Source organism: Prenolepis imparis, unplaced genomic scaffold (assembly GCF_030444845.1).
Source record: "Prenolepis imparis isolate NDT839.2.m4 unplaced genomic scaffold, iyPreImpa1.0 SCAF_13, whole genome shotgun sequence".
NCBI lineage: Eukaryota > Metazoa > Arthropoda > Insecta > Hymenoptera > Formicidae > Prenolepis > Prenolepis imparis.
Window position 1 is genome coordinate 96825 of NW_028141171.1, and position 72089 is coordinate 168913.

At 38.0% G+C, this 72089-nt stretch overlaps 1 protein-coding gene and 1 pseudogene across 1 annotated transcript; one reads left to right on the forward strand and one right to left on the reverse strand.

The window, feature by feature from the left end:
* Positions 1–3509: 3509 nt before the first annotated feature.
* LOC145944725 (uncharacterized) lies at positions 3510–20460 on the forward strand. Its single transcript, XM_083053281.1, has 4 exons — positions 3510–3690; positions 16550–17318; positions 17425–17791; positions 20182–20460. Exons 1-4 carry the CDS (start codon positions 3510–3512, stop codon positions 20458–20460), a joined length of 1596 nt encoding a protein of 531 aa, XP_082909407.1.
* Positions 20461–25123: 4663 nt separating this feature from the next.
* On the reverse strand, positions 25124–28316 carry LOC145944585 (uncharacterized; annotated as a pseudogene).
* Positions 28317–72089: the final 43773 nt, after the last annotated feature.

Below are 72089 nucleotides of genomic sequence, written 5' to 3' on the forward strand. Positions count from 1 at the left end.
TAGAGGGCAGTATATTAAATATCGTATAGCTATTCGTGATGAATTTAATGTTTTTTTATTAGGACGTCGCTTATTTCAACAATGGCTTGTAGATAATTATGTTAAAATTGAAAAAGATAGAATTGATTATTGTAAAAATCATCAAAAAGAATTACGTTCTGAAACATACCAAGGATTAAGAGATTATTTACAAACTACGGCGAATAACTTAAATGGACGTATTGGAAAAATGGTTATACTTCCTTCCACGTTTATTGGATCGCCGCGTAATATGTTACAACATTATCAAGATGCAATGGCAATTGTTAGTAAATTTGGTAAACCAGATCTTTTTATTACTATGACTTGCACTCCAAAATGGCGTGAAATCGAGGAAAATTTATTGCCTGGTCAACAAGCTTCTGATAGACCTGATATTTGTGCTCGTGTTTTTAATATTAAAAAAGATTATTTAATTGATTTAATTGTAAAGCAAAAATTGTTTGGTGAAGTAGCGTTTGTATACGTTATTGAATTTCAAAAACGCGGTTTGCCACATATTCATTTGTTGATTACTTTAAAATACAATTTTAAAATTACTACTCCACAGATTGTTGATAAATACATTTCTGCTGAAATTCCTGATCCTGATGAAAATCGTATTTTATATGATATAGTTATGAAACATATGATTCATGGACCTTGTGGCGATTGGTGCTTGGTAGATGGACGTTGTTCGAAACACTTTCCAAAACCATTTCTTGAAGAGACTAGAATGGATGAAAATGCTTATCCTTATTATCGTAGACAAGATAATGGTAGAAATTTTGAACGTCCTGGCGGATATATAGTTGATAATCGTTACGTTGTTCCATATTGTCCTATTTTATCGATTATATTTAATTGTCATATTAACGTAGAGATAGTTTCAAGTATTAAATCGGTTAAATATCTGTATAAATATATTTATAAAGGACATGATGTTGCTGCTATAACCATTGAACAGTAACAGAAAATGTAATTATTGATCATGATGAGATACATAATTATATCGAAGCTCGTTATGTTGGACCTGTAGAAGCCATTTGGCGTATTCTTGATAAGAAGTTACAAGATAAAAGTCATGCTATAATGCGTTTGCCAGTCCATCTTTCTAATGAGCAAAATATTATAATCGAAAATGGAAATATTGACGACGTCATGACATCTGCTTTAAATCAAGCTACTATGTTAAAAGATTATTTTTCATTGAACTTACGAGATGAAGAAACAAGACAATATTTATATACAGGGTGATTCAAAACAACCGTTTGTCCTTAAAATGTCGTATTCCTGACTGAATTCTAAGACGATTTTTCCTTTGCCAAAATTTGATCCGAAGCTTAGTTTTCAAATTATTAAAAGAAATATTAAGCGAATTACGGCACGAGTACGGGCGGTAGGCAGGAGCGGCGCAACTCATTATCCGACGCGGGCGACTGTGTGAGGCACTCGCTGCGATCAGCTGTTCGCTACACGTGATGTGTTAGTGTTTGTTTGTCTCTGTGTTTTGCGTGTGTGCGTACCTACACACACACTCTCTCTCTCTCTCTCTCTCTCTCTCTCTCCCTTCCTCTTTCTCTCTCTCGCACTTACTCACTTTTATTCTTACCTTGTAGAGGTGTTTGATGACTTTACTTCTGATGAATAATTGTTGCACGACTGTTAACAATGAGACGTTCCCATCTGACACACCGAATAATAAACAAATTTTTCTTCTTTCAGAAATTGTATCCACATTTAGAACGAATACACTCACGCACTTGATCGAAAATAAATAATATATTTATCGATTGTAACAGTTAATCACAATCTCGGTTACTACTGATTGATTATTAAAATCACTCACAAAAAACGCTTTAAATGCAAAGCGCACGTTACTCGATGCAAATGACAATAGTCTGCGACGATGACAACAGACTGCGGTGACGCGACGTGACGCGATGACGCGACGCGACGCGACGATAACAATGACGGCGTTGCCGAACGTCCAAAGAAATCTATTAAAACGCATGAGAGCTTGCGTTAGAATCGATGGTGGTCATTTTGAGCACTTATTATAAATTTTTTTGAAACTAAAAATCCGCTCTTTTCAGAGCGGCCAAAAAACAACTCGCTCTTTTCAGAGCAACCAACACATTCATACGTGGAACATTTTGTTCGCAAAAATCTAAAATTAATTTTTCTTATGTCTCGCTTGCGAAAAAAAGGCAAAACAGTAAATAGTGTTAAGTTATTAAAAAAAAAAAAAGAAAAGCATAACGTATTATAATACGTTATAATATGTTTTTTTTTAATAACTTAAAAATTATACATATTATTATCACATGTAATGTATGTACGCGTTCACGTTCGGCAACGCCGTGATTGTTATCGTCGCGTCGCGTCGCGTCACCGCAGTCTGTTGTCATCGTCGCAGACTATTGTCATCCGCATCGAGTAACGTGCGCTTTGCATTTAACGCGTTTTTTGTGAGTGATTTTAATAATCAATCAGTAGTAACCGAGATTGTGATTAACTGTTATAATCGATAAATATATTCTTTATTTTCGATCAAGTGCGTGAGTGTATTCGTTCTAAATGTGGATACAATTTCTGAAAGAAGAAAAATTCGTTTATTATTCGGTGTGTCAGATGGGAACGTCTCATTGTTAACAGTCGTGCAACAATTATTCATCAGAAGTAAAGTCATCAAACACCTCTACAAGGTAAGAATAAAAGTGAGTAAGTGCGAGAGAGAGAAAGAGGGAGAGAGAGAGAGAGAGAGAGAGAGAGAGAGAGAGAGAGAGAGTGTGTGTGTGTGTGTGTGTGTATGTACGCACACACGCAAAACACAGCCATAAACAAACACTAACACATCGCGTGTAGCGAACAGCTGATCGCAGCGAGTGCCTCACACAGTCGCCCGCGTCGGATAATGAGTTGCGCCGCTCCTGCCTACCGCCCGTACTCGTGCCGTAATTCGCTAAATATTTCTTTTAATAATTTGAAAACTAAGCTTCGGATCAAATTTTGGCAAAGGAAAAATTGTCTTAGAATTCAGTCAGGAATACGACATTTTAAGGACAAACGGTTGTTTTGAATCACCCTGTATAGAAATTCCACGCCATTATACATTTAAAAAAGAAAAAATTAATGGTAGAAATATATCGCGTTGGGTTAAACGCAAAAGTCATTTTAATTGTGTAGGACGAATATATTCCGTTAGTCCAGCACAAACAGAATTATATCATTTGCGATTATTATTAATTACAGTAAAGGGGGCTACAAGTTTTAATGATTTGAAAACTGTAAATGGAGAACTTTGTCCATCATTTTCAGCGGCATGTTTGGGTTTAGGTTTAATCGAAGATGATGATGAATGGAAACGAGCTATGAATGAAGCTGTTGCATGGATGATGCCTCGACAACTTCGTAGATTATTTGTACGTATATTATTACATTGTCAACCATTACATCCTGAAGAGTTGTGGGAAAATTTTAAAGAAGCAATGTCTGAGGATTATGTTCGACATTTTGGTATGTTACAAGGACAAAATAAAGCTTATATGCAAATTAATAGTATGCTTCGTGCTGAAGGTAAAAGTCTTGCTGATTTTCCACAAATGGAACAGTTAATAGAAAATAGTGGAGAGGAAGATTACATGACACTTGATGAAGCTATGGAAATAGGTACTAAACAATATAAACAATTAAATGAAAAGCAAAAAGAGATAGTCGATATTTTATTAGATAGATTAAACAATGATAACAATCATAATAATTGTTTTTATATTGATGGTCCGGGTGGATCAGGTAAAACATTTATATATACAACTATCTATCATTTAGCTAGAATTAGAAATAAACGCGTGTGTACAATGGCTTTTACGGGTATTGCAGCGACATTATTGCCTACTGGAAAAACAGTTCATATGACATTTGGATTACCGGTTCCATTATTTGCTGATTCATAATCTGCTATTAAAATACAATCTAAAGAAGCTCAATATTTGAAAGAAACTGATATTTATATTTGGGATGAAGCACCAATGGCACCACGATATGCTTTAGAGATTATGGATAGAACATTGCGTGATGTTATGAATAATGATTTTCCTTTTGGCGGAAAAATTGTTTTATTAGGTGATGATTTTAGACAACTTTTGCCTATAAAAGTACATGCTACTCGAAGTGAAATTGTTAATCTTTCTATTAAATTTAGTTCTATTTGGAAACATTTCGTAAAATTTTCTTTAACACAAAATATGCGAGTTCTCCCAGAAGAAATTGAATTTGCAAAGTTTTTATTAGATATGGGAGATGGCAAATTAAATGATTTAAATGATAATATAGAAATTCCTGAATGTTGTGTAGCGCCTATTAATGCTGATATTGTTGAATATATATATGGTGATTTAATACGAAAAAAGTAGTTTGTCAAAGTAGCTAAATATGCGATACTTTCTGCAAGAAATGTTGACGTAGATGAAATCAATAAAAAAGTTGTTGAATTATTAGATATAGCTAATGAACGAATTTATACAAGTGTAGACAGTGCTATAAATGGTGACAATGGTGACATTGGTGAAGCTTTGTTACCAGAATATTTAAATACTTTATCTCCATCATCTCTTCCTCCACATGAATTGCGTTTAAGACCAAATTGTATCATTATGTTGATTAGAAATCTTAGTATCAATGAAGGTCTTTGCAATGGAACACGATTAATGGTTATAGAACTTGGAGATCATTTATTAAAGTGTAAGATTTTAACAGATGATAAAGCAGAGATTGTGTTTTTGAATCGTATAACATTATATTGTGAAAATATATATCCTTTTACTTTTTCCAGAAGACAGTTTCCGATAAAATTAGCTTTTGCTATGACAATTAACAAATCGCAATGACAAACGTTTGATAAAATTGGTTTAGATCTTTGTAAAGATGTTTTTAATCACGGACAACTTTATGTTGCTTTTTCACGAGTTCGTTCTTGGCAATCATTAAGAGTTTACCTTGGTAATCAACGAAATAATAGATACGTAAAAACTTATGTATATAAGGAAATGTATATTTAATTTTTTTTGCATTTTAAATCTGATAAAAAATGATTTATATTAAAATAACAATAACAAAGTAAATAATTTAATTTAATTTAATTTAGAAAATAAAAATAAATATCTTATCAGTATATTAATACTTGTTATGTAATATTAACAATAATTACGGTTTATTATTGTTATTAATTAGTAGTAATACTATGAGAGTTCAAACACAGGTCCTCTGAGGGGGGTGCGGGGCGCGGGAGGTTCTCCGGGCGAGGGGTATGACGTCACGCGGGGTGGGGGTATCTCGATGGTGCGGGGGCTGACGTCACGCAGGTGGAGGGGATGTTTCGACAAAGGAGGGGGAGTTTTCTGAGTGCAATATTTGTAGATGGTATCTTTACGACTTTTTTATGAGGGTTCTTAGACATTTTCCCAAAAAGGTATAGAACAAGCGCCGATGATTGACAATTTTGTACCCTCGTTAGTATAATTTTATTACGGAAGCGCCGATGTCCGGCTGCTCGAACTTGTCAACGGAGCGTTCTAGAATCCATAAAACTATGTTTTTTTTCATTTTATGGACAAAATGTCCATTATTAAAATCATTAGGATATTATGGAAAGAAATGAAGATTTTAAGGCCGACGCTGCGACGAACATGTCAAACGTTATTTATAGGTGCAAATGTAAAAGCGTTGACGTTCGGCAGTTTTGTACCCTCGCAGAAAATCGGTCGTAAACGAGAGCGAAACATTTTTCTTAATATTTTTTAAGGAAGAATGCAACGTATCGGCGCCAACATTCGGCAGCTTGTGTCCTTACTCCTCTATCCATAAAACCGATATCTCGGGAAACTATCTTTCGAGATACGCCAAATGATAGAAAAGGAGATAGAATTAGGTGAAATATATATAAGGAGGATGAGAGCGCGTCAAACCATAGTACGATTTGAAAGCGCATAGATGCAGCGGTGAAAAAAGTTTAGTGGTTACTTTCTTGTATTAGAAGTGTTAGTGGTATAATAGTGAATAAAAGAAATAATGGAAAACATTGAGCAGAACGAACGCGACATGTTGGAGCGGTCCCATCAAGTCACCACCTTGGGCGAATATTTTGAATGGGCGCTGCGCTGCGAGGACTTTATCAAACTGCTCGAAGAACGCTGTCGTGTCAAGCGTCCGCGACTCTCGATTGGATATAGACAATCTTTGGTTGCTAGAATCGCGCGACTCGAGGGTGCAAAGACTCGATTGCAGAGACAGTTTATACCCAGTGGTGGTAATTACAGTGGTGGTAATTACAGTGGTGATAATAACACGGGATGACTCGTTTGGCGAGAGATCGATACCGCGTTCGAAAATCGGATACTGACAGGTGCGGTGATTAACGATCTATATCGAACCGCGACAATTTTTGGAAGACGCTAGTAGTGTAGTACTCGAGCAAGTGCAAGATGTTATAAAAATACACAACTGTGCAAAAGTGAACACCGTATTCAACGGTGAGTTTGTCACAGGTGATAAGCGCGCCAACAAAAGTATTAACACGCGAAATTATGAACTCTTTCGCACGTCCGATTTACGCGAGTGGTATGAGCGGCATGTCATCGAATCCACATTGGCGTCTCTCAATTCAGGAACGTGATAGCGGATAGGCATTGTCATGAATCCTTGATCTTACGGTCAACGTCAACAAGTGCAATCCTATGCGTGCTGGGTGTTATTTAAACTTGCCGCGAGAAATTGTGACGAAGAGAGCAGTGGTGAACGTGCAGTCTAAAGACAATGCATGTTTCGCGTGGTCAGTGGTGGCCGCTCTGTACCCCGCCGAAAGAAATGTGACACGGGAATCTTCATATCCTCATTACACGACAGTGCTAAATTTACAAAGCATTGAGTTTCCGATGACGCTGAACCAAATAAAAAAGTTTGAACTGGCAAATAACATCTCAATCAACGTCTACGGCATCGAGAGGAAGAAGGAATTATCTATTCTTCCGATACAACTCACTGATCGGAAGAGAGAAAAACATGTAAATATGCTGTATATGGAGGAGGACGACAACGTTGGGCATTTTGCGTATATCAAAAATCTGTCTCGCCTCGTAAGCTCGCAACTGAGCAAAAGCAATGGTCAAAAATATATCTGCGATCGGTACGTATATTTATTGCAAATTATATAACAATTGTAAATAAAATTGTAAATAAAATTGTAAATAAAATTGTAATTTTTTTTTTTTTCTTTCACAGATGCTTGCACTATTTCGGATCGGAGGACAAGTTGCAGTCACATACAGTAGACTGTCGAGAAATGAACGACTGCGCTATCCGATTACCAAGCGATAAAGACAAGTGGCTCGACTTCGACAACTACAATAGAAAGGAGCGACTTCCCTTCGTGGTGTACGCCGACTTGGAGTGTGTGCTGAAGAAGACGCCGGAACATGTGTCATACTCCCAACATCACGAGGTATTCAGCATCGCTTATTATATACAATATTCGTACGACAACTCGTTATCCGCGTATAATTCTCGCCGTAGTATCGATTGCGTTTCATGGTTCGCCGAAGAACTTAAAAATTTAGCGCATCGCGTAAAGGGTATTTTGTCTGATAATGTCCACATGACAAAATTAACGCAAGATGAACGGGAAAAATTTCATAGCGCCACGCAATGTCACATTTGCGAAAAACCGTTTGTACAAGACGATACACGCGTACGCGATCATTGTCATCTGACCGGGCGATACAGGGGTCCCGCGCACTCAAACTGTAATCTAAATTACAAAGACTCTTATGTCATTCCTGTAGTTTTCCATAATCTATCCGGCTATGACGCACATCTTATCATAAAAGAAATAGCTACCGCGTATGAAGGACGCGTAGATGTGCTTCCAATAACAAAAGAAAAATACATTTCATTTACGAAGACTGTCAATAGTACCGACGACGATAAGATCGGAAAGCTTGCGTGAAATTACGATTCATCGATTCATACAAATTTCTCAATGCTAGTCTTGATAAATTGGCATCTTTTTTGAATAAGGATAAGTTAAAAATTTTACGTTCCAATTTTTCTGCATTATCCGCTCACAATTTTGAATTATTAACGCGAAAATGTGTCTTTCCGTACGAGTACATTGACTGCGTGGACAGGCTGCAGGACACGCGTTTACCACCGCGAATCGTTTTACAGTTCTTTAACCGGTGACACTGTATCCGAGAGCGACTACGCACACGCCGTCAACGTGTGGCAGCAGTTCTCCATTCAAATCTTGGGTGAATACAGCGATCTTTACTTAAAAACTGATGTTTTGTTGTTGGCAGATATATTTGAAAACTTTCGCAACACTTGCATCGCGAGTTACGGACTCGACCCTGCGTATTATTATACTCTTCCCGGGTATACATGGGACGCCATGTTAAAACATACACGCGTAAATTTCGAACTGCTTACCGATATCGATATGGTCATGTTTATCGAACGGGGTATACGCGGTGGTCTAAGTCAATGTTCAGGAAGATATGCGCAGGCCAACAACAAGTACATGCAGTCATACGATCCATCGAAACCATCATATCTCATGTATTTTGATGTAAATAATTTATACGGATGGGCAATGTGCCAATCATTGCCATATGCCGATTTTCAATGGGTCGACGACGTATCTAACTTTGACATCTCGTCAATAGCGCTCGATTCGACTACAGGCTATATCCTCGAAGTAGATTTAAAGTATCCACAACATCTTCACGAGACGCACGCTGACCTACCGTTTTGCCCGACGCGCGACAAGCCGCCCGGCAAGCGGGAAGATAAGCTTCTCGCAACGCTATATGACAAGAAGCGTTACGTCATACATTATCGCAACCTGCAGCAGTGTACACGTCACGGCCTTCGCGTTACAAAAATACATCGCGTATTACAATTCACTCAATCTCCATGGCTCCGAAATTATATCGAACTTAATACAAAATTTCGAACACACGCGAAAAATGATTTTGAAAAAAATTTATACAAATTAATGAATAATGCAGTATTTGGCAAAACGATGGAAAATGTGCGTAATCATGTAGATGTAAAATTACTGACAAAGTGGGACGGACGATACGGAGCAGAGGCGATGATTGCTAAACCAAATTTTCACAGTAGAAGCATCTTTTCGGAAAATTTAATTGCCGTAGAATTACGTAAACTCGAAGTAAAATTTAACAAACCAATCTCTGTCGGTATGTGTATACTCGGCATATCGAAAGTGTGTCTGTACGAATTTCACTACGAGTACATGTCACCGCTCTATCGTGAAAGATGCCAGGTAATGTACACTGACACAGATAGTTTAATATACCATATTAAATGCGAAGATGTATATGAGAATATGAAGCGCGACGTGAGCAAATTTGATACGAGCGATTACGCTGTGGGCAATGCGTACGGTATACCGCTCGTGAATAAAAAGGTACCCGGTCTAATGAAAGATGAAAACAACGGCGCGATTATGCCTGAATTTGTAGGGCTTAGAGCAAAAATGTATGCCTTGCGAGTGGATGGCAAGAAAGATACCAAAAAAGTAAAAGGTGTCAAGAGTAACGTCGTCGCGAGAACGATAACATTTGACGATTATACGCGGTGTTTGAATGATGATATTGAAATGACACGTAGTCAGTCTTGCATAAGATCGAAATTGCACGAAGTATACACCATTCGCGAGACAAAAATTGCTCTAAGTCCGTACGACGACAAGCGGTATATCATACCTGAAACCACTGATACATTACCGTGGGGACATTACCAGATACCCTTATAAAATATAATGTATGTGCGATATAATTTTACGTAACATATGTGTATGTATTTCATATATTGGAACGGAAAGGATGTATTAATAAAGATTTTGGATTTCACATATTTCATGTATATTGTAATATTTCAAATACTTTTATATGTTGTACACATTATATATTTTTAAATTTTTGAGTAATTAATAAATACAGTTTGTATGAATTAAATCACATTGTCCTTATGTATCCAAGAGTTGTGCGAATAGTCAAATCCCAGCCATTATACGTAAACCTCGTCACCCCTCCTGCGCAGTACTTTCTCCACGAGATATACGTCCGGATAATTCGTGCTATGCAACTAGTGCTCGTAAAACGCTCCAGCGACAGATGTTTTGCGATAGTCCTCGAGTAGATAGGTTACGGGATTAGTACGCTGCACTTTAATAATTTTAAACACTTCGGTTGTCCAATTTGGTGTGTAACCCTTCTCAAAAAGTTTCTTGTACTTGCTAACGCGTACCGGGTCCTACTTTGAACTTTGCCGGAGCGGCAATCTTTATGTTACTATATACCGTTTTTAAAAGTTTATCAGCGATCGTGGGGGTGACGTCGACGGGTCGCATGCCGATCGTTCGATGCTTGCGCGCGTTGTAATCCGATACGAGTTCCGCCAACGCGTCGATCCACTTGTAAGTTCCGTTCAGCGTAAACATCTTCCACATGTCGTTCTTCAGCGTGCGATTGAATCGCTGACCGATGCCTTCAATACCGAATATGTAGAATAGTGATTGATGTTATGTTTCCGTATGAGCCGTTGCACGTCGGCGTTATAAAATTCTTTCCCCATATCGGTTTGCATGTTTCTCGGGCATCTCTTACTATCTCGAATTATCTCGGCGATAGCGTCAGCCGTCTCGCTTCCACCTTTACTCTTGAGTGGAATGGCTCACGCATGCTTGCTCAACACATCGATGAGGGTGAGTATGTAGTGGTAACCTCTGTTGAAACGAGAGTACGGACGCATCTCAACGATGTCAGCTTGCCACAGGTCATCGTATCCCCGCACTATGACGTGTCTTCGGGGAAAATTTTTCCTTGCCGGCGCGTGCTGTTCGTTCACCAACTGCCGTTTTTCCAAACTATGTTGTTTCATCGCTTCGTCGGTTTTTCTCGATCGCCGTTTGTCGCTCGTTTTATGATTCATTTTCGTCTGTCGTTCTTCAATAGCCGTTCTTGTGCCGTTCCTGACCCGTTCGTAGCCGTTCTTGACCGATTCCTGAGCCGTTCGTAGCCGTTCCTGAGCCGTTCGTAGCCGTTCCTGACCCGTTCGCAGCCGTTCCTGACCCGTTCTTGAGCCGTTCTTGAACCGTTCTTGAGCCGTTCGTAGTCGTTCTTGACCCGTTCTTGAGCCGTTCGTAGTCGTTCTTGAGCCGTTCTTGAGCCGTTCTTGCGTTGTTTACTTCCGTTCTTGACCGATTCGAAAATCGTTCTTGATTCGTTCGCTGCCTTGTTCACAGTCGTTTCTAACCCGTTCGTAGCCTTTCCTGACCCGTTCGCAGCCATTACTGACCCGTTCGCAGCCCTGCTTGAGTTGTTTGTAGCCTTGCATGTAACCGTTAATGACTTGTTCATAGCCTCGTTCGCAGCCCTGCTTGAGTTGTTGGTAGCCTCGTTCGCTGTTGCTAGGCCGTTCATAGCCTCGTTCACAGCCCTGCTTGAGTTGTTGGTAGCCTCGTTCGCAGCTGTTGCTAGGCCGTTCACTACCACTACCACTCATTGTAGTTAGATAGTAGTTCGATAATCCTTCGTAGCTGTTCGATAATTGTTCGTAGCCGTTCGATAACCCTTCGTAGATGTTCGACAACCGTTCGATAGCCGCTCCTAACCCGTTCACTGCTGCTCATTCAGGTTGATAGCCGTTTCTGAGTTAGCGTTAGCCGCGCGTTGAAGTTCGTTTATCACAATCTGTATTGTCCGCACATCCTTCTCGAACGAAGTCAGCTTCTCATCTGATTCTTTCTGTTGATTCATCAATCTTTTAACGCAGGATTCCACATACAGTTTGTTGACGGCATCGGTGTCAGCCTCAGGTTGCGCTACACGACGAATCTTCCGCGACCTTGCGTCATAGTTCGCAACGACGCGACACAGAGCGTTTTCGTGCACATAACTTTTCACTAATCTATCCCAAGAACCGCTTGTGCCGGTTGCATCATTTCTTGGTTCGAATAATCCAAATTTGTTGATAGGCATTTTTTTTCCCGATACGAGTGACACTGATCGACAGATTAGATTTGTCGAGACACCATTCAATTTATAATAATGCCTGCTTCGCGAAGTTCCTCGATGATCGACAGGATCTCATTGTCGTGAGCGTTGTGGCCAGCTCGGCGCAAAGCGTCCAGCAATCGTACCCGATCTACTAGCTCGTTGGGGTCATCCCAGTGTATGTAATCGATCTTACTGTCGGTTAGCGCCATCGCGTGAGGCATGAATACTCCCTTTCCAGATTTTTTCTTTTCAATCGATATCAATGGTGCGATTATATGTTTGTACTTGTATCCCCTGTTGCTTCGTAATTGGCCTTGTGTGTCATAATTGCGTTTATGCGCGTTCATCGCCAATAATATGCTCTTGTATTTATGCATATCATCCTCCGTGTAAATGTCATCATCGGGAATTCTCTTGAAGATCAACTCGTATAATCCTGGTGTACCAATGTACCTCACATTGTCTATAATTATAGTCATATTTGTCAATGTCGAATCGTTTGTTACCGAGACGCATTTCATCCTTGTCGAAATAGACACCGTACACGTGATCGATTTTCCTTTCTTTGTCGCCACCGAGGAGAGTGCTCATGTACTCTTGTCCCAGTGGTCCCAAGTGCTTTCGCAACATTTCTTGACCTTCCAGCGTTTGTAATGTGTTTCGAACAAACGATGTTTCGAGCGTGCTGCCAGAGGTTTCGAAAACATTTTCGTTTGCGAGTGTTTCGGGTATCATAGGTTGTACGATTCTCGTTGTCGCGAACGGTGTAGAGGTTATCATCCAGTAAAGCATCCGATGTACGCGGTGTCGATGAGCGATTCGGGTTTGACCGTTTCCTCTTTTTCGGTGTCGCATCATCCTTCTCCTCTTCCTCCTCCTCCTCCTCCTCCTCCTTGTACCGCTTGATGGGTAAGATTTTAATCTTTGCGGTACTTTCCGGCTCGTTTTTCATCGCGATCGAGTTGTCGACAATCTTTTGTAGCGGCTCAATAATAGGTCTAAAATGGGTCTTGACCGCGATATCGTCATCGATCTTACCGGTCTTCAAAGCGCGATGTTTCTTGCGGATTGATTCACTCGTTTTCGCAATCTCCTTCGCTATCTTTTCACGCTCGCGAATATTATCGCTCTCAGCCATGTTGACAGAGTGTCGAACGCTCATGTTTCACCTCTCTCGACAGAACATCGGCAACGACTAATTGTTTTGCGGTATCGCGAACACGTTAAATCTGTTTCTGAATCGGCCGTTCGTAAGCGAGCTATCCTTATCTATCACTAGAAATCCATACTTTTGCTGCCAACAAGTACGACATAATTCACTGAAATCCTCGTATGACATGTCGGTATTCACGTGATCGTTGTACATATGTTTCAAGTTGGTACCATCCTGTTTAAACAAGATTAGCAGGTTTGCGTTGTCGCGTATAAGATGTTTCGGTATTCTTGCGTATGTTTGACAGAGATAGAAGCAGTCGACGTTCGAGTGGCGTCCCATTGAAAAGTATTCTCTTATCGTATTTTGTTTGTCGCACGCCACGTCATCGAAAACGAAATTCGAGTTTGGACATGCTTCGCTCGGTGGAATGACGTCACTGTTATTGGAGAATGTAAAATAGCCGATTTCATCGATCGACGTCAACAAATTCTCCAGATACTGATATTTTGGCTGTTGCAGCGACTTTGAGTACACGTACACGTTTTCAAAGCGGACGCCGTGCGGGCTTTCTATCAAACTAATCAACACGTTAGTTTTACCGCAATTCGAGGGGCCGCAAACGATCGCGCGTATAGTAGTCGGCAGTATCGTACCGTATCTACGCATCTTCGCGTTGTCCCCCATCGATCGTAATCTGGCGTCGTAATTCGTCACGCGTATCGTGAAAGGTTGTCGCACGAAATTCATTTTCACACTCCTGACTGGATCGAATGTCTGCCTATTTATAGCTGCGCGGAACCGCGAATTGCTCAGTAACGAAAAAATGATTGTCTTGCTATCAAGTTCTTACGATATTTGTAATTTGAGCGCCGAACAGCTACAATTTGTGTCGAAAACAGTTTTATTGCGAATGTGCGGCAATTACGTCCACTGCGTGTGGGACAAGCTTCCGGAACATATAAAGGCGGATTTGGAGGTTCAAACCTATCGTCGCTGTTTCGAACATTACAATCGACCGTGGCAGCGAACGCACATTGACGGTCCAGCGCCGATGATAAAAGATTGCAGCGAATGTCAACGAAAATAGGTAGAGGCCTATTAAATCTCGCAATAAACGCACTTTCGATCGAATTCCATATCCCCGGCTATCAGTTTTGCGGTCCGGGCACGCGACTACAAAAGCGATTAGCCAGAGGCGATCGAGGTATCAACTCATTGGACGCGGCGTGCCGTGAACACGATATAGCGTACTCTCGATATAGCAACGATCTCATAGAGAGACACGCGGCAGATAGGATACTCGCCAAGGAAGCGCAAACTCGCATCGTTGCGAGAGATTCGACTCTGACGGTGAGAGAGCCGCTGCCACAGCTGTCTGGGCAGCGATGAAAGCCAAGACGAAGTTCGGTATGGGCCTGAAGACGACAAAGACGAAGACGAAGAAAAAAATGGCGAAGAAACGAATATTTCCGGTAGCGAAACGTGGGGGTGTATTACCGATTCTACCAATGTTGGGCGCGCTCGGATCTCTGGTCGGTGGAGCGGCTGGTGTAGCAAAGATGGTGAACGACGGAAAAGCTGCACAACGTCAGTTGCAAGAGATGCTACGTCACAATCGCGCCATGGAAGGTCACGGATTGTATCTCGCTCCATACAAACACGGACGAGGAGTTTCAACGAGAAAAAGGGGGAAAAAAACGTCAAAGAGACGCTAAAAATGCCACAGGGCGTAACTACCAACGTACATTTGCTACAACTGGCAAAACGTATGCACATTCCGTATTTTAGAGGTGTTTTCATGCGTGATTCATTACCGATCGGTGGTATATATCGAAACGAGAGCGGCATCGTAAATTTGGATAACGCTAAAGGATCGGGTACTCATTGGGTAGCGTATGCAAAAAGGGGGGATCGCGCTATATATTTTGACAGTTTCGGCAATCTTCGACCGCCGAATGAATTGGTGCGATATTTAAATGTGACAAAGATACAATACAATTACACACCTGTTCAAACTTACAATCAAAGCATCTGTGGACAATTGTGCTTACAGTTTAGTAGGGATACTATGCCGGTTCTAACACGGGTCCTCCGAGGGGGGCGCGGGGCGGGGGGGTTCTCCGTGGCGATGGGGTATGACGTCACGCGGGGCGTGGGGGATCTAGTTGGCGAGGGGGATGACGTCACGCGGGGCGGGGGCGCTTATCGCTGTGCGGGAGACGCTTATCGCGTATTGTTTTTCATAAACAAAACAGCGTATTGTATTACTTTGAATTATCTAACATGTTTTATTATAAACAAAACACCGCAAAGTGAGCACCGGCATTCGGCCACCCTCGCGATACCTCCCCCACCCCTCCCCCATAAGGCGACGCGCTTTGGCGGTACTTCCACCCTCCCCCTCCCCTGCCCATATGTGACGTTTCTTCCTCATTGTTTAGGAAGAATTCTTTTGCGATAATTTTGCCGACATTCGGCCGCCCTCGCGGTACCACCCCCTCCCCTCCTCCATCTGAGGAGATCTTGGGAGGTCGCGCTAATCGCAATGAACACGTCGGGACGTGTTTTTTTCGCGGTAAAAGACCGTGTTGCATTACGCGCCGATATTCGGCAGCCTTTGCGGAACCTTTCCCCTCCCCCTAAACGGAATTCTTTCTCATTGTTTAGGGAGCGCCGATGTCCGGCCGCTTGAATTTTTATAAACAAAAATGAGCGCCGATGTCCAGCCGCTTTGTGTCAAAAGCGATAACGCGATGAAGGGAGATCACTTTTTTGATATGTAATTAAACAATCCGTTAATCATGAAGAGGGGAAGAAATGATTAGACGAAATATAATAAGGACTGCTGCCACTTCAAACCATAGTACGTAATTTGCAAGCGCACAGATACGTCGGTCGAAAAAAAAGTATAGCGGGTGCAAGTGCTCTATAGAACGTGATTTTAAAAAGTGTGGAGAAATGGAAAACATCTAGCAGACTGAACGCGACCTGTTGGAGCGGTCCCATCAAATCACCACCTTGGGCGAATATTTTGAATGGGCGCTGCGCTGCGAGGACTTTATCAAACTGCTCGAAGAAAACAGCCGTGTCAAGCGTCCGCGACTCTCCATTGGATATAGACAATCTTTGGTTGCTAGAATCGCGCGACTCGAGGGTGCAAAAACTCGATTGCAGAGACAGTTTATATCCAGTGGTGGTAATTACAGTGGCGACAATAACGCGGGAAGACTCGTTTGGCGAGAGATCGATACCGCGTTTGAAAATCGTATACTGACCGGTGCGGTGATTAACGCAGACTATATCGAACCGCGACAGTTTTTGGAAGATGCTAGTAGTGTAGTACTCGAGCAAGTGCAAGACGTTATAAAAATATACAACTGTGTAAAAGTAAATACAGTGTTCAACGGTGAGTTTGTGACAGGTGATAAGCGCGCCAACAAAAGTATTAACACGAGAAATTATGAACTTTTTCGCACGTCCGATTTACGCGAGTGGTATGAGCGGCACGTCATCGAAACCACATTGACGTCTCTCGAAGAGTTTCAGGAACGTGATAGCGGATGGGCATTGTCACGAATCCTCGATCTTACGGTCAACGTCAACAAGTGCAATCTTATGCACGCAGGATGTCATATTAAATTACCGCGAGAAATTATGACGAAGAGAGCGGTAATTAATGTGCTATCAATGGACAATGCGTGTTTCGCGTGGTCAGTGGTGGCCGCTCTGTACCCCGTTGAAAGGCATATGGAACGGGAATCTTCATATCCGCACTATACGACGGTGTTAAATTTACAAAACATTGAGTTTCCGATAAAGTTGAATCAAATAAAAAAGTTTGAACATATAAACAATATCTCAATCAACGTGTACGGTATCGAGAGGAAGAAGGAATTATCAATTCTTCCGATACGACTCGTCGATCAGAAAAAAGAAAAACATGTGAATTTGCTGTACGTGGAGGAGGACGACAACATTGAACATTTCGTGTATATCAAAAATCTGTCTCGCCTCGTAAGCTCGCAACTGAGCAAACATGATCACAAGAAATATATCTGCGATCGGTATGTATATTTATTGCAAATTATATAATTGTAAATAAAATTGTAAATAAAATTGTAAATAAAATTGTAAATAAAATTGTAAATAAAATTGTAATTTCTTTCACAGATGCTTGCACTTCTTTAATTTGAGCGAAAAGTTGGAGGCTCACATTGTGAACTGTGGAGAAATGAATGACTGCGCTATCCGATTACCAAGCGATAAAGATAAGTGGCTCGGCTTCGACAACTACAACAGAAAGGAGCGGCTTCCGTTTGTAGTGTACGCCGACTTAGAGTGTGTGCTGAGGAAGACATCGGAACACGTGTCATACTATCAACATCACGAGGTATTTAGCGTTGGCTACTATGTGCAATGCTCGTACGATGAAACATTATCCGCATACAGATCTTATCGCGGTGCCGATTGTGTCGCGTGGTTCGCCAACAAACTCGAGGAATTAGCGCATCGCATAAAGGGTATTTTGTCTGATAATGTCCCCATGATAAATTTAACATCAGACGAGTGTGAAAAATTTCATAGCGCCACGCAATGTTTTATTAAAATATGAGTAATTTTAGTAAATTATTTTATTTCTTATTTTCGATATCTGATTAAAATAAAATTCAGCAATATTTCATACAGTTAAATTGTGACATTAATAAATTATTCGAAAAGCAATTGATAATTTATAGTGTATAAAAGATCAGATAAATAATTTGCATAATAAAATAATTTGCATAATATTTTTTATTCTATTGTATAATACATGTATATATTGTATGTCATGTACTTTTCATAATCATTCATTATCTTATATTTTAAAAATAAAATATAGATGGACATTTCTGCAAGCAGCAGTACATCTCAAAATGTAGATAAATTGATAGACTTAAATAATATAAACGTAATGGAATTATTAACAACAAATGAAGTTTTGGAGAACGTTTAATGTATGATTCGACTTTGTAATTATGAAAAAGAAAAAAATTGTAAATTAATTTGTATTTTTAAAATAATTAATATTTAATTTCTTATATTGTTATTTTTTTAGTTTTTATTGACACGTCATATTTCTATATTTTTTATTATCAAATTGAGGACCATTTCGAAAACGTATTATATTTTCAAGCCCGCTGTTTCATTTTTTAATTAGTTTTAGTCATTTAAAGCGAAAATGAATGTTTTCAAATTTTAGGACCTAATGTAGATTGGCAGGAAGCAATGCTCGGTAGTTCCCTGCCATCCTCGTAAGAGCCCGCTGTGGTTTTAGTGAGGTAGGTCTTGAGCCCCCTGATCGATTCATTCGTGGATCAAGGGGAGCAAGGAGTCCCACATAACCCTCATCCTCTACCCAGGGGATGAGGGTACCATGAGGTTTCCACAGCGCAAAAAAAAAAAAAAAAAAAATCATCAGATAGATATCAATATGTTAGGTATTGACACTTCATATTTCAATATGTTTTATTATTAATCTGAGGACCATTTCGAAAACGTATCCCCATATTTTGAAACCCGATCTTTCATTTTTTAATTAGTTTCAGTCATTTAAAGCGTTAATTATTTTTTCCAAATTTTTGGATCCAATGTACGAATCAATATGTGAGGTATTGACACGTCATATTTCAATATTTTTTATTATCAATCTGAGGACCATTTTAAGGACGTATTCCCATATTTTGAAGCCCGCTTTTTCATTTTTTAATTAGTTTCAGTTATTTAAAGTGATAATTTTTTTTTCCAAATTTTTGGATCCAATGTACGAATCAATATGTGAGGTATTGACACGTCATATTTCAATATTTTTTATTATCAATCTGAGGACCATTTTAAGGACGTATTCCCATATTTTGAAGCCCGCTTTTTCATTTTTTAATTAGTTTCAGTCATTTAAAGTGATAATTTTTTTTCCAATTTTTGGACAAATGTACGAATCAATATTTAGGTATTGACACGTCATATTTCAATATTTTTTGTTATCAATCTGAGGACCATTTTAAGGACGTATTGCCATATTTTGAAGCCCGCTCTTTCATTTCTTTATTAGTTTCAGTCATTTAAGGTGTTATAGCCCGAACTATAACCAGTAGTTATTAGAAATTAGAATTTACTGAATATCTTTATAGAATACTGTAAAACATTTTTGCTTATAAAAGAGCGCTCTCGACAAACGCTCATCGCGTGAAAACGCTAACGCAGCGAGACACGCGCGAAGCACCGGAAACCGCGAGATGCAAGCGAAGACCTGCGACTTCAACCTGCTTCGCTTGCAGTTAGAACAAAAACGCGTGAATATTACTAACCAATCAGAGACCTGTTTCCAAGGGCCTCTCCCGAAAGAAATCCAAGAAACAAAGAGGATATAGAACGGAGAGCCCGCCCGCGAAGGCAGTCTCGAATACAACTCCTAAACATCAAGACGAGGTCGCTAATAAGAACCCGGAACATCAGAACGAGACTCACTAATAAAGACCTGAATTATTAGAGGAATACGAATATACGCATCGAATGTTACGCGAATATATAATTAAAGAAAGGACGAGAAATAAAGTGAAACCATATTCAATCCGCAATAAAAGTATATTTAAAGAAAAAAGAAAAGAGAATAATCCTCCTAACTTCCTACGAAGTCCCGGTCGACCCGAGGATCCTCATGCTTAATTCGGCGCAACCCCAATGCCTTGCTCGAGGCACACAATAATTCGATGGCAGCGGTGGGATCGCGCCGACGGACCGCCAGGACCAGCAGGAACCTGAAGACCTGAAAAACAATACAACCATATTAGAAAAATCAGGCACGTCGAAATAATCGACGGACAACATAGAAAGCAACATATTAAAAATTAAGACCGGCAATATACACACATACATAACGTGTGGAAGCAGGCACGCCAGTTAGAAAAGCAGCTGACGGAAATAACCAGAAGCCACAGTGCAGTAAGAGAGAAGGACGGACAACGCAAGCAATACGAGAAGCAAGCAGCTGAGAATCGAGTAGGATCGCCAACGTCCCAAGGACAACGCCGATCTGCGACAATCTCACGGACAACGCATCATCACGGAGCGACGACCTGCCGTGTCAAGCACGAGCACCGAGCCGCCAGCCGTTATCAGCCCACGAGCGATCGAGTTGCAGTACCAGCAGCAAGCCGTACCGAGCGATAAAGAGCGTAACGATGCGAACCGTAATACTGTAAGTCCGATCCTTATAATATTTCTGCGTGAATGTCGGAAGGGAACAAGACACCCCCGAAACCGATAGCGAACAAATCTTGGCTACATAGCGACTCAGCCAAACGAGCGATTCAAGCGTTACCATTAACTGTAGAAAGACTCGAGCGAGTTCGTAGAAAATTAGAGAACGAATATTCAAGCGAAAGCGAAGACGAATTACCTGCGAACGTCATTGTTAAACGCGAGTTCCCCTTCGATAGTTTTGACGAAAGTATACTAAAGACACGAACAGACGGTAATAACGAAAATATAAAAGAAATTAAAATACGCGCAAGCCAAACCCCTAGCAACGCGTCGCAGAAAAGTGGATGGTCAACTACGTACGATAGTAGCGATTTTGACTCTAACGAAGACAACATGTCTGTAATGCACACTCCACCAAATAGTGCAGCAGACGTATCCGTGGGTGCTGTAGACCGCGAAATTTGTCGCCTACGCGAAACTATAGAGCGCGGAAACGTACATCGCGTAGAAGTCGACGTACACAGGACACCCGCCGAACATAGGACACCCGTTGAAAACAACGTGAAAGAGGAAAACCCTTTGATGCGCGACGTATTACAAGGCCTACGAGACTTACGAATTGAAATGCGGACAGAAATAAATAAAATGTACGATTCGAGGTCACGCGGAGAGAGATCAGACGACAGTCATCAAAGCTCCCGCGAACGCGCACGCAAACGGGATGCAAATAGGCACCGCGATAATCGACGACATCTCCGTGAACACAGCCGTAATCAAGATGCGGAAGAGAGATGCTACAGTCGGCAAGATTTACGCGAACTCACTCCCGAGCGAGACCGAAATAATCAACGTGATCACCGCGACTACCCTCGCAATCGAGACGCAGGAGATCGACGGAATCTACGCGAACACACACGCGAACAGGGAGCGGATAGGCGCTACAATAGGCAAATTAGATCCCGCGAACGCTCTTATGATCGAGATTCGAACGAAGAGCACGAGCCTCGTATGGCTTGCGGACGAACCGAGCGTGACATCCGAAATCGGCGGAATGCCTCACAACGGTACATGTCACTAAAGGAGGCGCGAATAATGATACCGGAGTTCGACGGCACAACGCGAACCCGATTACAAGAATTTTTGAACTCCTGTACGTACGCAATTAAAAATATTCACCCCGATGACAAGGAAGCGTTAATTCAAGGAATATTATTTACTAAATTACGGGGAAAAGCCATGCAAGATTTCGAGACACGAGACATTCAAACGTTCGAAGAATTGAAAGACCAACTAGAAAATTCTTATCAAAGTAAGCGGAGTACAGCGCATTTACAAATCGAGTTCAATTCGCTCAAGCAAAACTTTAACGAACCGGCACAGAGTTTCGGACAACGCGTCGACAAACTTGCCAGGAAATTATATAGCTCAATGATTGAGGGAGAAAAGCGTTCGAGCACCTATAAGCGTGCTATTCTAGAAACCATACAAAGCCAAGCATTACTCAATTTCCAATTCGGGTTACGTAACGAATTGAAAATACTCGTGCGATCACAACGATACACAACACTCCAAGAAGCGATAACGGACGCAACCGCAGAAGAAAAGTTAATAGGATCTAATGCGTCGCGAACGACAAATGCATCGCAAAGCAAAACTGGGCAACAACCGCGACAAGGTCAACATAAAACCACGCAATGTTATAAATGCGGAAAATCGGGACATTACGGACGCGATTGCCGCAGCAGTAAATACGCGTTCCCAAAACCGGACAAGCCCCCTCGCGCAAATACCGTAGAGAAATTCTGCAATTATTGCAAAAAAACGCGGACATAATCGCGACGAGTGTTGGACTCTAAATGGAAGGCCGAAAACAAATACACCGGACCGCGATAAGGGAACCGATAATAAAAAATCGCGAAGCATAAATAAAATTGAAAACCGTAAGAAACCACAATCGCGAAAAAGAGATACCGAATCCGAGTATAGCAGTGACGAAGAAGAACGGCAAGAAGAAAAGAATAAAAAGACACGCGCGATAGAATATCAGGTGACTCACGTGCGACAGACGCCTCGTGGAATAGCGAGTCTGAATTTAATAACTCTACCTATACGCGAAGTAAAGAACGGCAAGATTAACATGCTCTACGATTCTGGAGCTACTGTCTCTCTAATAACAGTTAAACATCTGAAAGGTGAAACCGAGATATACAACGACAAAATTACTTTGATCGGCATAACCGGGCATAAAGCGCGAACAATAGGAAAATTCTACGCGACTATCGATTTAGGCAACCGAAAAATCAAACACGCGATTTATGTCGTAAAGGACGACTTCCCAATGGAATACGAAGGGATCATAGGAATCGATTTTCTACAAAAACAACAAGTCACGTGCGATTACAAAAAACAGGAGATTCAAATAGGAAACGCCATATTAAAATTATGACCGTACAATAAAATTCAATTAAAACCGCGTAGTGAAACGATAATACAAGCGGCAACGAATCGTAATAAGATAGCCGTGATAAAGGCCGAAGAAACAGCACCGGGATATATATTGGACGATGCCTGGTAGAACCAAAACATTTTCTGTGCTCCGTCAGTATAATCTCTAAAAACTCACCTTTAAAAAAAGGTAAAAAAGGCGCCTAGTTAAGGGCACGCCAGTAACAAAAATTACCCATTGCAAACCCATGTAGAATCCTATGAAAAATTAATCATTGCAAACTCATGTAGAATCCTAGGCAAAATTAACCATTGCAAACCCATGTAGAATCGTACCCATTGCAAACCCATGTGGAATCCTATGAAAAATTAACCACTGCAAACCCATGTAGAATCGTATTAAAAATTATCCATTGTAAACTCATGTAGAATCGTACTACAAAAGTAATGATATCTAAAAAAATTGCGCCAAGTGAAAGTAGAAACTTGTACCAGTGGAAAATTAAAGTTGCAAACATATATAGAGTCGTATAATGAACCAGTAAAAATTTAAATTTGCAAATGTAGAATCGTACCATAAAAAACTTATCTTTTAAAAAAAAAGATAAACAAGATGCCAAGTCCATGCGCCATGTGAAAAAGTGTTACACAAAAAAGTATTTTTAAATAAAAAGATCTGTCAATTGACAAAAACTTATATTCTAAAATTAATATCTCTACAAAAAATAATGTCCAAAAATTGCGCGAATAAATAAACATTTTTACAAAAAATTAAAATTTAAAAACTTATGCAAATTTAAAATTAATATAAAATAAAAAAAAATAAAAAAATTTTAGTTAAAAAAACTTGGCGCGCTGCTAAGTTTCAAAATTACAATGCATCTTAAAGTTACATTAATTAATTTAACTACAAAATATATATTTTAACTGCAATAAGTTTTAAAGTAACAATTTAATTTTAATATCATTAGAATATCATTTAGCAGCGCGCCAAGTTTTTTTAACTAAAATTTTTTTTTTTTTTTTATTTTATATTAATTTTAAATTTGCATAAGTTTTTAAATTTTAATTTTTTGTACAAATGTTTATTTATTCGCGCAATTTTTGGACATTATTTTTTGTAGAGATATTAATATTAGAATATAAGATTTTGTCAATTGACAGATCTTTTTATTTAAAAATATTTTTTTGTGTAACACTTTTTCACATGGCGCATGGACTTGGCATCTTGTTTATCTTTTTTTTTTAAAGATAAGTTTTTTATGGTACGATTCTACATGGGGGGGGGGGTTTGCAAATTTAAATTTTTACTGGTTCATTATACGACTCTATATGTTTGCAACTTTAATTTTCCACTGGTACAAGTTTCTACTTTCACTTGGCGCAATTTTTTTAGATATCATTACTTTTGTAGTACGATTCTACATGAGTTTACAATGGATAATTTTTAATATGATTCTACATGGGTTTGCAATGGTTAATTTTTCACAGGATTCTACATGGGTTTGCAATGGTTAATTTTTCATAGGATTCCACATGGGTTTGCAATGGGTACGATTCTACATGGGTTTGCAATGGTTAATTTTGCCTAGGATTCTACATGGGTTTGCAATGATTAATTTTTCATAGGATTCTACATGGGTTTGCAATGGGTAATTTTTGTTACTGGCGTGCCCTTAACTAGGCGCCTTTTTTTACCTTTTTTTAAAGGTGAGTTTTTAGAGATTATATCATTCATTTTTGTATATGATAAGCATCTTTAAATAAATAAGCAAAGAACCCGCCACCACCCGCCACCACCCCCGTCATATTTCAAAATACGACGGTCTTCTTTGCTTACTATAGATAAAAATAACTATCTTGTATTTTAAGTAAAAAATATTTTTTTGCACTTCACGAATAATGCAGAATATAAAGCGTTGTCATGAAATTGCTAATATATTACGAAACTTTTTTTTATATAGGACTGATCGAAATACAATATTAAATGATTAAATAGTAATCATAAACTTGAGATTATGAAAATCTATTTAGTAAGAATTTTATAACTACTTTATTTTATATCGAATTAGTATTATTTATTACCTATTTTTTGTAAAAATATTATATAAACATTTTTAGCACCTCTAGGCCACTGCCTCTTTTTAACTTCTGCATCATCAATTTCTATCCAAATATTAGATAGTCATTCTCTACATATGCTTACATAATGACCTTCATCGGTGCACGAACTATCATAAAGCATAGCACTCATCGTTTTGTACAATTGTCCCGCTATTAATACTTTAGTTGTTGGAACAGCACATAAGTTAAATTTGTGTTCTGCTTTTATTAATTTACCATTTTGTGCTAAAAATAGTATTAAACGAATAACAATTATTTCTCTTGTTAATATTACTTCGTTTTTAAATATTTGATCAGTTCCAGTACAATATTCACATGATTCGTTGTGTAAGTGAAACCAATGTGAAAATGTAGAATTTAATAATTCATTAAGATTACAACTCTTTTCCTTTAAATTATCAAGGGAAATTGAAATAGCAATATTATTTTCAACAATAGTTTTTGTATTACCACATGTTTTGCATCGCTTGGTAGAAGTTACCTGATGTTGTATCAAATTTCTAATGCAATCATATTTTTCGCAAAGTGCCGTAAGAAAATCATACGCATTTCGTTTTACCATACTCGAAAAATATTCTCCTAAACATTGCCGTATTGCATATGTATTTAAATTACGCATTCCATTTTCATATCGATGCATTAATATACGTAAAACATCTGTTTTGTCGCAATTAATCAACTGCTGCCTAATAATATTTAAATGTAATAAACATTGCAATACTGTATTTGCATAACATGAAACCTTGTCTGTATTCTGAAAACCACGTACGACCCAAGCAGTGCTTTTAATTCTTTTATTTAAAACTGTATGTTGAATTTTTTGATCTGAATTTGATTTTTGAACAGAAGTAACTACTTTTGGTAACGTCCATGGAACATCTTTTACTTTACGACAGCATTCTTTTGACACAGCAATCATTTCTGCTTTCGGATTGTATATCTGTTTTAAACGATTATATTCAATAATAGCTTTTTCGTTAGCTATTACTGCTGAAGGATCAAAGTTAATTAAATGCACTCCTTCTAGAGATGTTACTCGCGACAAGGCAACATAAATTTGACCACAACTAAATACAGAGTTGCCAATATCCATAATAACACTTTGCAAACTTAATCCTTGGCTTTTATGAATAGTGATGCCATAACTTAAAGATAATGGAAATTGTTTTCGAATAACATACGCTCTATCCAATACCTGAAATTTAGCCGTTACTCTTTCAATTTCATATTCTAAACCTGATGGTAAAAGAAGTTTAATCTTTTCTACGTCATCAGTAGATGTTTCTCGTACAATTGAAATTACTTTAGCAATTGTACCGTTTACAAGACCCAAACTGGCATCGATATTACGCCGAATCATAACTTTTGCTCCAATTTTAATTGTAATTTGTTTTGAAAGTCCAGCTGTTCGAGAACTATCATCATCGTTATTTGACAATACTTTAAATACTTTCTTTTTTACATATGATGTACAATCAATCGTATCTTCAGCAATTAATAATATTTCTTTGGAAGTAATGCGACTTAACATTGCATTATTAAGGACATCACACATATTACAAGTAGGAAATAAACAAACAGTGTCCGATGATAAACTGTTAATAAAATCACATAATTCATTTAATCTAGATTCGAAAGAATCAGCTTTGAAAGATATTTTTCTACTCTCTAGAATTTTACAATCAGATTTTGTCACTAAACCAATACGAATTCGCCACAATAACTCATGGTATGAATTATTATCTCCTTGCTGACGCATATTGATTATCAATTCATCATATTCAAATAATGTAATCCATACATTAACAACATTTAAAGAACCAAGATAATTAGCAATTTTTTGATCTGATAAATGTGTAAAGATAAGATCTTCGCGTACAGGAGGTAATTGAAGCAAGTCTCCGAATAAAAGAATATGCTTTCGACCAAACCAACCATCATCGCAATCACTAGTATCAAATATCTCAGACAATCGAAGATGTATATATATTAAAGTCAAATTAGATATCATTGACACTTCATCAATTACGAAAAGAATAACATCTTTAAGATCTGTTCGTAAAACTTTTAATACACAATCAGATAATTGTTTATATTTAGGAGTTTGACCATGTTCAACGGGTAATTGAAGCAATCTATGAACTGTCAAACCATCTATATTAAATGCTGCTATACCAGTAGGTGCTGTTACAGCAGTATCTTTGTTGAGATTTTGTTTTATCCAGCATTTAATAGTCTTGATTAAGAAACTTTTTCCAGTACTACCTTCTCCGCTAACATATAATCGTAATATTGATTTATCGGACTCTACAGCATTGGTAACTTTATCAAATACTCGTTTTTGATCCGTATTTAATTTTACTATCATTTCAGATACATCAATTTCTTGAATTGCTCTATCACCAAGATCTTTAAAATCTTGCATTGCTTCACCAGCCTCTATATTTTGAATACCTATTGCATTTTCAGGATCATCCTGGGACTGCTCTTTTTGCAAATCGTCATCTAAGCATTGCTGAACTAACTGTTTTGCAGTTTCAAATGCTTTTTGCAATTCTTCTAATCTTTCATGATATTGCAATGCTTCTACAAGATGCAGTTTTACTTTGTGAAACGATTCGGTATAAGTATCGCATTCATTTTTAAGATCCTCTAATTTTCGCCATGGTTTAAACATAAGCAATAACGCAAAGAAATAATTTTCCGGCTGTGTATTAACATTATATCTAAAATGATTAATAAGATATCCGCGCTGTCGCCGTTTAAGATAACAACCATTACCTATTTTATAATATTCAATAAACTTATTTTTCGGTTTGATCTTTGAGATATCGTACCACTGTGCAAATTCATAAAGAGACGTATTTTCTAATTCGTTTGGTCTATGTGGATAATGATCATCTATCAAAGATTGATAAAATATATCTGTAGATTCAGGATCAAGAGCTTCAATTTCTCTACGACTTTTTAATTTTCTATATCGTATTTGATTAACATCTAACCATCTGATGGTTGTATTTCGATCAGTTCCATACAAAGGAATACCTAACAATGTATCAGCAGCTTCGAGAGCTCCACATTCTCTATTATTCGTAAATCGCAATATTCCAAAGATGACTCGCTAATGATTTGTTTTTGTTATCCTTACTATCAAGAATATTCTCAGATAATTCACTTTTTCCCGCTTTATTCATATACTTAGTAACATACCAGGTTAGCAGCGATGATTTTTCACCAATAAATTGTATATCCATATTACCTTCCCATGCAGTAAGAAGAACAGGATTATAGTCATTTATATTACCTTCATTTTCCGTTCGAGGAAGATCATAAAGTTTACTTTTATGTTTCAATTGTTTTCTACCGGCTATCGAAGTTGCCACATCCCTGATATTCAAAGTTTCAGTAACGGGACGAGGAAATCCAAAACGACATCGACGAATAACTTTACGTCCTACTTTTTTAGAACGAAGACAATAATCGTTATGTGTATGTCGCTGATGCGTATCAACACGTCTGTACAACAATGGCGAAATATTTTGATCCGGTATTGTGCAGCTTATATGTTGTGAAATAAATTTGGAAACTTCCTCAATAGTAGATTCACCGAAAATTGGTGCATTTTTAATCCAAATTAATAAGTGAAAATGTTGTATACCTCTACCTTGATATTCTCGTCGCCAGAAATAGTGCGTTACTTCTCCAATTGGATGATCTTTTGACTTAATGAAGTCAAGCATTGCCCGAAACTTATTATCGAGAAACCTGGATGTTGATACAGGATCTCTAACAACGAGTGCGCTAACGCTTAAGGAAGGCGTCATGCCATTCATTTACTTCACGAATATATTCACCTAAATCTTCCCATAACCACTCACTTGGACTGAGTGTTAAAAACCATGTCGCAGGTCCATAATGCTGCGTCATACAATTTAAATCGTTTCTCGGTTTACACCAATATTGCTCCGTATTTCGAAGTGTGGCAAATATTGTACTCAAATTAGATTCCAACAATTCTTTCGACATTGCGTCTAGGTATTCTGCAGCTGTATAACGAAGTCGCGGATTAGTTACATTCATTTTATGAAAAATTCCACGACTTAATTGACGCATATTTGCATCGTTCAATAAATAAAATACATATTGTAGATTTAATCTATACTGTGGATGTTTAGATGTCAAACGACATTTAATAAATTCATGATCATAAAGTTTAACTTGTCTAATCTCACGTTGTCCATTAATACCAGAAGAATATAAATCTGGAAAACACATTAAATCTAAATGTTGCTCACGATTGTTCAGAGGCAAGTCCTGAATTTTTAACATTTGATATAAAGCTGTCGCAGTTTTATTTGCTTTCTTTTCATATAAGGGATAGATGGTATATTGTTCGTAATAGCCATCGTTTTCAGCATTAGTCACTTGAGTCAACATTGCTTTCCGTTGACCTTCTAACGTATCATTTTTTATCTCTTCTATCGGATCATTTAATAATTCAGTCTCATCATCAGCTACTTCTGCATTATCTTCTATCTCATCTTCCATTTGAAATTCTGAATTTTTTAATTTTGGTAAACGTAAATCTTTGTAATCATTTGGCAATATAATATGAGAGTATAAAGTATTGTTGCGCTTTAACCACGTTAAAGCGTCAAATAAGTAGTAATACTATGAGAGTTCTAACCAATGGGGCTCCGAGGGGGGGTGCGGGGCGCGGGGGGTTCTCCGAGACGAGGGGTATGACGTCACGCGGGGTGGGGGTATCTCGTAGGCGCGGGGGCTGACGTCACGCGGGTGGAGGGGGATGTTTCGACAAAAGAGGGGGAGTTTTCTGAGTGCAATATTTGTAGATGGTATCTTTACGACTTTTTTATGAGGGTTCTTAGACATCTTCCCCAAAAAGGTATAGAACAAGCGCCGATGATTAACAATTTTGTACCCTCGTTAATATAATTTTATTACGGAAGCGCCGATGTCCGGCTGCTCGTCAACGGAGCGTTCTAGAGTTCATTAAAACTATGTTTTTCATTTTATGGACATTTTATCATTAGGAAAGGAATGAAGATTTTAAGCCGACGCTGCGACGAACATGTCAAACGTGATTTAATAGGCCTCTACCTATTTGCGTTGACGTTCGGCAGCTTTGTACCCTCGCGGAAAATCTCCCATAAAAACGAGAGCGAAACATTTTTCTTAATATTTTTTAAGGAAGAATGCAACGTATCGGCGCCAACATTCGGCTGCTTTGTACCCTCGCAGAAAATCGGTCGTAAACGAGAGCGAAACATCTTCCTAAATATCTTTTTAAGGAAGAATTGCGATAATTTTGAGAGGGATGGGGGTTGAAACTTATGGAGAGAGTCTGTCTCCGCGTCAAAAAGTCTTTAGCATTCGTATAGCACAGATCAGAGTAAAAGAAATGGATGAAGATATTATTATGATTGAGGATAGTGACGAGGAAGTAATGATAGTCGAAGAAATTAATAATAGAATTGTAAATGTGATAAATGAATCTGATGATGAAGAAGTGATAAATGAATCTGATGATGAAGAAGTGATAGAGCCTCTTGAAGACTCTGATTATAATAGTGATGATTGTGAAGACTTTGCCGAAACAACTATACAATTTGTGGCACCGGTTGAGATGCTTACTATAAATGCATCGTTGAAAATGTGCGTTTTAAATTTGTTTTATGTACCTTGGGATAATATTAAACTGTGCACTAGCTGCTTTATAAGAAATGTGGAACTATTTCCAAACATTTGTGTTGTACGACAACATTATACGAGAATGTTTAACATAATAGAACAAGAATTGTGCAGCGTTTGTCGTGCCCCGCTATGTATGATATTTAGCCGGAACATGTGCTCGGTGTGTACGCATTGTAAGTATCAGTTTCTTATTTTTTTTAAATATATTCTAAAATAAATTATAAATTATTAAAATAATTAATAAAAATTTTCTGTTATGCAGGAGTCCCCGCCCAGCCGTCGCCACCGCTTCTCACAGCACCTAGCATTCGGCCGCCTCACCGCCTCGCATCCACAATCGTCGGCTTTACCATAGCCACCTCCACCACCGACAATTTTTATATATTATGATATTCATTTATATTTTCATCTTTATATTTTCATCTTTATATTCTTATCTTTATATTCATTTATATATATTTTTAAAAATTTTATATCCATTTTATATTCACATTTATATATTCACATTTATATACATTTATATACATTTATATCCATTTATATTCTTTTAAACACACACACACACAAATGTTTAATACACATTTATTCATAATTAAAAATAATTAATATTAAATTAATATATTCATTTTAAAAATTCCTCTTCTTTTCCTTCACTGCATCATCTCTCGCATGCGCCTCTCGCTATCTCTGTCTCTCGCGTTCACCTCGCGCTCTCTCTTTCTCTCCTAAGCGCTATCTCTCTAGCAGTCCCTAACCTCGCGTCATCTCTCTCTCTCTCTCTCTCTCTCTCCTCGCCGCAACATCTCTCTCCTTCACGTTCGCCTCACACCCTCTCTTTCTCTCGCGTTCACCTCGCGCTCTCTCTTTCTCTCCTAAGCGCTACCTCTCTCGCAGTCCCTAGCCTCTCGGTCCCTAGCCTCGCGATCCCTAGCCTCTCGGTCCCTAGCCTCGCGATCCCTAGCCTCTCAGTCCCTAGTCTCGCGATCCCTAGCCTCTCAGTCTCTAGCGTCACGTTCCCCCTTCTCCGCATGACGTCATCCCCGCAAGGACCTTACAACGAGCTACGTATGAGAGCTGAGACTGCTTACGGGTGGGAGAAAGATGGAGAATGGAAATGCATGCAAAGAAATTACATCATAATTTAGACTTAAAAACTCTTTATTCTTCTTTTAAATATTTTTTTCTTACATATTATGGACTAAAAACTAAAGCTGCCAGCTCGCAATCGATGAGCTGATGCTTGTTGAAGGCGTCGCTCGCGCGTATTACATTTGATACTTCTTTAGGATTCGTTACATTGGACGCGATATTTGAAAATTGCGTAAACTTGATATCGACTGTATTGGTAATTTTAACCAATCGGTCAAAAGTTACATCAATGCATGGATCGAGATCGAACATACGGTGTAATGTCGATTCGATCATCATCATGCATACATTTGAAGATTCAAGACTTATTAACTTGGCGTCGTTAATCGTACGAACTCGCACTGTTAACGGTCCAACGCTTATAAAACTGTAGGCATCTTTAGAATCGTTTCGAAGCAGATTCTGAATATTGTGACGTTGCTCGTAGAGTCCTTTCCACGCTTCGAGAGATAGTATCAGTTCCTTTCCTCGATGATCTCCTATGGCGATTTCCACGTAACTCGGTGGATCCACTTTGATATCAATTTCAAGGAATTTAAATTCCGTAGCTGTCAATGCATATCGTCTACCTAGTATACGAACCGCACGAGGCTCCAACGAAATGCTGTAAAAATGAAATTAGTTTGAAAAATAATACAATTTGTAAAAATATAAAGACAAAAATAGAAAGATAGAAAGAAGTTAAACTTACTCGTCACATTTATTCTCAAACGATGGAGTGTCATTACAATTCGGTACGTAATTATTCGCATATCTGCCGGAGCCACTGCTTCTTTCAGCGTAGTACATATTTCCAGATTTTAAAAGTGAACCACCAGTATGAACGGTTAACGCTACACTGATCGTATAAAATTAAGAATATACGTGACGCTTATTTTTAAAAGTAGTGGGGTAAATATGGTGGGAGATTCTAGAATACTATTGGCGCTATGAAATTTAGGAGAAGGGGAAACGGCGCTCGGATAAAAAGAATTCTTAGAAACGATTCGTGAGGAAAGGATTGGGGAAGGGGAATAAGAGATAAAACACATTAATGTTTAAATATTTTATTTTTCCAAATCTTGCAATTCTTTCTGGCGTTGCGACCACCAGTTAAATATTTTGAATACATTTTGTAATGCGCAATTCTTAACATGTTTTCCACATCGCATAGTGTTTTTAACATCTAGATTATTTAGAGACTCGATATCATCGTAATCAGCATCCAAGGTCTCAATAATGAAACCGTTTCCCGCATCATCCAATATATCGGCTAACCATTCTCGCTTCTCAAGTCCTTTTACATATACGAGAATGGATTCTTCTTCTTCTTCATGTGATCCACCAACGATAGCTGTTGTAATCAAACGCTGAGCCATGCTGTATGGAACGTTTCCATCTTCCCATTGCAATCCATGATGATTTCGAGTCAACCATGAGGCTTGGTGTCTCTCCGATTTTATGAGCACACCCCATGGTACAGGACATGCGAAAAAATAATGTGACAAAATAAATCCTCTTCTCAGGATTGCCGCTTCCTTTACAATGAATTGTTTATTGAGGATAAACCCTTGTAGATCCACAAACGTTGGTACGGACATGACGAGATCTCTCTCTTCGATGTATCAGTTAAAAAGAAGAATGGCAACTATCTCATAACACTTTGATTTATATTCTGCTATGCTTCCCCCTCTCTCTAAATTGTTGGTGCGTTTAAGTGATTTTGCGCACAACATTGGTCAACGGGTTGTACTGGATCACGCGATCGTGTATGATGAGACAGTACGCAGTGGTATTCATCGGCACATTCTCCTTACACTCGAATTCCAATCTCACATCTACGGTTGCGCTCTTGACCGATTCGTTTTGTCGAGAACAATCGATGATCACGAACGGACCGTTACGTAGAAACATTGAGACGGTGAGACTCGGCTCGAGATACTCGTATCCATAATAGTTCTTGCAGAAACGCGCATACGTATCGTACAGAATCGACCATCTGTTTTTATCGAAATCCAGATTCATATCGTCGTACGGATAACATTCCGAGTTCAGATAGAGTTTCACATTGGTCATCTTGCAATCGTCGAATCGACTCATATCCTCAGACATGATGTTTTTCCGACCTGTCTGCAGAGCGAAGATAACATATCGTGGCTTCTCCAGCTGAGTCGCTGTCTTAATGGCCCATGAATGCTTGGTTGTACGCTGCAATAGCGGATACTCATACAGATCCCACGAGCGAAAACCCATGCTGAGGTAATGTCCGCTTTCCAGAGCGCGCAGCATCGACAGCTTCTTAATCTCGCTCAACAACACATGCGGCATTCGCCATTGTATCTTGAATATGTTGATCACAGGCTCCAGCGTCGAATCTCCAATCAGACAATTGTTGTCGTTGCGCGATCGTATTAAGATTAACTCATGACGAGCGTTCATCACCACTCGTCTGTAATCCTCGCAAAATCCAAATAACATGTAGAGCAGTACGCAAAAATTGAAGTTTCCATTCGCAGTAGTCGGATCAGTCCAGCCGGCGTTTCTCATAATCACGCTTCTATCGGATGATATCGTTACATAGTAACATTTTTGAGCAAACTTGTTATTCCCACGTTTCTATTGCGATCAATCTCCACGCCATCGAGTTCGTATCGAAACTCATCGAACATGAATGCGACACAATTATTTCCCAGTATCACAGCAGATCCTTCGGCTGGTTTATTTATCTTTAGTTCTCCCTCGATGTATAGGAAACTTTCATACGGCAACGTATACAGATCCTGTTGTTGTATGGGTATTCTTATCTCATCACTGTGTCCGAATGTTGTGTTAGCGAACGGGTTGTACGTGTGAGTCTCGATCTTGACGATGCGATCGTCGAAGATTGGCTCGTCTCCAATGTTGAGGATGTCGGTCATTGTTCAGATGTTTCGCACCGCGAATCCCAAAGATTGTAAAAACGCAACGTTTGATGCGTTCAGTTTCTTTTTCTTACTGCAACCGGATGATTGGATATTAGTGAATGTCGACGTTGTTGTTGTCGCTGGCTCTGTAAAGATTGTGTTATCTCTCGTATCTTTCGATCCGTTCAACACGAGCATCTCATACGCCGCACACGTACTTTATCGCTGTCGTCGTCGTACGTGCAATCTAATGGTGATCTCTTCTCCTCGAAAATCGAGCAATCGTCTGTCCTGGTCGACAACGCGTAACGTTAAATCCGTAATGCTCCGCACGATGATCGGCAGGTAAATGATGTGCGCCGGTGTTTCCGATATCTTATATCCTGGTGGTACCCTCGGTGAAAATTCATGTATCGTATGAACGAGTTTGCCGTTGCTGTACGCGCCCGCGGTCACATTACATTCTACGCGGATAATGTTCACGTTGATAATATTAATCGGCATGTCCGACTTATACCATTTTCGCGGCTGCAGTATACGGTTCGAGAATCCCAGCAGCGATCCAATGTTGTTAGGCTTGCTAAAATTCATTCTGTAGGCGCATTTGATCTCGCTCCTCATCGTATTATAATTAGCGCGGAGCACTATCGGATATTCTCCATCTTCAAAGTCACCGTCGTCATTCGTCCGAATATGCGTGGTGTCAGCGTGTTTTTTATCATCGTCATGAACAGCGTGTCGCGGACGTTTTCGTAAAATTGCATGTTTCAAAAACTCATGTATCGCTTGCAGCTCGTACGATCCCTCGGGAATCGTAATTTCCGCGTCATCTTTGCCAAAGTAAAATTTATTATTCGAGGAATTCACGTTCGATATCGTGTGATAAGTCTCAAAATCCGCTAGACCTAGCTCGTATTCATCGTCGCTCAAATCTACGGCGGGAAAGTAGTTTGCCGCGAGAACACTACTCTTCCCGGTCAGTGTGAATGTCATAGACATATCGGCAAAACTGTTTAACGAATACTGAATTAAATAGCGCAATGTCAGTCTTTAAATTCACATGCATCGACCGCTCGGAGAAACTGTAAGCACAATTGTCCACAGATGCTTTGATTGTAAGTTTGAACAGGTGTGTAATTGTATTGTATCTTTGTCACATTTAAATATCGCACCAATTCATTCGGCGGTCGAAGATTGCCGAAACTGTCAAAATATATAGCGTGATCCCCCCTCTTTACATACGCTACCCAATGAGTACCCGATCCTTTAGCGTTATCCAAATTTACGATGCCGCTCTCGTTTCGATATATACCACCGATCGGCAATGAATCACGCATGAAAACACCTCTAAAATACGGAAGGTGCATACGTTTTGCCAGTTGTAGCAATTGTATGTTGGTAGTTACACCCTGTGGCATTTTTAGCGTCTCTTTGACGTTTTTTTTTCCCCCTTTTTTCTCGTTGAAACTCCTCGTCCGTGTTTGTATGGAGCGAGATACAATCCATGACCTTCCATGGCGCGATTGTGACGTAGCATCTCTTGCAACTGACGTTGTGCGGCTTTTCCGTCGTTCACCATCTTTGCTACACCAGCCGCTCCACCGACCAGAGATCCGAGCGCGCCCAACATTGGTAGAATCGGCAATACACCCCCACGTTTCGCTACCGGAAGTATTCGCTTCTTCGCCATCTTTTTCTTCGTCTTCGTCTTTGTCGTCTTCAGGCCCATACCGAACTTCGTCTTGGCTTTCATCGCTGCCCAGACAGCTGTGGCGGCGGCTCTCTCACCGAGAGTCGAATCTCTCGCAACGATGCGAGTTTGCGCTTCCTTGGCGAGTATCCTATCTGCCGCGTGTCTCTCGTTGAGATCGTTGCTTCGAGAGTACGCTATATCGTGTTCACGGCACGCTGCGTCCAATGGGTTGATACCTCGATCGCCTCTGGCTAATCGATTTTGTAGTCGCGTGCCCGGACCGCAAAACTGATAGCCGGGGATATGGAATTCGATCGGAAGTGCGTTTATCGCGAGATTTAATAGGCCTCTACCTATTTTCGTTGACATTCGCTGCAATCCTTTATCATCGGCGCTGGACCGTCGATGTGCGTCTGCTGCCACGGTCGATTGTAATGTTCGAAACAGCGGCGATAAGTTTGAACCGCCTCCAAATCCGCCTTTATATGTTCCGGAAGCTTGTCCCACACGCAGTGGACGTAATTGTCACACATTCGCAATAAAACTGTTTTCGACACAAATTGTAGCTGTTCGGCGCTCAAATTACAAATATCGTAAGGACTTGATAGCAAGACAAACATTTTTTCGTTACTGAGCGATTCGTGGTTCCGCGCAGCTATAAATAGGCAAGCGTTCGATTCAATCGGGGAGTGGGAAAATGAGATTCGTGCGACAACCTTTCGCGATACGCGTGACGAATTACGACGCCAGATTACGATCGATGGGGGACAACGCGGAGATGCGTAGACACGGTACGATACTGCCGACTACTATACGCGCGATCGTTTGCGGCCCCTCGAATTGCGGTAAAACTAACGTGTTGATTAGTTTGATAGAAAGCCCGCACGGCGTCCGCTTTGAAAACGTGTACGTGTACTCAAAGTCACTGCAACAGCCAAAGTATCAGTATCTGGAGAATTTGTTGACGTCGATCGATGAAATCGGCTATTTTACATTCTCCAATAACAGTGACGTCATTCTACCGAGCGAAGCATGTCCAAACTCGATTTTCGTTTTCGATGACGTGGCGTGCGACAAACAAAATACGATAAGAGAATACTTTTCAATGGGACGCCACTCGAACGTCGATTGCTTCTATCTCTGTCAAACATACGCAAGAATACCGAAACATCTTATACGCGACAATGCAAACCTGCTAATCTTGTTTAAACAGGATGGTACCAACTTGAAACATGTGTACAATGATCACGTGAATACTGACATGTCATACGAGGATTTAAGTGAATTATGTCGTACTTGTTGGCAGCAAAAGTATGGATTTCTAGTGATAGATAAGGATAGCTCGCTTACGAACGGCCGATACAGAAACGGATTTAACGTGTTCGCGATACCGCAAAACAATTAGTCGTTGCCGATGTTCTGTCGAGAGAGGTGAAACACGAGCGTTCGACACTCTACCGACATGGCTGAGAACGATAATATTCGCTAGCGTGAAAAGATAGCGAAGGAGATTGCGAAAACTAGTGAATCAATCCGCAAGAAACATCGCGCTTTGAAGACTGGTAAGATCGATGACGATATCGCGATCAAGACCCATTTTAGACCTATTATTGAGCCGCTACAAAAGATTGTCGACAACTCGATCGCGGTGAAAAACGAGCCGGAAAATACCGCAAAGATTAAAATCTTACCCATCAAGCGGTACAAGGAGGAAGAGGAGGGGGAGGAAGAGGAAGAGGAGAAGGATGATGCGACACCGAAAAAAAGGAAACGGTCAAACCCGAATCGCTCATCGACACAGCGTACATTGGATGCTTTACTGGATGAACCGATGATAATCTCTACACCGTTCGCGACAACGAGAATCGTACAACCTATACCCGAAACACTCGCAAACGAAAATGTTTTCGAAACCTCGGGCAGCACGCTCGAAACATCGTTTGTTCGAAACACATTACAAACGCTGGAAGGCCAAGAAATGTTGCGAAAGCACTTGGGACCACTGGGACAAGAGTACATGAGCACTCTCCTCGGTGGCGACAAAGAAAGAAAAATCGATCACGTGTACGGTGTCTATTTCGACAAGGATGAAATGCGTCTCGGTAATAAACGATTCGACATTGACAAATATGACTCTATAATTATACATGAAGTGAGGTACATTGGTACACCAGGATTATACGAATTGATCTTCAAGAGAATTCCCGATGATGACATTTACACGGAGGATGATATGCGTAAATACAAGAGCATATTATTGGCGACGAACGCGCATAAACGCAATTATGACACACAAGGCCAATTACGAAGCAACAGGGGATACAAGTACAAACATATAATCGCACCATTGATATCGATTAAAAAGAAAAAATCTGGAAAGGGAGTATTCATGCTTCACGCGATGGCGCTAACCGACAATAAGATCGATTACATACACTGGGATGACCCCAACGAGCTAGTGGATCGGGTACGATTGCTGGACGCTTCGCGCCGAGCTGGCCACAACGCTCACAACAATGGGATCCTGTCGATCATCGAGGAACTTCGCGAAGCAGGCATTATTATAAATTGAATGGTGTCTCGACAATTCTAATCAGTCGATCAGCGTCACTCGTATCGGGGGAAAAAAAATGCCTATCAACAAATTTGGATTATTCGAACCAAGAAATGATGCAACCGGCACAAGCGGTTCTTGGGATAGATTGGTGAAAAGTTATGTGCACGAAAACGCTCTGTGTCGCGTCGTTACGGACTATGACGCAAGGTCGCGGAAGATTCGTCGTGTAGCGCAACCTGAGGCTGACACCGATGCCGTCAACAAACTGTATGTGGAATCCTATGTTAAAAGATTGATGAATCAACAGAAAGAATCAGATGAGAAGCTGACTTCGTTCGAGAAGGATGTGCGGGCAATACAGATTGTGATAAACGAACTTCAACGCGCGGCTAACGCTAACTCAGAAACGGCTATCAACCTGAATGAGCAGCAGTGAACGGGTTAGGAGCGGCTATCGAACGGTTATCGAACATCTACGAAGGGTTATCGAACGGCTACGAACAATTATCGAACAGCTACAAAGGATTATCGAACTACTATCTAACTACAATGAGTGGTAATGAACGGCCTAGCAACAGCTGCGAACGAGGCTATGAACGGCCTAGCAACAGCGAACGAGGCTACCAACAACTCAAGCAGGGCTGCGAACGAGACTACGAACAAGTCTTTAAAGGCTACATGCAAGGCTACAAACAACTCAAACAGGACTGCGAACGGGTCAGTAACGGCTGCGAACGGGTCAGGAGAGGCTACGAACGGATTAGAAACGACTGTGAACAAGGCAGCGAACGAATCAAGAACGATTTTCGAATGGGTCAAGAACGGAAGTAAACAACACAAGAACGGCTCAAGAACGGGTCAGGAACGGCTACGAACGGGTCAGGAACGGCTACGAACGGGTCAGGAACGGCTACGAACGGGTCAGGAACGGCTCAAGAACGGGTCAGGAACGGCTACGAACGGGTCAGGAACGGCTACGAACGGGTCAGGAACGGCTCAAGAACGGGTCAGGAACGGCTACGAACGGCTATTGAAGAACGACAAACGAAAATGAATCATAAAACGAGCGACAAACGGCGATCGAGAAAAACCGACGAAGCGATGAAACAACATAGTTTGGAGAAACGGCAGTTGGTGAACGAACTGCACGCGCCGGCAAGGAAAAATTTTCCCCGAAGACACGTCATAGTGCGGGGATACGATGACCTGTGGCAAGCTGACATCGTCGAGATGCGTCCGTACTCTCGTTTCAACAGAGGTTACCACTACATACTCACCGTCATCGATGTGTTGAGCAAGTACGCGTGGGCCATACCACTCAAGAGTAAAGGTGGAAGCGAGACGGCTGACGCTATCGCCGAGATAATTCGAGATAGCAAGAGATGCCCGAGAAACATGCAAACCGATATGGGGAAAGAATTTTATAACGCCGACGTGCAACGGCTTATACGGAAACATAACATCAATCACTATTCTACATATTCGGTATTGAAGGCATCGGTTGTGGAGCGATTCAATCGCACGCTGAAGAACGACATGTGGAAGATGTTTACGCTGAACGGAACTTACAAGTGGATCGACGCGTTGGCGGAACTCGTATCGGATTACAACGCGCGCAAGCATCGAACGATCGGCATGCGACCCGCCGACGCCACCCCCGCGATCGCTGATAAACTTTTAAAAACAGTATATAGTAACATAAAGATTGCCGCTACGGCAAAGTTCAAAGTAGGTAACCCGGTACGCGTTAGCAAGTACAAGAAACTTTTTGAGAAGGGTTACACACCAAATTGGACAACCGAATGTGTTTAAAATTATTAAAGTGCAGCGTACTAATCCCGTAACCTATCTACTCGAGGACTATCGCAAAACATCTGTCGCTGGAGCGTTTTACGAGCACGAGTTGCATAGCGCGAATTATCCGGACGTATATCTCGTGGAGAAAGTACTGCGCAGGAGGGGTGACGAGGTTTACGTATAATGGCTGGGATTTGACTATTCGCACAACTCTTGGATACATAAGGACAATGTGATTTAATTCATACAAACTGTATTTATTAATTACTCAAAAATTTAAAAATATATAATGTGTACAACATATAAAAGTATTTGAAATATTACAATATACATGAAATATGTGAAATCCAAAATCTTTATTAATACATCCTTTCCGTTCCAATATATGAAATACATACACATATGTTACGTAAAATTATATCGCACATACATTATATTTTATAAGGGTATCTGGTAATGTCCCCACGGTAATGTATCAGTGGTTTCAGGTATGATATACCGCTTGTCGTCGTACGGACTTAGAGCAATTTTTGTCTCGCGAATGGTGTATACTTCGTGCAATTTCGATCTTATGCAAGACTGACTACGTGTCATTTCAATATCATCATTCAAACACCGCGTATAATCGTCAAATGTTATCGTTCTCGCGACGACGTTACTCTTGACACCTTTTACTTTTTTGGTATCTTTCTTGCCATCCACTCGCAAGGCATACATTTTTGCTCTAAGCCCTACAAATTCAGGCATAATCGCGCCGTTGTTTTCATCTTTCATTAGACCGGGTACCTTTTTATTCACGAGCGGTATACCGTACGCATTGCCCACAGCGTAATCGCTCGTATCAAATTTGCTCACGTCGCGCTTCATATTCTCATATACATCTTCGCATTTAATATGGTATATTAAACTATCTGTGTCAGTGTACATTACCTGGCATCTTTCACGATAGAGCGGTGACATGTACTCGTAGTGAAATTCGTACAGACACACTTTCGATATGCCGAGTATACACATACCGACAGAGATTGGTTTGTTAAATTTTACTTCGAGTTTACGTAATTCTACGGCAATTAAATTTTCCGAAAAGATGCTTCTACTGTGAAAATTTGGTTTAGCAATCATCGCCTCTGCTCCGTATCGTCCGTCCCACTTTGTCAGTAATTTTACATCTACATGATTACGCACATTTTCCATCGTTTTGCCAAATACTGCATTATTCATTAATTTGTATAAATTTTTTTCAAAATCATTTTTCGCGTGTGTTCGAAATTTTGTATTAAGTTCGATATAATTTCGGAGCCATGGAGATTGAGTGAATTGTAATACGCGATGTATTTTTGTAACGCGAAGGCCGTGACGTGTACACTGCTGCAGGTTGCGATAATGTATGACGTAACGCTTCTTGTCATATAGCGTTGCGAGAAGCTTATCTTCCCGCTTGCCGGGCGGCTTGTCGCGCGTCGGGCAAAACGGTAGGTCAGCGTGCGTCTCGTGAAGATGTTGTGGATACTTTAAATCTACTTCGAGGATATAGCCTGTAGTCGAATCGAGCGCTATTGACGAGATGTCAAAGTTAGATACGTCGTCGACCCATTGAAAATCGGCATATGGCAATGATTGGCACATTGCCCATCCGTATAAATTATTTACATCAAAATACATGAGATATGATGGTTTCGATGGATCGTATGACTGCATGTACTTGTTGTTGGCCTGCGCATATCTTCCTGAACATTGACTTAGACCACCGCGTATACCCCGTTCGATAAACATGACCATATCGATATCGGTAAGCAGTTCGAAATTTACGCGTGTATGTTTTAACATGGCGTCTCATGTATACCCGGGAAGAGTATAATAATACGCAGGGTCTAGTCCGTAACTCGCGATGCAAGTGTTGCGAAAGTTTTCAAATATATCTGCCAACAACAAGACATCAGTTTTTAAGTATAGATCGCTGTATTCACCCAAGATTTGAATGGAGAACTGCTGCCACAAGTTGACGGCGTGTGCGTAGTCGCTCTCGGATACAGTGTCACCGGTTAAAGAACTGTAAAACGATTCGCGATGGTAAACGCGTGTCCTGCAGCCTGTCCACGCAGTCAATGTACTCGTACGGAAAGACACCTTTTCGCGTTAATAATTCAAAATTGTGAGCGGATAATGCAGAAAAATTGGAACGTAAAATTTTTAACTTATCCTTATTCAAAAAAGATGCCAATTTATCAAGACTAGCATTGAGAAATTTGTATGAATCGATGAATCGTAATTTCACGCAAGCTTTCCGATCTTTTTCGTCGTCGGTACTATTGACAGTCTTCGTAAATGAAATGTATTTTTCTTTTGTTATTGGAAGCACATCTACGCGTCCTTCATACACGGTAGCTATTTCTTTTATGATAAAATGTGCGTCATAGCCGGATAGATTATGGAAAACTACAGGAATGACATAAGAGTCTTTGTAATTTAGATTATAGTTTGAGTGCGCGGGACCCCTGTATCGCCCGGTCAGATGACAATGAAAATCGCGTACGCGTGTATCGTCTTGTACAAACGGTTTTTCGCAAATGTGACATTGCGTGGCGCTATGAAATTTTTCCCGTTCATCTTGCGTTAATTTTGTCATGTGGACATTATCAGACAAAATACCCTTTACGCGATGCGCTAAATTTTTAAGTTCTTCGGCGAACCATGAAACGCAATCGATACTACGGCGAGAATTATACGCGGATAACGAGTTGTCGTACGAACATTGCACGTAATACCCAACGCTAAATACCTCATGATGTTGGGAGTATGACGCATGTTCCGGCGTCTTCTTCAGCACACACTCCAAGTCGGCGTACACCACGAAGGGAAGTCGCTCCTTTCTGTTGTAGTTGTCGAAGTCGAGCCACTTGTCTTTATCGCTTGGTAATCGGATAGCGCAGTCGTTCATTTCTCGACAGTCCGCTATGTGAGCCTCCAATTTTTCGCTCAAATTAAAGAAGTGCAAGCATCTGTGAAAGAAAAAAAATTACAATTTTATTTACAATTTTATTTACAATTATTATATAGTTTGCAATAAATATACATACCGATCGCAGATATATTTTTGACCATTGTGTTTGCTCAGTTGCGTGCTGACAAGCCGGGATAGATTTTTTATATACGCGAAATGCCCAACGCTGTCGTCCTCCTCCACATACAGCATATTTACATGTTTTTCTCTCTTCCGATCGGTGAGCTGTATCGGAAGAATAGATAATTCCTTCTTCCTCTCAATGCCGTAGACGTTGATTGAGATGTTATTTGCCAGTTCAAACTTTTTAATTTGGTTTAACGTCATCGGAAACTCAATGTTTTGTAAATTTAGCACTGTCGTATAGTGTGGATATGACGATGTTCTCTCACTATATTTTGCAACTGGATGCAGAGCGGCCACCACTGACCATGCGAAACATGCATTGTCCGTTGATCGCACGTTCACCACCGCTCTCTTTGTCACAATTTCTCGCGGTAAGTTTAGATAACACCCCGCGCGCATAGGATTGCACTTGTTGACGTTGACCGTAAGATCAAGGATTCGTGACAATGCCCATCCGCTATCACGTTCCTGAAACTCTTCGAGAGACGCCAATGTGGATTCGATGACATGCCACTCATACCACTCGTGTAAATCGGACGTGCGAAAGAGTTCATAATTTCGCGTGTTAATGCTTTTGTTGGAGCGCTTATCACCTGTCACAAACTCACCGTTGAACGCGGTATTTACTTTTGCACAGTTGTGTATTTTTATAACATCTTGCACTTGCTCGAGTACTACACTACTAGCGTCTTCCAAAAATTGTCGCGGTTCGATATAGTCTGCGTTAATCACCGCACCTGTCAGTATCCGATTTTCGAACGCGGTATCAATCTCTCGCCAAACGAGTCTTCCCGTGTTATTATCGCCACTGTAATTACCACCACTGGGTATAAACTCTCTCTGCAATCGAGTCTTTGCACCCTCGAGTCGCGCGATTCTAGCAACCAAAGATTGTCTATATCCAATGGAGAGTCGCGGACGCTTGACACGACTGCGTTCTTCGAGCAGTTTGATAAAGTCCTCGAAGCGCAGTGCCCATTCAAAATATTCGCCCAAGGTGGTGATTTGATGGGACCGCTCCAACAGGTCGCGTTCGTTCTGCTCGATGTTTTCCATTATTTCTTTTATTCACTATTATACCACTAACACTTCTAATACAAGAAAGTAACCACTAAACTTTTTTCACCGCTGCATCTATGCGCTTTCAAATCTATTGGTATTACTATGGTTTGACGCGCTCTCATCCTCCTTATATATATTTCACCTAATTCTATCTTCTTTTCTAACATTTGGCGTATCTCAAAAGATGGTTTCCCGAGATATCGGTTTTATGGATAGAGGAGTAAGGATACAAGCTGCCGAACGTTGGCGCCGATACGTTGCATTCTTCCTTAAAAAATATTAAGAAAAATGTTTCGCTCTCGTTTTTATGGGAGATTTTCCGCGAGGGTACAAAGCTGCCGAACGTCAACGCAAATAGGTAGAGGCCTATTAAATCACGTTTAGACATGTTCGTCGCAGCGTCGGCCCTAAAATCTTCATTTCTTTCCTAATGATAAAATGTCTATAAAATGAAAAACATAGTTTTAATGGATTCTAGAACGCTCCGTTGACAGCAGCCGGACATCGGCGCTTCCGTAATAAAATTATATTAACGAGGGTACAAAATTGTTAATCATCGGCGCTTGTTCTATACCTTTTTGGGGAAAATGTCTAAGAACCCTCATAAAAAAGTCGTAAAGATACCATCTACAAATATTGCACTCAGAAAACTCCCCCTCTTTTGTCGAAACAACCCCCTCCACCCGCGTGACGTCAGCCCCCGCGCCAACGAGATACCCCCACCCCGCGTGACGTCATACCCCTCGTCTCGGAGAACCCCCCGCGCCCCGCACCCCCCCTCGGAGCCCCATGGGTTAGAACTCTCATAGTATTACTACTCAAATACTTTTTTAATATCAACTACCTCTTCCCAAATAATCTTTGATTTTGTCGGGATACCTCTAATTAATATATATAATTCATGATTAATATTTATTGGATCAGTATTAGAACATAATTTATTCAATGTCTCCTGTAACGGAAGTGGTAAATGAAATGTTCTACCTTTAACTTTTGATACCATTTGTCTTTGAAGCAACTTTTTATTAATAACAGTTCCCATTTTAAGGACAGTTTGAAACGCTTTAGCTCTCTGTATAAGAATTTTTTCGAATGTATTAAGAGATGATATTACTTCAGGCACCTGATTTGTAAAGAGATTATTTAAGATGCAGTATGCAGGCATTAAGCCTTTACGAAATTTGCCTGCACAATAATTACATATATATTGCGCATCAACTTTTTGTTGTTGTACATACGTCATTAAATCTTTCCAAATTTTAACATGTACTTGTGTCTGAAGACTATTGACTTTAGAAACACTTTTTTTATAACACAATCTCTCGCATGATGCGCAAACATGTCGTGGTGTGTCCACAGAGCGTTTAGTCGATGCTTTAAATGCTAAACGATATTTAAACATAATATCATCATCACTCAAAATTGTATCAATCCGTTGATGTCTGTACATATCTACTTTCTCCTGTGCAGAAGTCACAATTTCATTCAAAGTTTTCATATCAGCATTATTTAATGCATCATCTAGATTTTCCAACTTTCGATAAAAATATGTAAGTTGATAAATTAAACGCTTCATATATCTTACTTTTGGAAAATGAGGCGATAATAATTGAACTGGAAGAAACATTCCTTCGCAAAGTGTTAAATCAATATAAGAGCTACGCGTATGACCCAATTTCTCATTTGAAGTTTTCATAGTACATTTATGAATATTTTGCATAAGTTTTGGTACATTTTTTAAAGTACATGTATTTACGGTTTCGAGAAACTTCTGATAACGATCAATTAAAAGCGGATCGTTAATTTTACAGCTTGCAGTATTACACATCAGTTTTGGTTCATTGTTTAAGATACATGTATTTATGGTTTTAAGAGACTTCTGAGAACGGTCAATTAAAAGCGGATTGTTAATTTTACAGTTTGAAATATTACACGACCAAGATTTTTTAGCTTGTTCTGTTGTTAATGGTAATATGTTTACTACTTTTCCTTCTACATTCATTACCAAAGGTTCCAATGGATTTACATCATGATGATATATAGACTCAATGAAATAATTTTCAGATGAGGCTGTATGTCTAGATTCGCCACATAGCGCAGTTAATTTGTCTTCGATTGTAGAACAATCTGCGACAAGAGTCAAATACACTTCTGATTTCTTTTTAATCAAACTTAACATTTTGTATATATTGCGAATATAATTTTTCCTAATACACATGCACCAACGTACAATTTTTTCGGCTTTCAATCATTTCTCAATATGACCTTTAATATTGATTTCTTCCATAATATTTTTTATAAATATTTCTGAACAATTACGAAGTTTTATGGTGTTCTTCGACCACAATTGTTTATACTTTTTACTAATTTTTTTGGCAACATTGCAAGTTTTTATTTTAAATGTAGATTTTGTCTTGATTTTGTTCTGTATTTTTGTCTGATAATATCGCTTATTATAAAGCCATTTGTGATTAGGATCCAATCTTTTTTGTCTATCTCGTTCATGCTCAAAGTTTTTCGAATAACGCATACGCTTTTGTGCGCGTTTATTTTCTAAATCTTGTTTATATCGATCATACTGTTTGGCACGATTATTTTTTAAATTTCGTTTATATCGATCACACTGTTTAGCGCGATTATTTTTTAAATTTTGTTTATATCGATCACACTGTTTAGCGCGATTATTTATTAAATTTCGTCTATATCGACCACACTGTTTAGCGCGATTATTTTTTATATTTCGTCTATATCGATCGCGTCGTTTAGCGCGATTATTCTCTAAATTTCGTGTGTATCGATCGCGCTGTTTAGCGCGATTGACTTCTAAATTTTGTTTATAACAATTGCGTCGTTTAGCGCATCTATCTTCAAAGCTCTGTTTATACAGATCGCGCTGTTCAATACAATTCTTTTCGGAATCTTGCTCATATGAATCATATTTTTTAAATTGATTATTTTCTAAATCTTGTGTGTAGCGTGCACGTTTATTTACACAGTGATTTTCCAAATCATGCTGCTTAATTTCATAAATATTGTTTGTTTTCATGAAATTCTTTGAAGCAGTTTCCATTAATAGTAATTGATTATTATGATTATTTTCTAAATCTTGTGAATAGCGTGCACGTTTATTTACACAGTGATTTTCCAAATCATGCTGCTTAGTTTCTTCATAAATATCATTGTTTGTTTTCATTAAATTCGTTGAAGTATTTTCCATTAATTGTAATTGATTATTACTGAACTCTTTTTTAGATTGGTAAATATGACGTTGCTTTTCTAACCGATTCAAACGTTCCGTCTCACATTGACGTATAGTACGTTTACGAGATGCTTCAATCTCTCTTGCTTTTATTACTGCTAATGGAAGCACCTTTTGAGGAGCATATTGTGGATTTTGTGGAAAATGCTCAATAACATTAGATTCAAAAATTTTAATTAAATGCAAACGCATTAAACTATGATCATATTTAATTTTTTCGGGTTTAATATTGAATAACAATGAAATTGCAAAGGCTATTGCAAAAACCCCGCAATCGCTACCGTTTGATTGATATTGTACAGTAGGAAATTCGACAGAATTTTTTTCTAAGTTATATGTTGGAAATAATCTTTTTAAGAATTGTTCATGATGTCTATGTAATTTTTTATTATTTAATGAATCATAAATAAACATATGTTTTGTATCGTAATAACTACACACCCAATGTCCATCTGATGGACCTGACGAACTATGTAATATTTGTATATGTTTTTTATCAATTGGCATAGGTTGAATAGTATCAGGAAGTTGTAATCTCCATGTTTCGACAGGTTTATAATCTGAACAATTTTGCAATAAATAGTTAAAATGTTCCATATGTATATCGGTTAACCATTCACCTCGAATGATTATATCTTTATCTGTAGGTAGTAGAATTCTATGTTTTTTTGTCTTTACAGACATTATTTATATTTATATATATTCGATAAGAATAAAATAATTTAAAAAGATACAATTTTTTGTAAATATGTAATGTAATAATAATTTATCGGCGCACAGCAGCCACTTTTTATAGACGCACAGCGACCACTTTTTGTATGCGCACAGCAGTATTGTATGGGCGCACAGCAGCCACTTTTTGTAGGCGCACAGCAGCCTTGTATGGGCGCACAGCAGCCACTTTTTGTAGGCGCACAGCAGCCTTGTATGGGCGCACAGCAGCCACTTTTGTAGGCGCACAGCAGCCTTGTATGGGCGCACAGCAGCCACTATTGTAGGCGCACAGCAGCCTTGTATGGGCGCACAGCAGCCACTTTTTGTAGGCGCACAGCAGTCTTGTATGGGCGCACAGCAGCCACTTTTTGTAGGCGCACAGCAGCCTTGTATGGGCGCACAGCAGCCTAATCTTTTCTTGACCCTTCTTCTTTTCTTGATTTTCTTCTTTTCTTCTGTTCTTGATCTTCTTTTCTTCTTTCCTTGATCTTCTTTTCTTCTTTCCTTGATCTTCTTTTCTTCTTTCCTTGATCTTCTTTTTTTCTTTTCTTGATCTTCTTAAAGGTTGCCTAATTAAAAATTTTATTTTATTGTAATTTGTAATGCACATTTCAAAAATAACTGTAATTTATTAAAATATAACTTTTTTATACATACAAATAAATACATAGATGACAAATTATGCTTTATTTTTAAATTTAATTTTATATAACAAGATTGCATAACTAATAAAATTAAATAACTTATTTAAAACGTTTCTTTAATAATTAATAATTTCAAATATATTTAAATTAAAATGAAAAACTACAAATAATTTTTTAAATTTAATATACTTCTTATTTAAATTTTAACATTATATTATACTACATATATGTGATGTCCTATATTTCTTTCATAATAATAACTACTTTCTTGTTACAATCATACAATCATCCAATTGGTTGTTTCATAAATATATATTTGCTAATATAAAATTATACTAACAATTATGTACTTATAAAAGAATAGTAGGATGGGCGTAACAAGAAAGTTATTATAACGAAAAAAATTAATATAGCATATATACTTATAGATAATATTAATTATCACATGTACATAGTAATGCAAAATGTAGATAACTTGCTATTTTTTCATAATATATATATATATATATATATATATATATAATGATATTTGTAATGACTCTTGTGTGTTACGCTACTATTTTATTATTTTCATAAGAATAACTATATTTTCTTATTACGCTATCATCCTACTATTTCTTTCATAAAGATATAATTGTTGATATAAAATAAAAAAGTAAATAAAAACTAACAAATAATGTAAAGAGATTACTTATAAAGAATATGTATTTATATATATATATTGATAGCTTATAGTACCCACATAGCACTGTTATGAGAATTATTGAGATATCAAAATTTGATTATGTTTAATAGAATATATTATGAACAAGAAAAAGCTAACTCCGTGCAAGAATAAAAGAGGACAAGATAGCTTTTTCTTGTACTTAATATATATTTATTTCCAAACGTACCTAATACAAAATAAATAAATTCTTCTTTCCTTCTGACACTTCACACTTCTTTTCTTCTTCACACTTCCTTTCTTCTTCACTTTTCATTCACAATTTACTTCACTATTCACTTAAACTAAAGGTTAGGTATATCAAAACGGTAATGTCTCCCGTCAATTATTGATATGCAGAGATCAAAAGAGACATCTTTATAACAATAGGATATATTTGGTTATATAGTTTCTATGAAATCTATTTATCGATAATCCGATGATAAATAAATCTGTAATCCTGTAATTGCATTTATGTTCAAGTCAGAAACTGTATTACCGATCTTATATAAGTAATGAAATTATACGGTCGATAAATCGATCATACGATCATTACGCCACCGACTTTACTTTCAATGGCACTACCTGTAAATGACGATCGAAGACAATCAAAGATTTTATGCAACGTAGTAACAAGCCACGGATGTATAAAAATACCAGAATGCAGGCAAAAGAAGACAAAAAGAAAGAAGAAAAACGTTCTAAATCACTAAATGTAAGTACATTTATATTCATATTTGCAGCAATAACATAACATCAATGTTATAATTTTCCACTCAATAATATAACCACAAACAATGTCACATGCCTTGTACGTAAGAGTTATTACATTGTTGAGTGGGAAATTGTAACATCGATGTTATGTTAATGTTACTTTGCGTTTGCTGAATTATAATTACGAGAAAGAGAGAGAGAGAGAGAAAGTGGTTAATTATTGTGTGTAATTTTTCAGGATGAATTTTCTGAAGAAGTAAGCGAAACCGCAATACTGTGGGCAGAGGTTTACAATCTGCAGAAACAACTGGCAGATCTGATTGCAAAAAAATCACATCCGCCAGTTATACCACAGACTTCATCCTCTACATCCACATCTACATCCTCTTCCAAGGAGAGCACATCCAAAGCAGAGAAGGCTACTAAAGAAAATAGACCACCAGAAAGTAAGAAAGTAAGAACGAAAACAAGCAGGAAAACAAGGAGCCAGAAGTAGAACAAAATTTGCAACGTAAGTACATTATGACATATTATGATATGAAGAGCATTCATAAAGTTTGTACCTTTGCTTATAAGAAAAAGAATAATTTTTCCACATAGTAATCCTGCAAAGTCACATTTTTTCCAACGATGCAATTTTTTCCAACGATGCAAGATCTGTCGGATACAATCATTGTAGAAATTGACACATTGTCTTTTAAAAAAATTTTAAAAGACAATGTGTCGATTTTTATAATAATTGTATCTGACATGTCTTGCATCGGTGTAACTCTGCAGGATTCATATTATAAGCCAAAGTACGAACTTTATGAACATTCCTCATATACATACATATATGAGCTGTTTATTTTGAAAATGATTGAAAATGATAGGTCTGCTTTGTTCAAGGAACAAACATATTAATATTAGACTTTTTGTTTTTTCAGCCCAAAAACGGGCTCGCTGGACACGGGCGGGGCAAACAAGAACGCATGGAACACGTGGCCGCGGAGCGCGTGGCCGTGGAGCGCGTGGTCGTGGAGCGCGTGGTCGTGGAACACGTGGCCGTGGAGGATAACACATATACATTTCGTATATGTGATCAATTTTTCTTTTTTTTTTTATATTGACATTTATTTATAGTTTAGATTTATTACTAGGGTTGCTCAGAAAATAATGCCCTACATAATTTTCTCAGAAATTATTCAACAGGTTTGAAATTTACACATTACATAGATGTTTCTTCTTTATATATATTGTTTTTTATTTCAACATAATCTCCATCAACTTCTATAGTCTTACGCCAGTACGATACAAGTGCATGTTTGCCTTCACTGTACCAGCTCTTGTCCTATCCATATAGCCATGTTCTCACTGCTTGAATCGCGCCCTCGTCATCCTCAATCAAACCGCAGAGATATCTTTAAGCTATATATTTAACGATTGCTTACGATATCCAACTTTTTGAACCACTTAATTAAAGATGCACTCCGTGGAACAAGTTTGGGTAACGAGGATGTAATTCAAGCTGTGAGAACATGGTTACGTAGAAAGAACAGGAGTTGGTACAGTATAAAGGCCTGCGTGCACTTGTGCTAGCGTAAGATTACAGAAGTTGATTGAGATAAATTTAAAACCTGTTGAATAAATACTTTATAAAAAAAAGTGGGGCATTACTTTTTGAGCAACTCTAGTATTCTTATAATTTTATTTTTGTTTATCAATTTGTTTAAAGTATATTAATTATCCACTAGATGTTTAATTTGAGACTTGTGTATTGATATTATTGCAAATATATTAAAAACACTATTCTTTTGCTTTGCCTTCTTTTAATTACTTGTTATAAATATTTAAAATTGCAAATTATTTATGTACTTCGTTCTCATCGGTATAAGTACTTGTATTTTTATGATTTACTGTTTTCTCTGTAACCCTATGTGTTATATAAATGTAACAATAAACAAATTTTGATTACTCGCATGAGAATTATTTTGTTAGTTTGAAGTGTATAATCCTTTATTTTTTGTTTATTTAATTATTTGATTCGGACAAGAATAGATATCTTATTTTTTGTCATTTAATTATTTGTAGATAGTATAACGTAAAGCGTAAAGTATTAATTAATACTATGTTTATTTATTATGTTTCAAACAAAATATTTTTTACTATATATTTCTAATATATGTATATTTTTTGTATATTCATACAATACAAATTTAATAAATATATGTATGTTAATAATGTATATTGGATAATTTTTTTATTTATATATATTCACATTTACATATATTTATATCTATTCATATTATCTTTATACACATAGTATAATAAACTTTCAATAAACTTAAATACGAATATGACTGGATGTTTTACGATGAATTTACGATGAATCCATTCCTATCTCTATCTGGCAATAATATTACCATTACAATGTCCTCATTCTGTAATCTGTAATGTAAAACATATAATCATTAGAGTACACACAACATATGCAAAATATACTGTTTCTTTATTTTATATTAACAATTATATATTGTAGGATGGCAGCGTAGCAAGAAAGTAGTTATTATCATGAAAGAAATAGTACAATGGTAACGTAACAAGAAAGTAGTTGCAAATATCATTATATAAATATATATTCAAGAAAGAAATAGAAGGATCTACATTTTCCAATGTATACTACATATGCATATCACATGTATGTAGTATATACATTGCAAAAAATGTAGATCCTTCTATTTCTTTTTTGAATACATACATATTTATATAGTGATATTTGCAATTACTTTCTTGCTACGCTACCATCCTACTATTTCTACTTTATACTAATATATATATTATGTATAATCTATCATAAATGTATATATTATCCATATGATTTAATATTGTTGTTATATTTACCTTACTAATGGCATAGGTATATCATCACATTGTACACGATAAACCCATGTCCACCGTGGTATTAAAGACAGAATACGATCGATCAGTACACTCGGTGCATAACTTTTGTATCTTCCAGTTTTCCATAATTCGTACAAACCAGTTCCACGTATGACAAGTGTCGGATAAATTTTTAATCCATCTGCTCAAAACGCAGGATTTTTGAAAAATTCCTACAAATTATAATATTTATATAACAATATATAGAATTAATAAGAAACAATCAATTAAATTAATTAAATTTAAATATTAATATGTACAAGCTAGAGAACCATTACTTACAATAATAAATTGATATACATCTCGTTCAAAGTCAACATTTGGTAAATCTGGCATCATGTGAGCTATCACTTTGAATATTTTGATGCAGTATTGCATATCACATGTATTTGTTACTTTTATTATGTTACGTTATCATTTTACTATTTCTTTCATAATAATTTTTTGCAACGCTACCATCGTACTACATCTTTCATAAGTATATAAATAATTATTATTGGTAAAGATCGCTTCCTTATTTTACATCAATAATTATGTAGGTACTTATAAAAAAAGGAATAGTAGGATGGTAGTGTAGCAAGAAAGTAATTATTATTATATGAAAGAAATAGTTTAAAATGATAACGTATCAATATTTATTTATACATAACCCCGCACGTCACTATTTATTATTTTATATACATAACCCCGTACGCTGCTAATACCGATAGAGCACTAATAACGCCATCTGTTGTAAAACATTGAGAGTTGGACATTTCCAATACATGCATCTATTGCATGTGTTGTTTACGTGTGAATATACGTGTATGCATGTGTTGTATACGTGTGAATACGTGTAGCACGATACTACTATGTATGCGTGAACGATGACGATGATAATGATGACGTTTCTTACAAGAAATTTTTCACATTTAGACTTTGCATTATGATATTTCCGCTTACAAAGTACGTAGAGCAGAAATAAAGACATTTTCATTATATAATTCGAACTCAATCTATCGATTAAGTCTAGTATAAACTCGATTGCTTCAGCCGTTATTGAGGATTCGAAATTTATAATAGACTCAACTGTCCGATTCGCGTAAAGATACACGGTGCCTCGCTAAAGCGGGAGTCGGCTACGCCCTCAACTAGGCGCGAGACACTACCGTGTCTCTTGATTAATACGACCGACGAGACCGTAGAGATTAGTACGCCGCTCGTAACTGTAGAAGACATATGTGAAGATAACGCACACAAAGTATACACGATACACACGAGTGACACTCATAACTCGTCAACGCGCGACGAACGAATCTGACAATTATTACGCACGGATCATCTAAACGTCGAAGAAAAACGCTCAGTACAACGGATATGCGAATAGTATAGCGATATATTTCATTTAAATGAAGAACCACTGACATGCACCGCGACGATAAAGCACGAGATAAACACGCGCGCCGACACCTCGCCCGTCAACGTAAGACCATACCGCCTTCCCGAGAAGCATAAAGCAGAAGTAAATAAGCAAGTGCAAGGAATGCTAAAAGACCAAATTATTAGAACAAGCATGAGTTAATGGAATGCTCCATTATTAATAGTGCCGAAAAAAGCCGATGCGTCAGGAAAACAAAGACTCAGGGTAGTAGTAGACTTCCGAAAAGTTAACGATTTAACTATAGGCGACTCATTTCCCCTGCCTAATATTATCGATATATTGGACCAGTTAGGGAACGCCAAATACTTTACGACGCTTGATCTAGCATCAGGATATCACCAGATATCGATGGCTGAGCGCGATAAAAACAAAACCGCCTTTTCAACCCCCTATGGACACTACGAGTTCAACCGAATGCCGTTTGGATTAAAAAACGCGCCTGCGACCTTCCAACGATTAATGAATTCGGTACTAACAGGGATACAAGGGCTCAGATGTCTCGTTTATCTCGACGACATCGTAATATACGGATCCAGCTTAGAGGATCATAATAGAAGACTCGCGGAAGTACTACAGAGATTACGAAAACATAATTTAAAATTGCAACCGGAAAAGTGCGAATTTTTACGTAAAGAAGTAATATACTTAGGGCATATTATTTCCGAGAACGGCATATTACCCGATCCGTCGAAACTAGACGCGGTAAAAAATTTTCCGACGCCACAAAAAGTAAAAGACATACAATCGTTTATCGGACTAGCGGGCTACTATCGCAAATTCATTGAAGATTTCTCGCGAATCGCGAAACCGTTAACAAAACTAACAAAAAAGACGGAAGTTTTTGTATGGGGAAACGAACAACAAATCGCGTTCGACACCCTAAAAGAAAAATTAATGACCGCGCCAGTGTTAAAATATCCGGACTTCATCGAAGAATTCAACGTGACCACCGATGCCTCCGACTACGCAATCGGAGCCGTGCTGTCACAGGGACCGGTAGGCAAGGATCGACCTATCGCTTACGCCAGCCGAGTGTTATCTCGCGCAGAGCAAAATTACAATACGACCGAAAAAGAATTGTTAGCAATCGTATGGGCAGTTAAACATTTTCGACCATATGTCTATGGAACAAAATTTAAAATAATAACCGACCATAAACCTCTAATTTGGCTATTCAACGTCACGGACCCCGGATCAAGACTCATCCGCTGGAGATTAAAATTAGAAGAGTACGATTACGAGATAATTCACAAGGCCGGACGAGCAAACGCGAACGCCGACGCGCTAAGCCGACACGTAACTCGAGATGCAAGCGAGAGAAGAAAGAGAGAAATCTTCAAAGTAGAAGAAGAGGGAGAAGAAAAACTCGCCGATAACGCAAGAGTATATAGAAGAGGAGAAACAACAAATACTCTACGAATATGACGATGCGCCCATAGGAGGACATCAGGGAATCGAACGTACAATAAAAAGAATTCGATTAAATCATAACTGGCCAGGATTGACAAAAGATGTCGAAAAATATATCTCAAAATGCGAATCTTGCCAGAAAAATAAATTATCGCGACGAGTAAAAGCACCCCTCATTATTACGGACACGCCGAGTAAACCATTCGAGAAATACGCGTTAGATATAGTCGGACCGTTAACAATTACTAATAACGGAAATAAATATTTACTAACTTTCCAAGATAATTTAACCAAATTTAGCAAAGCGATACCGATCGCAAACCAAGAAGCTAACACGATCGCGAAAGAATTCGCCACGAAAATAATTTTCGAATACGGGATTCCCGAAAAAATTCTAACCGACCAAGGAACAAATTTTGTAAGTGAAATATTTAAGAAATATTTAAGAATACGTGTAAATTACTTAAATTCGATAAAATTCAGACAACAGCTTATCACCCCGAAAGCAACGGAGCATTAGAGCGTTCACACCGTACGTTAGCCGAATATTTAAGACACTATATAAATGCCGACCAAACAGACTGGGATGAGTGGATTCCCTACGCAATGTTTACATATAACACGACCCCACACACGGCTACGGGGCATACACCTTTCGAATTAGTATACGGGCATCAAGCGGACCTACCGACAGCCCTAGCGAGACTAAACTAATGTATAGTTACGACGACTACTCGCAAGAATTAAAAGAAAGAATACGGGCGTCAAACCAACTCGCGAAAGAGAATATTAAAGAAGACAAAATAAAAGCCAAAGGGTACTATGATAAATCCACGAAAGAAATAAAATTTAAAATAGGCGACAAAGTACTAGTATACGACGAGACGCTCCGACGGGGACGATCGAAAAAATTAGATGCACTATGGGCAGGACCGTACGTAATAACCGAAAAGAATTCCGATGTAAACTACACAATTAAGAAGGGAAGAAAAGCAGTGCGCATGCATACGAATAGATTAAAGCTATTTATAGAAAACTAATATTTACTCAATCATCATCCGCCTCGCAAGCATCACGACGGTCGGGGCCGTACGGGTAGGGCCGCCCTTGTTGAAAGGCCTCTAGAATCCGGTATACCGGAATAAGGAATGCCTCCTCCGGAGACACAAGCACTACCTCCTGTACGGTACGTATCCCCGTGCAAATGTCAACGGACACCCGCAAAGAAAACGGGGTGCCCGCAACCCGGCGGATAGCCGCACGGGCCCGCCCCAAACGGGTGACCGGTAGTTCCGGCCCCACCACAGGCGAGCGACGCACGGCACGTGCACATACACATTCGGAGCATAGCGGCTCCCACCAGGGCGTGAACTGATCACAGCCCAAACAATTGCAGAACACCCCACTAGTGAACATTTTTAATTGACCGAAAAGAATTTTCTTTTAAACCTTGCGGCACAAAAGTTGTAAGACTAAACGATGAGATGCAGAAGCACCCCAGGACTCAAGAGTCACATATGAAACTAACACCTTTCTCATCTGATAAAAAGTTGCGAACCAAAGCAATACCATTAACGATAAAATAAACACGCAATATATTATTACAGGACACTCACACTCTTAATCTGCAACGCTGCAGCATCCGCGAATCAACGCGAGAAGAATCGACCGTATGAAATAACGGAATTCAAGCATAGCCCAGGGATATACTTTGAACAAATCGGTCAACTACACTATTCCAAGAAAACATGGAAATTAGTAGTAAAATTAGACCTAGCACCCCTAAACTACAGACAGGAACAAATAAAAAGTTATCTAAAACAAACATAAATAATGTGCGATTCAACTATTTTGCGACTCCCTTATTATAAGAACATATGTATCAATTCGAATAATATCGCGAAACGAAAATTAAAATATTTGAATAACATAATGAATCAAATCAACACTATATACAAAAGACCTATAAACAAACGTCGAGGACTAATAGACGGAATAGGCTCAATAGCGAAAACATTATTCGGGACCATGGACGCAAATGACGAAAAACGCATAAACGAACAGCTAGAATTATTAGAAAATAATCGACAAGTAACAGAACACGCGATTAGAAACCAATTAAAATTAATAAATGCTACTGTAGCGCATTTAGATAAATTAGAAAATATAATTGAACATAACGAAAAAATATTGCAAAAAACCATAACCGAATTTATTTCTTTAGAGGAAATACGTGACCATTTCAGGGCCATAGATACAATTATAAGCGAATTAGTAAAGGACGCAGAAAACATAATGGAATATTTAACATATATACGAAAAGGCGAAATGCACCCTAAATTAATGCCAATTAATGACATTGTAATCCATTTAAAAGAAGCGGCAGCGCAACTGCCTGAAGGATTATATTTTCCTTTTAAAGTCCGCACAGAGGACTGGTCAGCGATAGAAGAAAACACCGCGATAACAGCGTACTGTGATCCGACAACAATATATACTATTTTGCGTATCCCTTTAATTGCGCAACCGACCTATGATATTGTAAAAGTAATAAAATTCCCCACACCATCCTATAATAATGTATACAATTATATCAAAATAGATAATCAAATAATTGTTATAGATAAAGAAAAATTAACATATGCGACAATGACGGAAAGCGAATTGCGAAATTGTAATAAAATTAATACACAATATGTATGTAAACGCAATTCACCTGTACACCGCGTAGATTTAGACGCACCATGCGAAATTCAAATGTATACGCAGCGACAGCATTATCAGAGCAAATGTAATGTAAGACACTATGTCTCAACCCATATGCTATGGATAGCATTACACCAAGAGCACACTTGGTTATACTCGACGGACGCCGAACAAACGATAACCATACAATGTGACGGCCAGCTCGAAAATAAAATAATAAGAAATACCGACGAAATTACGCTAAACGGAAATTGTAAACTGACAACAACGGACACAACAATAGAAACAGAAGAAAAAACATACGAAACCGTTCTAGAAACCTTCCTACCTAATATCAATATAACAATTCCAAAAGACGGAAATATAACAAGATATAACGAAGAGACGCTAGAAAAAATCTCACAACATCGTTTAGAATTAACAAACCTCAAAGCCAAATTGACAGATATAGATAACGACTTACAAAACAACGAACAAAACTTCTACGCAACGAAACAATTTATCTATCCAATGACATCTAGCGGAATAATAATAATATTAATTATAATAACCATTATAGTATTTTGGATAATAATACGACGAAGAAATAAAAACAAAAGAAGACCATCAGTTAGGATAGTCGATGACTTTGACATACCAAGATCAATATTAAAAAGAAGCCAAAGTACTAGATTTTAGAAATAAGAAACGATTATAAAACTACATTGTAACCGGGAATTATAATTGTACGTAACACACATTAGAAATAATCTTAAAATAATGTAAGAAAGTAAGCGAAAAACTTCGTACCTCCGTTTTTCTTTTTTTTATGGGGGAGGAATGTTATAGCCCGAACTATAACCAGTAGTTATTAGAAATTAGAATTTACTGAATATCTTTATAGAATACTGTAAAACATTTTTGCTTATAAAAGAGCGCTCTCGACAAACGCTCGTCGCGTGAAAACGCTAACGCAGCGAGACACGCGCGAAGCACCGGAAACCGCGAGATGCAAGCGAAGACCTGCGACTTCAACCTGCTTCGCTTGCAGTTAGAACAAAAACGCGTGAATATTACTAACCAATCAGAGACCTGTTTCCAACGGCCTCTCCCGAAAGAAATCCAAGAAACAAAGAGGATATAGGACGGAGAGCCCGCCCGCGAAGGCAGTCTCGAATACAACTCCTAAACATCAAGACGAGGTCGCTAATAAGAACCCGGAACATCAGAACGAGACTCACTAATAAAGACCTGAATTATTAGAGGAATACGAATATACGCTCATCGAATGTTACGCGAATATATAATTAAAGAAAGGACGAGAAATAAAGTGAAACCATATTCAATCCGCAATAAAAGTATATTTAAAGAAAAAAGAAAAGAGAATAATCCTCCTAACTTCCTACGAAGTCCCGGTCGACCCGAGGATCCTCATCCTTAATTCGGCGCAACCCCAGTGCCTTGCTCGAGGCACACAACAAAGGCGATAATTAATTTTTCAAAATTTTAGGACCCAATGTAGGAATCAATATGTTAGGTATTCACACTTCATATTTCAATATTTTTTATTATCAATCTGAGGACCATTTCAAAAACGTATACCCATATTTTGAAACCCAATCTTTTAGTTTTTAATTAGTTTCAGTCATTTAAATCGATTATTATTTGTTCCAATTCTTTTGGACCCAATGTACGAATCAATATGTTAGATATTGACACGTCGTATTTCAATGTTTTTTATTATCAATCTGAGGACCATTTTAAGGACGTATTCCCATATTTTGAAGACCGCTCTTTCTTTTTTTAATTAGTTTCAGTCATTTAAAACGATAATTTTTTCAAAATTTTAGGACCCAATGTACGAATCAATATGTTAGGTATTGACACGTCATATTTCAATATTTTTTATTATCAATCTGACGACCATTTAAGGACGTATTCCCATATTTTGAAGCCCGCTCTTTCATTTTTTTTAATAAATTTCAGTCATTTAGAGCGATAATTAATTCTTCCAAATTTTAGGACCCAATGTACGAATCAATATGTTAGGTGTTGACATTTCATATTTCAATATTTTCTAATATCAATCTGAGGACCATTTTGAGGACGTATTCCCATATTTTTAAACCCGCTCTTTCATTTTTTTAATAAATTTCAGTCATTTAGAGCGATAATTAATTCTTCCAAATTTTAGGACCCATTGTACGAATCAATATGTAGGTATTGACACGTCATATTTCAATATTTTTTATTATCAATTTGAGGACCATTTCGAGGACGTATTCCCATATTTTGAAGCCCGCTTTTTCATTCCTTAATTAGTTTCAGTCATTTAGAGCGATAATTAATTTTTCCAAATTTTAGGACCCAATGTAATAATAATAATAGTAATAATAATAATAATATTAATAGTAATAATAATAATAATAATAATATTAATAATAATAATAATAATCAATAAGAATTACTATTAATGCTCTTCCGTATTAAAATACAAATATAAGTGATAGGCCTTAAGAGCCGAACGCGGATGTCGGTGCGTCGATTCCAACGAGAATTAATTTTTCGTTGGAATTAACTACTTGTGCACGGGGCACACATTTTGCTTGGTACACCGCCAAGACTTTATTAAGGAACAATCTCAATTCGAGATTTTTAATTCCGAAAATCCCCTCTAACCCCCCTACAGAATTATAGGCGAGAAAAATATAGATCCGAAAGTCGCTGAATCGGGAATCGAACCCGAGACCTTTCGCTTGCCGGGCGACTCCTCTTCCATCTGAGTTATTCAGATCCTTTCGATTCTATATTTTTCTCTGCTTTTTAAGTAAATACTTTAAATAACGCCTTTTCGGCCGGCGTGAATAAACAATAAGAATTACTATTAATAGTAGAATTACTTACTTAAAAAGCAGAGAAAAATATCGAAAGGATCTGAATAGCTCAGATGGAAGAGCAGTCGCCCGGCAAGCGAAAGGTCTCGGGTTCGATTCCCGATTCAGCGACTTTCGGATCTATATTTTTCTCGCCTATAATTCTGTAGGGGGGTTAGAGGGGATTTTCGGAATTAAAAATCTCGAATTGAGATTGTTCCTTAATAAAGTCTTGGCGGTGTACCAAGCAAAATGTGTGCCCCGTGCACAAGTAGTTAATTCCAACGAAAAATTAATTCTCGTTGGAATCGACGCACCGACATCCGCGTTCGGCTCTTAAGGCCTATCACTTATATTTGAATAATAATAATAATAGTAATAATTATATAGTTGTTCAAAATTTTTCTATTTTTAGACAATTGTTCTTGATTTTTAATTATTTTGTAGAGAGTATATAATATAATTGTATTATTATTTATTACTAATTATTTTTAATTAAATTATATATGATAGATATTTGATATACACCGCAATTATAGTATCATAAAGTTTAGTTGAGTGATATCGAATGCAGATGTCGATATCGCTGTTCGATTGTATTATCGACTATTGACATATATATCCATCCTCCCTTGTATCATATAAAAACACATATGTTCTAACAATAAATAAGAGTTCTTTTGTACTAACGACAAGTTAATGTGTATCCACCTTTCCTTTAAGACAAATAGAAAGATAGAAAGGTGAGCATTACTAACAAGGTTATGGGCCCAGGACGGGTAAATAAGCATATAACAATATTGATCGAGAAAACGGAAATATAACCTAATTTTTTCGAGAAAGATTCTTGAAGCATTCATAAATTTCGGTCTGAGGCAGTAAAAGTACAGATAGAAAGAAAGAATGGCCTCGTCATCACAAGTTGTTGATCGCATTGACAAATTAAATGGTGCGAATTTTCGGTCATGGAAATTTAACATGAAGATGACCTTAGTACAAAGAGAGTTTTGGCAGCATGTAACCGGCGAAGCTATTTTACCGGACAATCATGCGCCAGAAGAAGGAGAATGTTTTCGGATTAAAGAAAACAAAGCTCTAGCGACAATTGCCCTCGGCGTCGAACCTGAACATCAAATACATATCCTGGACTGCGACAAGGCATCTGATGCGTGGGAAGCATTACAGAGGATTTTTGAACCAAAATCGCGAGCAAGGATTTTACAGTTAAAGAAGCAGATGGTGTCCATAAAATTAGAACCTAACGAGACGATGAATTCATATTTATCAAGGCTGAAGACATGCAGTGACAGTCTTAAGGAGATAGGATATGAATTTAGAGATGATGATTTAGCTTACGCTATGTTATCAGGTCTTCCGGACGGATATGATGGAATAGTAATGGCGCTTGCAAATCTGATGAAAAATTCAAATCAACCGAAATTAAAGAGATACTTATGAACGAATTTGAACGTCGAACCCTGAAGGAAGGAGGACAGACTGATGAACAACCAAAGGAGGCATATCAAACAAACAGTAAGGAACACAATAAGGAAGAAAAACGAAGATGCTTTAGATGTAATAAAATAGGGCATTTAGCGAACAGTTGCAATACAAAATTGTTTAATGCGAAAAGAAATATGAAGCATTACACATCTAATACAAATAAAAATAGTAATGTGCTATTATTAGAATTAAATAATACTCAATTAGATGATTCATGGTTGATAGATAGTGAAGCGACTCATCACGTATGTAAACATAGGGAATGGTTTGATAAATATAAATCAATAGCTAATGAAATAATTTATTCAGCAGATAGTAAATCAAGCGACACTTTAAAGGCTGTAGGTGTAGGTAATATAAGAATACAAACCTTTGTCGGTAATGACAAATTCAATTTGACGCTACTAAATGTATATCACGTTCCTAATGTAAGACGTAATTTATTGTCAGTTTCGCAAATAGAAAAGAAACGTAAAAGACTATTAATAGACAACGGAAAACTTAAAATTCAAGACAAAGAGAATAAGATGATAGTGGGGGAGCTCTATGCAAAAATGGTTTCTATATTGTTAAAGCGAAAATCGTAAAAAATATAAATAGTATAAATCAAACCGAAGCGGACATCACATATACTAATAAGTTAACAGATAGTGAAAAATGGCACCAAAGATTCTGCCATGTAAATATGAAGACTATCCGCGAATTATCTAAAGGAAATTTAGTTAGAGGCTTAGACAATATAAATATAAACGACACGCACTGTAATAGTTGTAGTATCAGTAAATCAACGAAAGCTCCCTGTAAAGAACTAGGTTGTAGACAAACAAAGAATCCATTAGAGTTAGTTTATTCAGATTTGTGTGGCCCTATGCCAATAAAATCAATTGGTGGAGCAAAGTATTTTTTGACATTTACCGATGATTATTCCAGAAAAGCGACAGTATATTGTTTACAAAGTAAAGATGAAGTAACTCAATATATCCGTAAATATATAGCTATAGAGTAGAAAGAGAGACAGATAGAAAGGTAAAAAGATTTAGAAGTGATAATGGATTAGAGTATTGCAATAAAAATCTTAAACGGATGTTTGATGAAATGAGAATAAAACATGAACGAACAAACGTATATACACCACAAATGAACGGAATTGCAGAACGAATTAATAAGACATTGTTAGATTTAGTACGTGCAATGCTTAAAAATGCTGAGTTACCTGAAAGATTTTGGGCTGAAGCTATTGTAACTGCGTGTTATATTAAAAATAGAGTCATACATTCGTTTGTTAATGACATTCCAGAAAGGATTTGGACGGGAAATAATCCAAGTGTAAAACATTTAAAAGTTTACGGTTGTTTAGCTTATGCGCATATCAGTAAACAAGGTAGAAACAAGCTTGATTCTAGAGGCAAAGAATGTATACTTATTGGATATTCTATTCAAACGAAAGGATATAGATTGTGGGATCCGATTAAATGCGATGTATTACAAACAAAACATGTAGAGTTTGTTGAAGATGTTTGTGGATATGAGTATATTTATAGTAAAAAGACACTTGAAACTCCGTTTACTAATACTAATAATATTGATGATGTAGATACTGTAGATGAAGATGAAGAATCAGAAACTAGTGAAACGCAAGAAGAACACACGGATGATAATGCAGGATTAATTGATTCACATAAAACTTTATCAGAGGGAAAACGTAACGTAGGTAGGCCGAGGAAAGTAGTTAAAAATCCGTGGGGTCGTGCAGGAAAACCTAAAAACATAGAATTTAATTTAACAGAAATAGTTGAACCAACAACGTATGAAGAAGCGGTAACGTCACCACAATCGGAAAAATGGGAAATAGCAATGAAAGAAGAGTTAACAAGTTTGAATAATAGAAACACGTGGGAAATATTAAGCAAACCAGAAAACGTTAATTGTATTGGAAGTAAATGGGTATATAAAATTAAAACAGATTCGGCAGGGAAAATAGCAAGATATAAAGCTAGATTAGTCGCACAAGGTTTTTCCCAAAAGAAGGATATAGATTATTCAGAATCATATGCACCTGTCGCAAATATTTCGTTAATCAGATTGTTAATAGCCATGTCGATGTCGCATAATTGGAAGATGCATCACTTAGATGTAAAATGTGCATATCTCTACGAAAATCTTAAGGAAGAAATTTACATGAGATTGCCGCCAGGACATAAAGACTATGATATAAAAGTAGCGAAACTTTTAAGACCAATATACGGTTTAAAACTGGAATAACGCAATTGACGAATTTCTAATAAAACATGGATTTAAACGATTGCAAGCAAGCAACTGTGTTTACATTTACGATAATAATCTTATTCTTACATTATATGTAGATGACATTATATTATTTGCTCCATCAATTGACAAAATAAACAAAGTTAAGTCATTACTTGATTCAGAATACGAAATAAGAGACTTAGGTAGAGTATCGTACTTATTAGGTATAACTATCGAATATGAAAAAAATAAAGTAAGATTATCGCAAGCATTATATTTAAACAAATTGTTAAGCGAATATGAAATGGATGATTGTAAAACTTATAAAACACCGATTGAACCCGGGATAAAGTTATCGAAATATGACAGTCCACAGAGCGATGTTGATAAGGACGAAATGAATAATGTACCGTATAAACAATTAATTGGATCACTAATGTATGTAGCGTTGGCAACACGGCCAGATATATTGTACGCGGTAACAAAATTGTCACAATTTAGCTCTAATCCCGGGAGAGCACATTGGTTACAAGCTAAGAGAGTATTAAGATACTTGGCTGCAACAAAAGATATTAGTTTAGTGTATAGTTGCGGTACAAATGAGATAGAGATTTTTAGTGACGCAGATTGGGCATCAGATATTGATGATAGACACTCTTATAGTGGTATGATAGTATTTTCTAAACGGAAACCCAATAATATGGAAGTCTAATAAACAAAAGTCAATTTCGACATCTACTATGGAGGCTGAATATGTTGCGTTAGAAATAGCTGTAAAGGAAGTTATATGGTTGAATATGATGTTCAGTGAACTAGCACAGAAAACAGGCTTAGACATGCCTTGTAAACCATATGTCATAAGATGCGACAATAAATCGGCAATTGATTTTACAAGAAATAAAATAGAGAGATCGCGTATAAAACATATTGATATAGCTTATCATATTACTAGAGAGGACGGTTTAATTGAACTAAAATATATCTCTTCTGGTGATAATGTGGCTGACATATTCACAAAGCCATTATCTTATATTATAATGAATAAGCATGTTGAGAAGTTAGGATTACGACAAATTGCAGAGTAATCAAAGTGGGGGATTTGATAGATATTTGATATACACCGCAATTATAGTATCATAAAGTTTAGTTGAGTGATATCGAATGCAGATGTCGATATCGCTGTTCGATTGTATTATCGACTATTGACATATATATCCATCCTCCCTTGTATCATATAAAAACACATATGTTCTAACAATAAATAAGAGTTCTTTTGTACTAACGACAAGTTAATGTGTATCCACCTTTCCTTTAAGACAAATAGAAAGATAGAAAGGTGAGCATTACTAACAATATAATAGCGAAATTATTGGCTACGTGGATGGCATAGAGTCTCCACTATATATAGGCACAAAACGGCAACACAAAATTTTTAAGTTTTATTTAAATAATGGGAGAGGAAAGAGGATTCAAATTGTTTCTTGGAATGATGATATTGATTATATTCTACATCTTATAACTTTGAATCATGTGAGTATTTTTACTATTTTTCTTATTTATGGAAAAAAAACATTAATCACATTAGCAAAATTTTAGCTATTATAATTAATATAATTAGTTGTTCATAAAATAAACAGGGCAGAAAGTTATAAAATCAACACTATATGTTATATTATAATATATTGTATATTATAACATAATATCGTAATATATATTCTAATATATTATAACATATATAATGTATTACAAATATTATCATTATCATTAATAATGTTACATGATTTATTATTATAGTTTATATTTTTAAATAATTTGAATATAAATATTTGATACTTTTTTTTTAAATATTTTTAAATGAATAAAACAAAAATATATATAAAAGTTTATAAAAATACAATGAATATTATTATTATTATATTTGATATTTAATAAAATTTAAGATTTTTGAGTTAAAATAATAAAGTCGATATCTTTCTTAATATTTTTTTAAAAGTTAATTTTTGCGTATTAATTTTGTAATATGAAATTTGTTAGACCCAATTGCACCAATGTTATTTTAGCTTTAAGTGAGACTTGAATATGTATCTATCTTTAACTTTCTTTCTAAATAAATAAAGATATTATATATTTAAGTCTTGCTTAAAGCCAAAGTAGGTAACGTTGATCCAATCGGGCTTTAAATATTTAATTTTACAATGTTTTCTAAATTCTCAATAAGAAAAATATTATAAAGAATAAATTAGAATACATAAATAAATAATTAAATAATATAATAATAATATAATAATAATAATAATAATAATAATATAACAAATTATTCATTTGGACGGTGTGCAAGTGCGCCCGCCAAAAATGGCACAATTTAATAATGGCAACGTGCCATATGAATTATTAGTAAAGTCTAATACAATCGTATCAAATATGGGAATATTTGATCCAATTAGTTCTTTAGATACACTACCTGAATCAGTCGAATTTTGTGATGTATTAAATACTACAAATCGTATTAGTAAGTATTCTTTCATTATATTTTTAATAATTTTTTTATCATTTTTACCTATTATACTATACAATTTGGAATAAGTTAATTTTTTATCATATCTTTTATATATTATTTTATATATTATTAATTGTTTTTCTACAAAATATATAGCTGTTATATAGCTGTTATATATTGCTGTTTTTTTTTAAATCTATATAGCTATTAATTGCAAATTACATACTTTTTTAAAACAAAAACAACGTGTTTTCTTTATATTAATTAATTTCTTTCATTATTTTGTGTATAAAGATATTAAAGTAAGAGAGGGGAGGGAAGATGGCCGCGAGAGTAGTGACAGGAGTCGATCGGTGCTCCGAGTTTAGGTGAAATGTGGTGGAGTTATAGAAAGGCTGAGGAGGAAATTGGGTGTGGAGGAGATGGTGTGAGAGAAATGGTGTGAGTGGCCGCGAAGGGAAAGAAAAGGATCATAAGGCGAAGGTGCACTGGCGAAAGGAAAATTGGAGCGTGGAAACGAAGGAAGGATAGGAACGGGATGAGGAAGGATGACGTGGCGGAAAAGGAGAAATGTCGGTAAAAGGAGGATAAAGAAGAGAGAGGTAGTTTGGAGAAGAGGCGTTGTCAGACAGGGCGCTGGATAGGGAAAGGAGAAGCACGTGCAGGACCGAGGGCGCTATGATAGCGGCAGAAAGAACGGAAACAGGTGGTTAGAACAGTGGCACGTGTACGTAATAAAAGTATAGCAGAGAGAATAGAAGTATAGAAACGGAATGATGGAGTGGATAAAGGACGGTGTAAGTGATATAAAGGAGATGAGGAGGATGATGGAGAGGATGTTAAAGTTGATGGAGAGGAACAAGGAAAGAGAGAGTGAGGAGGAGGAAAGGAGAAGAGGTATAGAGAAAAGGTTAGAGAGAATGGAGGAGAGTGAGAGGTTATGGAAAATGAGCATGCTAGGGGAGGAGAGTAGAGAGGAAGAAAGGAGAAAAGAGAGGAAAGAGTGCGAAGAGAAAGAGTTGGAGAAAGGAGTTGACAGGAGGTGGAGCGAGGTGGTGAAAGGAGAGCGGAGGAAAGAGGAGGAAGGTGAGGAAAGAGTGGAAGAATGGAAAGGAGCTGCGGGAGAGGACGGGAGAAGATTTGGAGGAGAGCGGATGGAAGACGGCAAAAAGGAGGCAGTGCAGCGGAGGGAAGAGATGGCGGTAGGAGAAGGATGTGTGAGTAAAGGACAGAGTGGTGGAGATATGCAGGGGAAGGAGGAGAGCGGAGGAAGAGAGAAGAGAGTGAGCGCGGGCGGGAAGATGAAAGAAGGGAAGAGAGATGAGGTAAGGGGGGTCGAGGAGAAAGGAGGAGAGAGGGCACTGGACGGGCGGTGAGGGAGGTGGTGAGAGGGAGGAAGATGAAGGGGGAAGGGAAATTGATGAAGGGGAATGAAGGGGGGAGTGAGAGGGGTAAAACAGAAAGGGATAGTAGGGATAGTAGGGAGAAGGAAAGAAGCGGAAGGGAGGAAAGTAAGAGTAGAGAAAGGGGCGGGGGGTAATACGGAGGGAAATAGAAGGGAATGGTGGTGGAAGTTGGTGGAAGAGGATGATGAAGATAGGGGAAAGGATAGGGGGGGGAAAGAGGTAAGGAAGGAAGATGGAGAGAAAAAGGAAGGGAAAGGAGGGGGGGAGGAGGGTGGAAAGGAGGATAGGATAGGGAGGAAATGGGAAGGGATAGCGGTAGAAAGAGGGAAGAGATTAGAGAGAGGGGAGAGAGAAAGAGAGGAGAGAGAGGAAAGAGGAAATAGAGAGGAGAAGAAGTAGGGAAAGGAATATAATTTGGAGAGGGATAGAGGGGGAAGATGAGGAAGAAAGAAGACTGATGATGGAATGGTTGATGGCATGGGCATTAGGAAAGGAGGTGAGGGTGAGGAAAGTTAGGGAGAGAACGGGGGAAAGGGGGAAGAAAGTGCTTATAGTGGAATTAGAAGAAGAGAAGGACAGGGAAAAGTTGTTAGAGAGAAGGTGGGATTTTAGGAGAAGGTGGGGAGTAGGCATAGACGAGGATTTGACGATGGAGGAGAGGAGAGTAAGATGGAAATTGTTAGAATGGGCGAGAGAGGAAGAAAGGAAAGGGAAGGAGGTTAGGGTATGGAACAGGAAAATAGAAATAGACGGGGAGGAATGGGGGTGGGATAGCGAGGGAGGAGAGTGGGTTAAAAGATAAATGTAGGGAGGCAGGGAGGCGATAAGGTGAGAGGAGGGAGAGGTAGGAGGGTTAGAGAAGAGCAGGAGGGGGAGGAGGATGAAGAGGAAGGGGAGAGGAGGAAGAGGGGAGAGGAAAAGGGTGTGGGAGGCAGGTTGGAGTATTGTGAGGTCTCCAATTGGCCAGGTTAGGGGAATGAAAAATTGTGTAAAAGGGTGAGGGAGAGAGGAACGGAGGGGGGATAAAGAGGAAGTGGAGTAAGGGGGAGGGGAAAGGGTGCGGGAGGTCAGGATAGATTATTGTGAGGTCTATAATTGGCCAGGTTAGGGGATTAAGAAAATTGTAAAAAGGGTGAGGGGGAGAGGAAAGGAGGAGAGGAGAGGGAGGAAGAAATAGAGGCCAGGGAGACAGGAAGGAAGGAAGGAAGGAAGGAAGACAGGAGAGGAGAAGAGAGAAGAAAAAGAGGGTGGATGTATGATGTATGGTGAGGAAAGAGATTGGTAAAAAAGAAAGGTTGAAGATAGATGGGTAAGAGGGAAGAGGGAAAAGGGTGTGGGAGGTCAGGTTAGAGTATTGTGAGGTCTCCAATTGGCCAGGTTAGGGGAATGAAAAAATTGTGTAAAAGGGTTGAGGGAGAGAGGAACGGAGGGGGGATAAAGAGGAAGTGGAGTAAGGGGAGAGGGGGAAGAGTGTAGGTCAGGTTAGATTATTGTGAGGTCTATAATTGGCCAGGTTAGGGAATTGAGAAAATTGTAAAAAGGGAGAGGGAGAGAAGAAGGGTGGAGAGGAGAAGGAGAAAGAAGCAGAAGCAGGGAGACAGGAAGGAAGGAAGGAAGGATGACAAGAGAGGAGAAGAGAGAAGAAGAGGGGTGTGGAAATATGATGTAATGAGAAATGAGAACTGTTAATGTAATAGGAAAGGTAGAAGATAGATGGGTGGATGTAAGAGGTTTCGCGGTCCCCTGAAAACGCCCCGCAATCCCTATTTTGGGCCGCGGAATAAATATTCTAATAAAGTTCTAAGATATTAAAGTAAGATCATCGGTAAATAATTATTTTATGAGATATTTCATAATTTATGTAATATTATTTCAAATTATAGTATAAAATATCTTGTAAACTGTTTATTTTTTCATCCTATCATTATAATTTTTTTATACAAATATTGCAGAAAAAAATTAATTTATTGTATATATTTTTAAAAAATATGGTTTCATTTAAAAAATTTAAAATGATCTTGCCCTGATCTTGACAACGTCAGCTAAGAAAT

Excerpts from the sequence above, each read along its gene's own strand:
- LOC145944725 (XM_083053281.1), top strand. The coding sequence starts at position 3,510 with ATGTCTGAGGATTATGTTCGACATTTTGGTATGTTACAAGGACAAAAT. Across the intron at positions 3,691-16,549 it reads TGATGAAGCTATGGAAATAG|ACTATATCGAACCGCGACAG; the intron begins GTACTAAACAAT and ends TGATTAACGCAG. Across the intron at positions 17,319-17,424 it reads AAGAAATATATCTGCGATCG|ATGCTTGCACTTCTTTAATT; the intron begins GTATGTATATTT and ends TTTCTTTCACAG.